The 72,089-nt window shown below is 37.5% G+C and overlaps 1 protein-coding gene across 1 annotated transcript; it reads right to left on the bottom strand.

Moving 5' to 3' along the window:
• Positions 1-39,920: 39,920 nt before the first annotated feature.
• LOC131061283 (24-methylenesterol C-methyltransferase 2) lies at positions 39,921-42,314 on the bottom strand. Its single transcript, XM_057994873.2, has 2 exons — positions 41,530-42,314; positions 39,921-40,976 (listed from the first exon to the last, which is right to left on the bottom strand). Exons 1-2 carry the CDS (start codon positions 42,010-42,012, stop codon positions 40,365-40,367), a joined length of 1,095 nt encoding a protein of 364 aa, XP_057850856.1. The 5' UTR covers positions 42,013-42,314; the 3' UTR covers positions 39,921-40,364.
• Positions 42,315-72,089: the final 29,775 nt, after the last annotated feature.

The raw sequence follows: 72,089 nt of genomic DNA, 5'->3' as shown, positions 1-72,089 counted from the left end.
TCGGCAAATAAGTGATAAGAGGAGGCTCTAGCGAAGGAATGATGAAGACGTGCACCCACTTAGGGAGAGGTTGATCGAAATCCCCTGAAGCGGCAGGGTGCAAGACCAAAACAAATGTAGATATGAGAGCAACCAAAGGGATAGGCTTCAAAATAATAGCGCTGGGTGTCGGGGCCACACTAGTGGACTGCAAGGTAGCATCACACTCTCAAGCTCGAGCTCGTCGAAAATGTTTAGGCTCTCGTGCATGTTGGTTCTGAAGATGATTCAGGAGCCGAAGAGGATTCAGGAGCATCATGCTCCAAAGGAGAGGCCTCAAGAATTGTGTCAAGGACGGGAGAAGGTCCAACTACTTAAACAAGAGGTGCATCCTAGAGAGGCATGTCATTCATAGCAACAGGCACCCTACCTCGTTTCACTCAAGGAGCAGTCAGAGGAATAGAGGGTGTCGACATAGGCTACGAGGAAGGTGCAAGAAGAGATGAAGTAGCACGAGAAGAGTGCTTCCCTTTCTCATAACAAGAGGGCCTAGTAATATCAGCCATGGTCAAGAGCTCGAAGGGAGGGCGGGCCATGGGTTTCGATAGCATAGGCGCCTTTCCCTTGGTTGCGCTAGGTGCAGTCATAGGAACAACAGACACCGATGGATACTGTGCGGTCCTAGGCAGACACAAAGGTCTATTTGAGGAAGCGAGCTGAGCCTCGACGCCCGATGATGAGGAGACATGAGGCACTACCCGCTCCAAGACCAAAATCAATGGAGGAGAGGTCAATGCAGGAGGTGGCAATGAAACACTAGGCTGTACATATGTAGGGGCCAACTCCCCCGCCTTATATTGATAATATGTACGATACATCATATCACCACGAGGAAGCATGGGCCGCACCAGAGCAGGCCAAAATTGGTCCAATGAAAAATCCCCATGGCCAATCAGGGGTCAATATTTAGTATCCTAGATGACATGCACCGTGCCCTCATGGGGGAACTTACGACATTTATGGGCAACTAAAAGGACTGCCTCCATGGAAATCAACCAAGGGATACCGAGCTTAACTCGAAAGAGGCCTGACTCGGGGATGATTATGAACGCAGAGGACACCGCCTTAGGCCCTATGAGAACTGTCAAGGTGATACTACCCAAGGGGCAGATATAAAACCCATCATGCATCCTCAAGGTTGCACGATAATCATAATACATCAGCCTATGCCAACCATTCACAAAGAGAGTCTCCTCTGTGATAACATCAACTCTGCTCGATGGATCAACCATCACTCTTGTGATAGTTTGACCATTCAACTTGGCAGGGACATAAAGGGGAGCAAGCTCTCCCCTATACGAGGTATCCAGAGGGGTAAATGACATTGACAAATCAGATACCTTCCCCTTCTGGGCCGAGGGTGAGCTAATGGGAGTGATCGTGACCATGTTCACATACGGACCATCATCCGAAGAAAGTTCAGATGCTATGTTCAAATTATCTCATGGTCATTTAAATATACAAAATTTTGCCTCTAAATATGCACAAATTAGCTCATGGACATTTATATATACAAAAAACAAATATAAAACAGTTCGCCGATGATATATACAAAATTCTCAAAATCATTCTACCCTAAACTGTAGAATAATTGTAATGTTCCAACAATTGAACACTTGTAGATGACCCAAAATCAATCAAGTGAGCCTTCTGGATCAACTCTAACCTGTATTGTGTCAAGTATTGCCTCATGGTCAGATTCATGAACTTTCCATAAATTCGTGTTATGAGGTCTACCATGATACTTAATCAATTGAATATTTGTTGCAACAACAAGGTTGGAGAAATGAAGAATATGTCTGTGTGTTTCAAATTCCTCGAACAACCAAACATCAAAATTATTGATAAGGTATCTCCTAAGCCATGTTCCTATCATGACAATAGACCTTATTAGGTACTCAATACCCTCTTCGTCAATGATTGTGGTTGTCAATTTTCTTGTAGACTCAATACAATGACATAAAAATTAATTTGTTCCTTCTTCATTGTTCTCTTCTGCAAAAATTGTGTACACATGACTTGCATTTTATAGAATGATAATTAATAACAAAAATAATGTGTGATGTAACAAAATAAGCCAAAAAGATTCTTGCAAAAAACTTAACCAAAAAAATCACCTGGTTCCACTAGGTCAGATACATGGTCGAAATCCATTGATGCTTCCATCTGGTTCAATTGTAGTGTTATGGGAACTTGATATGCATCAATGGGAACCAATGGTCTACAAGACCATTTGTCAACCCACTCTTGTGATTCACATTCTTCCCACAAAAAATAAATACATGAAGAGCAAAAACATACAATCTGTCTAGTATAAATTACTAGTGAACTTGCATTTGAACTTCTAAATGAGTGCATGTCACTCGATCCTGTAACTGTACAACAATATTGATTGTTTTCAATGTTAGATTCACTGATCAACCAAAAATATCTATGAACCATTGACGTACCTGCATTACCTGGTCCCATTGTAGAGTTACACCATCGCACAATTGTTGTTGCGTCTATCAACTCGACACCACCTTCGTACTTCAATTCTTCTCTAGCTAAGACTCTTTTTATGCATGCTCCTGCATCATCGTGCTCTCCCTTTCCATCTCCAGCCTCAGTGAAATTTCAAAAAAGTTGTACATTGTTTGTCACATGCATCCTAGTCAACCATTAGAACATCCTTGCAATTTTTAGTTATGAGGTGCAATTATCTGACCACATTATGTGTTGGTTGTATCATATGTTTCTTTCCCTTAAATTATCATAGAAAAATTTAAATCATCCTTGCACAAACTCTGATGAATGAGTATGATCATCACTTATGTAGAAATGATAATCTCTTACAACCTTTCTATCCTCCTCTGTGCTATCATTTGCATGCATGAATACTATGTGTACAAAAATAGAAGCTTGTATAGAATGGTAATACATTGATTGCACTTCATTTTGAGGTTTTAGTGTATAATTTTCAAGAAAATCAATGATAGAGACAATGGTACCAAGTAGGATATGTGTCCTTACATAACTTGAATTTCTCATCTAACCACCGAGCTCTATGTGTATGCATTGTGTACTCATAAACTAGTTTCTCTTGAAACATTTTCATAAATTCAGCTACACATAAATGGTTTTTCACTAACTCACATCTCTTCAATTCTTTTCCATCTTTAACCCCATATGTGACTATCTTGTATTTTCCAAAAGAAACTAGTTTCTTACCAATTTCATGTGTGCTCTCCAAATGTAAACATCTTGGCAAATGTTGCAAACTGTTCAACCCAACAATAAGAATAATAACTCTAGTTGAAGTCTCAACCCAGAGTTTGGACATTCACTTGGTAAAGTCACTATTTCTATAGCTAGTGTTCATTTGATTATCAACCTAGGGACGTAATACTTGAAATGGGTTTGCACTATATATGCACTAAGTTCCTGCAACAACTACTCTGCATTACTGCAACAACTAACATTATGCGGAAAAGATAAGCAAGAATTGAAACTATTGAAAGGCTATAGGAAAACTTCTGCATTAACATAAATTCATTCAAGCAATACTGGCTAAGTTCAATGTTGATAAATAGAAATTACTCTGTTTTGGTTTGTCTGTAGGAACAATCAGTGGATCTGTTTCCAGTGGCTGCAGGAACAGTCAATGCAAGAACGTCTACTAGAGCTAAGGAAAGAAAATTAATCTTTAAAAAATGCACAGGAATGCTCACCAAGTGGACCCCCTTGGGTGAGTGATTCCAGGCTTCCCAAAAACAACTTTAAGTGCTCAGAATAACATATTTTTATTCATCATTCTTTGGAAGTCATTACATGATTCAACATGAAAAGAAACTCAAAAACAATTGTAAAAATCCTCTACTCTGCTTTCTCTCTTTTCTATCTAACCTCTGAGAAGAGATGAAGAGCTTATTTTAAAAGAAATCATCTACTTTAGACAACATAGATCACACCGAAGAGAAGAGGTGGATAACTAATCGAGAAAGGAGATAGCTGGAGTTAAGCTACAGAAAATGCGAATCTAAACCGAACCACAGTCATAATATATTGTGGTGGTATTTACAACACCAATGTCCACTTAAGTTAGACATCAGTAGTATCGCGTGATTGCTTCTCCTATGTCGTTCCTTACGCTTTTTAGCATTTCTGTTGTTCGATCTTTCAGTCATCTTCTTGAATATCTCTTCCTGCAACTAGCGTGATAGGCGAGCCTCCACCGCAACATCATTTATTCCCTGCACTTCAAAAGAAATAACATACAAGAACATACATACATATTTTATCTAATTAGGACATCTATTAATTTCACACATGATATTGCCCTATACAATCCGCATGGCAACATGAATGAATCACATGGTTGCAGGAATAAACTGACAAAGACAAAATATGTTTTAATAGGTTCAGACTAACATCTGAAATACATATACTAAACTTTCGATACATCATTACTACTATGTAAATCAAAATATGACAAAAGCTCAAGAGTTATAAGGATAAAAATATGCTAATGTCTCAACTCATCACAAACCACCACATGTAGCACAAGAACCTTTCAAACACATCATCTTATAATAAATGCAACCATCATCTCTTTTACATAGCACACTTGAAATAAATTCTCTTAGTGACTTAGGAGGTGCTTGTATATTGCATTCCTGCCAAACATCGTTAGTGTGCAAAGTGCAACATATATGACGATAAATATCATAGTGCATAGAAAATTCAATATGCATCCTACAACAACACGTGGTGCGTACATGATTAATCTTAACATAAAAAGGTTTTTTCATTTCAAAAAATCTTTGACTAATTCTTATTTGAGGAAACTTTTGAAGGAATCTTTCATAAAATTTTGTTTGAGTCATATCCAAATAGTGTTTGTCATGTGGCTCATGATTTCTAGATCCAATTCACCTTCTAACAACATCTCTTTGGTTGGACGAAACCCTTGTGCTATCATGCCAAATATTTTCAATTAATGTTCTTAGTGCATCAACAACAACCTTGTCTTTGTGTGGTAGTCTACCTGAGAGTGCCCAAAGAGAATTATTGTTAGGATCCTCTATTTTCTCCTACCTCTCTAATGCTTTATGTAATGTTGTTCTACTTATGTTTAATGACTTACTTGTTTTGCTTATCAAATGATCTCTTTTTATTTTCTTGCTCATTATGGTTGATGTAATAACACATAGAGTAACATTAGAATCTTTAGTATGCAATTTTGAAGCAATAGCTTGATATGCATCAAATAAATTTCTCACAATAGTTCTTTCACTATTACTTTTGGATGATATTAGGCCTAGAATTTTAATTGTCTCTCTAAAATTCAAATTTTTAATCATTTCAACAATTAATTGGCATCCTATAATTTGATTTAAGTTTTCAAAATAGTGTTGCCATATTCTTTTAACCATTCTTCTACAAGTTCATTCGTTTATTTTATCGGGTATTGGCTTCAAAATATTCTCATCGATGTTAATTAGATAATTTGGTTTCCTACAAATAATTCTAGGAGGTGTTAACATTGGTGCATTACGTGCATTAGGTACATTCATTGCATCAAATTGAGTTGGTGTATGTTCACCATTTGATTGATTATTCATTATGGTCTCTTCTTCAATTGCATTAGGTTCATTTGGTAAATCAAATGTTGTTGGTGCATCTTCATCGTTTGTTTGATTATTGGTTGTGATTTCTTTTTCAATTGCATTAGGTTCATTTGGTACATCTAATTGAGATGTTGTGGATGACATACCTTCTTGTCCCATTATTCTTAGTTCATGTAATTTCTTCATGCGTTGCCTTTGTCTTTCCTTTTCAGCCTCTCATTGTTCTGTTGGTTCCTCGCTTGTTCTTTCCCATCATTCATAACAGTTGTCCTAAATAGAATCATTTTGCAGGTATATGTTACAAAAACTTATACAATCAAATGACCATAAAAATAAGTATTATCATTATTTTTAATAATCAAAACTATTAAACAATCACAATAACATTGACCAAACTAATTAGAAGAAAAAGTTCAATCATTTGAAATCATGCAAAACAAAATTTTCACTTATTTTCACATATAAAACTGTCATAGAATCACAGTATCAGTTACAATGTGGCCTTCAACGACTTCAAAAACTCCTTTTGAGGTCGTTGATCAACTAAAAATATGTGCAAAAATTGCGTACGGGTTATGTTTAGTTAACCTGTACATGTAATTAGTCCCTAAAAATACCCCAACAGGCCAACATTCATAATTCCCATAACTCGTACATGCTTCTTACATTAAAAACCCATATGTGTTACTTATAGGAGAGAGAGAGAGAGAGAGAGAGAGAGAGAGAGAGAGAGAGAGAGAGAGAGAGAGAGAGAGAGAGAGAGATGGGAAAGGGACGAAGACTGTAAGACACCGTATGACCCCTTAGGACACCATATGATGCCTTAGGATATCATATGGTCCTACTTGGGGTCGTATGGTGTTGTAATGGTGGAAAAATGATGAGTAATAGATCAAGAGGAAAACTAACCCTTTCCCTCAAAGAGAGATGAGAGTTTCACTATTGATTATCCTCCAAACACTTTTCACCATTACATTAGGAAAAGGGATAATTCACTAGATTCAATCTCCACACAAATATGATAGATTGAATTTTGAATGAATTAAGAATGTTAGGATGATCCCTTCTTCCTCTGTTTGATTTGGAAATGAATTGATTAGATTATGTAGTGCAAAAATGACAAAGAATTGATTATAATTTGAGATCTGAATATGGGATGAAGTTGTGCACCTGGATTTGGCAGTAAAATGTTGAGATGAAGTCGCCCTGCAAATTTGACAAAAAAGTTGTTCAGACCGTGGCAGGAATGTACATGGTCCTCCGAAAAATCTGCGAAATGAAAAGGGTTTTTTCGCTGCTGCAAATAAATACCGAATCTAAAAGTACAACTGGGCACCTGCAACCTACACACATAAAAGAGAGGGAAATGTGTTGGGATTGGGGGTTTGCCTTTAGGTCAAACCCCAGTTTTGGAATTAACCAAGTAATGAAAGAAAGTACTTGCAAGTAGATGTAAATGAAAGACTGAATTGTAAATCACCTCAAGGGAGGTTGTAGTAGCAATGTTGATAGAAATGCTTATATGGAATTGTATGTTGAAATTAATCTCCTCTTCAATGGTTGAATCCTTAACTTGAATGCAACACCTAGCCTTGAAGGGAGACTTGAGAATGCTCAATGCTAGAAAAGAATGCTTGAATGCTCTTGATCGCTTATGACCTTATCGAAATTCCACCTATTGAACTTATGCAAATGAGAAAGCGAATGCCCCCTTTAAATAAATGTTTGAAGGATTTAAATTTCGTCATGGGCCGACATCAGGGATATCCTGCTCACTGCACAACCCACAATGCATGCTCTTGGAAGGTCTTACCCTAAAATAGGGCAAGGATAGGGGCGCCACACCCCTGTCAAGGGGGGACAGGGGCACCACACCCCTATCCTACCCCTTTCTCTAGGGTAGAGTGCAAACAGAGTGATGCGGAGGCCAAGGAAGAAGCTGTTTTCACAAGTTGAGCACTCTTCGATCTCCGATCAGGATAGAGGGTTTGAGTTTGCATGCGTGAGGACCCCAATGCAGTCATAAATTTCTAGGGTCGCAATTTTATGACACTACATTTAGCCCCCACTTTAGTGGGAGTATAAGCATACACCAATACTGTCGGTAAAGTACAAGGAAACAAGATTGAAAGACTTTCACTACATCAAGGAGGCAAGATGTGCCAAGCCCCCAGTGGACTTAGGATCTTATGAATTCGATTGACAAAGTAAAAGCGAAGATTGAGAAGGGGAGGACCATGACTGCAAGTAGCAAAGTTCCCTTCACTATGAGTCATGAAAGAAAGGATACAAAAGATTGCAAAGCAAAGCAAAGTTCACTAAATAATTCTAAGTATCACAAGAAGGAAAGTATGAGCGAAGTGCATGCCCCCATGTTAAAGCGATCACACGCCCCTTATCGAGAGCGATTTCTTTAAGGTAGGATACGCCCAAGAGAAAGAGAAGAGAGGGAGCACATTATCACAAGGATTTATCCCCCAATAGAGGTATAAATCCAAGGATAATGAACACAAAACACAAGGTAGTGTCGCTTTCCTCGGGGTCAGTATGCTGTATGATAGCTCATGTATATCATGTATGTATATGCATATAATAATATTCATTCCCCGAAGAAGGACACTACCTTATAAGAAAGGGAAGAGAGGATGTATTTTGAGTCAACATGAAAGAGACAAAGAGAAGATCTCAATGCTTTGCATTGTCCCCAAGTAGACATTAAGGGAACAATAGAAGAACGGGGATACATATAGAAGAATGGTCACAAAAGAGAAAGAAAGGAGAGAGAAAGATCTACAATGCTAATATTGCTAATCTAGCACAACATCTGCCTCCCGATCTTGCTGATCACTATTCCGAGAAGGCAAACAACATGCCAGAGGAGTGATATCGAGCACAACAGATGGAGCTATCACAAGATCCAAACAAGGACTATGTTCATGTTGTAAGTCACTTTGTTCGATTCTAGGAGCTAGGATTAAAGTTTGTGAAAACTCATCTGATAAATGTTTGTCCACATCAACATACTCATACTCACTATCAGAAGCATTAGGAGTTGTGTTACCATTATGAATAACATTTTCACCCATTTCTTCATCAAAGTTTAAAGTAAGAGGAGCAAGAAAATTAATAGGAGTAAAACCATCACATGTTTTATGCAACTTATGATTGGGAGATGTTGGTTTAACATCTTGATTAGGAAAAAAGGGAATCATGTCAACTGTTGGAGTCTGAGGAGACTGAGTATTTTGAGGGATTGCTTCATGAGCTCAAACCCAACATCTTCATCAGTGTTCTCTCACACAACGATTTTGTCGAGTCTTAGTGGAAGGCTAAGAAGGAGGAGGAACACTTGAAAAAGTAGGAACGGTTCTCTCCTTGGTAGTGGAAGGTTTAGGTTGAGGTCTTTTTGGTTGAACAATAGGAGAAGCAAGCCTCTTCTCTCAATAAGAGGAAGGAGGTGGAATTGCACCATAGAAAGAAGGAATATTAGGTGTAGGGAGGAGACCAGGTCCATCATGAGGAGGAGGTATAGGTCTAACCTTAGGAAGAATATTGTGGTTCTCCTCAAGAAAAGGTAAAGTCACATCCATAGAAGTAGGTGGACAATTTTCCTTAGGAGGGAGATTAGTTCTATCCGAGAGAGGAAGAACCTCATCTTGAAGAATAATAGGAATGTCAAGTGTTGCCGATCTAGGTTGACTTAAGGATAAGATCATATCGTTCTTCCATTTTTGATAAGATTGAAAAAGAGCATCGCTCCTTGATGGAAGAGATTGAAATTGTTTGGGCCAAAAGAGATCAATAGGAAATTTAAGACACTTGTAGATTGGAGAAGCAATAGCCTTCATGAAAGATATTCAAGGATAGCCCAACTTCACATGGAATTACCCCGAAGAAGGTATGATAACAAAGTCAACATCCACGGATTTAGCATGAACCTCAATAGGAAGAGTGATACAACCAATGGTAGGACAAGAGAAGCCATCAAATAACGTCACAACTACATTAGAAGCATCATATAGTGGTTTATGCAATCGTAAAGTGAAAATATACTCTTCAATTTGATGAATAATGATGAACAACAAATACCCCAACTGGTACTGAGAGGGGGGGGGGGGGGGGGCGTGAATCAGTACGGGCAAAAACTTTCTCTACAACTTATCTAGTTAAAGCAATACCAATTGGTTGTCATCATCACTGAACTTAACCACGACAATACTGGTTAAACACAGTAAGACATCAGACACTATAAACCGATGAACACTTAAAATATGATCAATACTTGATATCAACTTCACCCATAAACATATGCATGTGGTATACCAGTAATACCATAACCTAATAATTCTGCATGCATAATCATTCAACCAAATAATACATAATCATCACATGAAAAATGCATAACACATAACACACAGATTTTTCACGTGGAAACCCAAATGGGAAAAACCACGGTGGGGCTGAATACCCACAAGCTTGTTTTTGAACTCTTTTGAAGCTCGTCCTATTAAGAGCCTAGCCCGGTTAAAGACTATACAATAAGGTTCAGTTAGGAACTGATCCTATTAGATATCACCTGGTTAAGGGATGGGTATATACCCTGTTAAAGGTTACCTCGCTAGAGGATTTGAAGAACTCAATGATCTTGAGTCACCTGGTTAAAGGTTTTACAATAAGCCTGTTAAAGCTACCCAATAAAGGGATTTTCCAACTATTGAAATGATTAGAAGACAACAGGTAAAACTTCTGATCTGATAACAACACTACATGCCAAGGCAAATCCTTTTGATTTCCTCTACTCTGCAATCACACTTTGCATTTTTCCTCTTATTGGTATGGCAAGTATCTCATCACTCAGATACACACACAACTTTTTCCAACAAATTTACAATAACAAACATCATCGACCTTATAGACATCAGTTAGGTCGCTAGCATAAACCCTAAACCCTAAGCATCTTAGGTTTACAATACAGGCGGTCCAAACACATTGCATAGAGTATTACAATTTCAAACAGATCACAAGACAATCTGCACTGTTCATTCTTCACTGCACATGGGAATCAGTAACCCATCACACTCTCTTCTCATACCACCAAGAAGAATGATCATTCTTGAGGTAGACTTCACACGCAGTCAATCTCCTCATGCAAGATCCTCAAGGAAATCCTTCACGCGCACAAGGCTGATGTGGCACCTCGATCTCACTCATATCTCATAGCTAACTCGTCACAGAGTATCACCGATTGCATCGCACAAGCTAGAACTCCAAATCGATAACCCTAGAGCTGAGACTGTCAACCGGTAGTCACACTTAGTGAAACCCTGACACTGGTTCACTGCATCTCCTCATACCTCTTCATGCCAATTCACTTGAACCTATTGACATCAATGACAACATATATTATCATCATATCAACATGTCGGTTCATCACATGCCAATAATATCCAACAATCTCCCCCTTTGGCATTGATGACAATACTCAGTGTAGCATTGCAACTTAAAACATCATAGACCAGTGTATCTTCAACATCAGATATCTTCTCCCCATACATCAGATATCTTCATCTCTCCCTTTGACAACAATGCCAAAGTGGAGGCACAAGCTTCCAAAATCTACTATGCTGCTCCCCCTAAGTAGTAGCATCCTTCAACACATCAATCCTAAATAATTTGTCACTGTAGTACTTGATTGATGCGGATCACACAACTTTAGTTGACTTCACAAAGGGGAAAAACCCCTAATTCACCTCTCAAATAGGTAAATGTAGTCTTTGTTAAGGGCTTAGTGAATATATTTGCTAGATGCTCCATACTAGAAACATGTTGTAGTACAACCTCCTTATTTTGAACTTTCTCTCTCAAGAAGTGATATTTAAGCTCAATGTGCTTAGTTCTAACATGTAATACCAGATTCTTGGAAATATTTATTGCACTTATGTTATCACAAAATATATTCACCGGTTCAGATACAGGTACTTTGAAATCTTCCAATACATGCTTCATCCAAATTGCTTGAGTGCAGTTCATAAATGCTATCACATATTCTGCTTCAGCTATAGATTGGGAAATACAGCTCTGCTTCTTACTTGTCCATGATACTAATCTTCCTCTGAGAAAGAACGATCCACCGGTTGTGCTTTTTCGGTCGTCCACATTACCTCCCCAATCGGCATCAGTATATACCTTGAGATTATAGTCACCATTATATGGATTTCACAATCCATAATCAACTGTTCCTTTCAGATATCTAAGAATCCTTTTGACAACTACCAAGTGGGATTCTCTTGGACATTTCTAAAAAAGAGCTACTATGCCTACTGCATGAGCAATATCTGGTCTACTATGCACCACATAGTGCTGCTTACCGATCATTGACCGGTACTCCTTATCATTTACCAACATTGAATCATCCTCCTTAGTCAATTTACAGCCAGTCACCATCGATGTACCAACCAATTTTCTTTCCTCCATGCCAAAAGTCTTCAATACCTATTTGACATACTTGGACTGGGTAATAAAGATACCCTCTTTCATTTGCTAAATCTATAAATCAATGAAGAACTTTATTTCTCCTATCAAAGACATCTCAAAATATTTCTTCATTTCATCTGCAAATGCATGACTCATTTTATCATTTCCTCCAAAGATTATGTCATCCACAAACACTTCACAGATCAGAATCTGATCACCTTCTGATTTCAAGTAGATGTTGCTATCTTCACTTGTTCTCTAAAATCCAATCTTCACAAGATGAGAGTGTAATCTTTCATACCATGCCCTAGGTGCTTGTTTCAATCCATACAGGGCTTTGTGTAATATACACACAATGTTACTATCTTTTGATAAGGCAAACCCTTCTGGTTGCTCTATATACACTTCCTCTTCAAGGATTCCATTTGAAAAGCAGACTTCACATCCATATGATAAACCTTAAATCCCTTAAATGCTGCAAATGTGAGTAGTATTCAAACACCTTCTAGTCTAGCCATAGGAGCAAAGGTTTCTCCATAGCCTTCTCCCTCCTCCTGAGCATATCCCTTACATACAAGCCTAGCCTTGTTCCTTACAATTGTGCCTTCTTCATTCACCTTATTCCTGAAGACCCATTTGGTACCTATAACATTTTTATGTTTTGGTATGGGCACCAAATACCATGTTGCATACTTTTCTATCTAGTCTAGCTCCTCTTCCATTGCTTTAATCTAGTCTTCATCTGTAAGAGCTTCTCTGGAAGTCTTGGGTTCAAATTTAGAAATCATGCAAGAGTTCTCCTTCACTTTTCTTCTTGTGATTATCCCTGCATCTTTATCTCCTATGATTTGCTTCAAATCATGATGTAGCTTTACATATCTAGGAATGACTCTAGCCTGATCTGCTAGCTTTTCTTCTTCTTCTTCTCTTACTACAGCTTCTGCCGGTACAGGAACACTGAGATCTTTACAAGTTTCTTTCTTAACCGATTCCCAGAAGGTTATACCCGGTTCATCTTCCACTTCTTCGTTGCATGTTTCCTCAGGTTCCTCAGGGGATTCATCAACCCCGACGTTGATACTTTCAACAATTTTTTGAGTTCTATTGTTGTAGCACTTGAGAGCTTTGCTCTTAGTGGAATATCCCATAAATATTCCTTCATCACATTTTGCATCAAATTTGCTCAAATGTTCACCTCTCTTGATATAGAACTTACTACCAAACACTTTAAAGTAACTCACAGTGGGAGTTTTCCCTGTCCAATACTCATAAGGGGTTTTATCTTTGCCTTTCTTGATGAGTACCTAGTTCATAGTATAGACTACAGTGCTCACCACTTCTCTCCAAAAAGTGTGAGCAACCTTTCCTTGGATCAACATTGTTCTATCCGCTTCAACTACAGTCCTGTTATTTCTTTCTGCTATGCCAATCTGTTGTGGTGTCCTTGGGGTAGACAACTACCTCTTGATACCGTTATCTTCACATTACTTGTTGAATTCATCAGAAGTGAATTCTCCTCCTTGATCAGTTCTCAGGCATTTTATCTTTTTATCGCTCTCTTTCTCTACTAATGCTCTGAAAGCTTTGAACTTTCCAAATGCTTCAGACTTGTCTTTCAAGAATGTGACCCACACCATTCTTGAGCAGTCATCAGTAAGAATCATAAAATACCTATCTCTTTGAATACTTCTAGTTTTCATAGGACCACACAAATCAGTATGCACAAGATCAAGTAAATTTTCTGTCGAGAAAGACATACCTTTAAAAATTGAGGAAGACATCTTCCCTAGTTGACATTCTCTGCACAAAGAATTCTCAGGTTTGTTCAGCAAAGGTAATCCTCTTACCGCCTTGATCTTGTCGGCTTTAACAATATTGTCAAAGTTCATATGACAAAGTCTCTTATGCCATATCCAACTATCATCAAACTTAGCCATTAGACACTGACTTATCTTGGCATTCAACTGAAATAGGTTACCTCTGGTCTACTTACCAATGGCAATAAGTTCACCTTTCTTCCCAATTATACTGCAGACTCTGCCTTTGAATTCCAGAACTAGTCCTTTGTCATTCAGCTGAGCAACACTCAACAGGTTATGCTTAAGACCTTCTACCTAGTAGACATCATCTTCGTTGCTCTTTCCATTTAGTGAGATGGATCCTTTACCTTTTACCAAACATGGTGCATCGTTGCCAAATCTAACAACACCTCCATCACATTCCTCCAGAGACAAAAAATTTCTCCAGTCACGAGTCATGTGGTGAGAACAACCACTATCAATTATCCATTCATTAGATTTGTCAATGCGAGAGACAAGAGCTTTCTCGTCAGATACTTCTTCCTTTACTGCTACAAACACTATGTCGTCATTTTCTTCATCTTCTAATTTATCATCAATGACCCCTTCATCCACAACAACTAGACAATTTCTTTTGTTTCCTCCTTTATACTTTCTAAACCTCTCCAGTTTACCCTTATTGTCATTTTTAGGACAATTAACAACTATATGTCCTATCTTGTTGCAGGAAAAACATTTCAAAGGAAGTTTACCTCTATATTTTCCAGTTCCCTTCAGAAGTCTTTTAGCAAGAAGAGCTTCAAACTCCATTAGAATCTCTTCACCATCCATATCTCTGCATTGTCTGGATTCATAACCGGTACTAGTTTCTTTTCCTTTTCTGGATGGTACAGTAGATGCTTTAAAGACTGACTCAATCTTTTGAATACTACCATCATAGCTATTCAACTCATATGCAGTTAACTTTGCAATGATAGAATCTAAGGATACCCTTGTTTTATCAATAGACCTTAGTTCCTGGATAGTAGCAACTCTGATTGCATAGATTGGTAACAATGCTCTAAGGACTTTAATAACAACAGTGGTATCATCAATAGTTCCACCAATTCTTTTGATATCACAACCACAATCTTAATCCTAATGCCATACTGCTAAATGGTCTCAAATTCAACCATCCTCATATCCTCAAATTTATCTCTAAGGCTCTCTTCCTTAGCTTGCTTTACATGCTCATCACCACCATAGATGTTTTCCAGTGCATCCCATACATCCTTAGGTGTGTCCTTGTCTTGTACATCAATAAACTCAATATCTGACAGGTTGCTGATAAGGGCTTCCATGACTTGCCCATTTTCCTGGATCTCTCTCTTCTGATCACCAGTCAGAGTGCCAGTGGGAGTCACATAGGCATTCTCAACATAGCTCCAGTGTTGAGCACCCATACTCTTGATGTAAATCTTCATTCTGTCCTTCCATAGCTTAAAGTTATCTCTATTGAACTTAGGACCTTCCCTCTTCATCATTACAACAAGATATTTTACCTCAAGCGGTTAATCTTATATCACCGAGGTCCTGGAGGTGCTTTGATACCAATTGATGAATAATGATGAACAACAGATACCCCAACTGGTATTGAGAGGGGAGGGGGTGTGAATCAGTACAGGCAAAAACTTTCTCTACAACTTATCTAGTTAAAGCAATACCAATTGGTTGTCATCATCACCGAACTTAACCACGACAATACCAGTTAAACACAGTAAGACATCAGACACCATAAACTGATAAGTCTGAACACTTCAAATATGATCAATACTTGATATCAAATTCACCCATAAACATATGCATGTGGTATATCAGTAATACCATAACCTAATAATTATGCATGCATAATCATTCAACCAAATAATACATAATCATCACATGAAAAATGCATAACACATAACACATAATTTTTTCACATGGAAACCCAAATGGGAAAAACCGCGGTGGGGATGAATACCCACAAGCTTGTTTTTGAACTCTTTTGAAACTCGCCCTGTTAAGAGCCTAGCCCGGTTAAAGACTATATAATAAGGTTCTGTTAGGAACCGATCTTGTTAGAGATCACCCAGTTAAGGGATGGCTATATACCCTGTTAAAGGTTACCTCGCTAGAGGATTTGAAGAACTCAATGATCTTGAGTCACCTGGTTAAAGGTTTTACAATAAGCCTGTTAAAGCTACCCGGTAAAGGGATTTTCCAACTGTTGAAATGATTAGAAGACACCATGTAAAACTTCTGATCTGATAACAACACTACATGCCAAGGCAGATCCTTTTCATTTCCTCTACTCTGCAATCACACTCTACAATTTTACTCTTACTGGTCTGGCAAGTATCTCATCACTCGAATACACACACAACATTTTCCAACAATTTTACAATAACAAACATCATCGACCTTATAGACATCAGTTAGGTCGGTAGCAAAAACCCTAAACCCAAAGCATCTTAGGTTTACAACACAGGCGGTCCAATCCTGACTGTCCAAACACATTGCATAGAGTATTACGATTTCAAACAGATCACAAGACAATCTGTGTCATTCATTCTTCACTGCACATGGGAATCAGTAACCCATCACACTCTTTTCTTATATCACCAAGAAGAATGATCATTCCCGAGGTAGACTTCACACACAGTCAATCTCCTCATGCAAGATCCTCAAGGAAATCCTTCATGCACACAAGGCTGACATGGCACCTCGATCTCCCTCATATCTCTTAGCTAACTCATCACAGAGTATCACCAGTTGCATCGCACAAGCTGAATTGCCAAACATATATTATCATCATATCAACATGTCGGTTCATCATATGCCAATAATATCCAACACAGTTATGACATTAACCATGCAAGAGGGATGAATCAGGGCACCACGACAAGGGATATCCTTAACCTTTGCAACTATTTATAAAGGGCCACCGGGTGCTCTAGTGGTCTCACTAGGGTCAAATGTAATACAAGGATCCTTAGGCAAATCTTGTGTTTCTACCATATTAACCAAATTTAGAGCCATACAGATGAATGTTTTAGAAGAGAGAGAATTAGGCACAATCTCAATAACGTTAGAGGTGTGAGATGGCAAGGGATCAGTGAAAATCGTAAGATTTTGATTAGGAGGAGCTACTGATTTATTCCCTTTATCATTCACACCTGCCACAAATATATTATTATTATCAATCAAGTCTTGAATTTTATTTTTCAATGCAAAACATTTCTTAGTATCATGACCATATTGATGATGAAATTGGAAAAGGATTTGTTATCAAAATGAGGAGATGCAAATTTGGAAGGATCAACTTGTTTTATAGGACGAAGTTTGATAACATTTCTATGTAATAACAGAGACATAATACTATGCAAAGATTCATTCAAAGGAGTAAATTGTCTTTCTCTTTGGAAAAATTTAGAAATAGGAGGCACACCCGTTGTAGCATTCACATGGTTGTTGTTGATTGGATCATTGAACTTGATGAAGCTTTTTGTTGGTTTGAACTTCACAAACGGTTGTTGAACACTCTCCCCCTTATCACTTAGAGCCATAGGAATGGATTGCTCCATTTGACTCACAACCAGTTGATAATTGTGGAGTGTTGTGTAGAACTGTGGAAAGGAAGTAAACTCAGACAAAAGAAGATTTTCCCTGATATCTTTTTATAAATTAGAAATGAAAATTCTTTGAATATCATTATCAGGCACATGAAAAGAAATTTGAGCACACAAATGCTTATATCTACCAATGAAATCAGTCACTTTCTCTTTAACAACTTGTTTACAATGCATTAAATGAGTCAAAGTGATTTTAGGACCAATGTTGTTTTAAAATTGTTGGATGAAAGCATTTGCTAGTTGTTGAAAGGAAGTGATAGAATAAGAAGGCAGAGAGCAATAACATTGTAGAGCCTTATCTCTTAGTGTTCCTGTAAACAGTTTTGCAAGCAATCATTGATCATAAGCAAAATCAGTACACAAGGTTTGACATGTTTTGACATGGGTAAGAGGATCACCTTTTCCATTATAGAGTTCCAATTGAGGGATCTCAACATGTTTAGGTGGCACGACTTTAACACTATCAAGAGAAAGTGGGCTCGCAACATCAAAGGTGGGCACACTAAACTTGGATTGACTCATAGAAGCAATTTTTTGTTGCAAGGAAGACATAGTTTGGGAAAGATTGTTGATTGTCATTTTGGTAGAAGAATTCATGTTAGACATAGGTGATTGAGAAGGTGGTGTGATGTTATTGAAGGAAGGCATGGACTGAGAATAAGGTGGTGGGACATTATGATAAGTAGGCATTGGTGATGAATGGGTAGGAAAAGGGACACTTAAAGGAGGAATAAAGTTGTTGAAGGAATTTCCCCCTTGTGTCACACTGATTGGTTGAAGAATACTAGGAATACTCATGGAAGATATAGGTAATGATGGAGGATTAAATGAAGAAGAGGGATTGCCCCCATGACCTATGGTTGTAGGAATGCCATTTTGAGTTGAAGTAGCCATGATGTTGGATGTGAAAGTAGGAATACTAGTCATAGGATTGGTCAAAGGAATAGAGGAATTGACTTGTGTTGAAGGTTGTGAGTAACCTAGGGTTTCAACACAACTCTTGATAGGCATGACATTAGAATCACAATAAGTGCAATGCCACACAATATATCAATTCCATTCTTACACTTTGAAGCATGTGCTTAAGACCTTAAATTAATGGAAGAGCTTCACTATTAGAGTATTCTTGGGACATCCATTGTTGAAAGCTATCAAATTGATTGTCCAATGTAGAAAGTTGATCTAAAAAAACCCTAGTTAAAGCTTCTTCTTCAACATGGGGTCCATCAATGGGGTGAATAGGCACATGGTTAGGATGGGAAGAATTAGCACAATCCTTATTAAAGAAGTCACCCAAATTAGGCTCTATATCCTCGGTAATTAAACCTTGGGAAGCCTTAATTCTAATGCGTTGTCTAATGGGGATAGGATAGGTAGGACTAATATGTTGGCATTGTGTTGTCATTGATGTCAACTGGTATAGGATGTTACCGGTATCACTGACATTGATGTGAACAAGAGGTTGTTGGCCTTAGAGTTTGATGTCAACCGGAATAGAAGATGGACCCATATGGGAGAAGAGTTGATGTGTTGTCATTGGTGACAACCAAGTGATCATCTTCATGCAGAAGGAAGAACCGATATGCTAGAGGTGTAGTAGAGTGACCACTCAGTAAAAAGGTTGTTGATATGGTGTTGCATGCAACCAAAATTCAGAGACTACATGATGGGTTGTTGAGTGTGATGAAGAGGTGGAATGTTATTCGAATCACATCAACATCGGTGGTGAAGTATGAGCTAGCCACCAGATTGATAGTGTAAGGTTAACTAGCAGGACTCCCACTGGATGAAGAAGCTATCACAGGCTAGGTGATAGGTTGACAAAGTGTACTGCCTCTGAGTGCAGGTTGACTTATGGAAAACCACCGAGACATATGTCAAGATGGAGATACATCTACATAATGACGGTTATGTCATGTTTGAGCAATGGTGGAAGCAGAAGGCAGGTGAGTGAATGAACATACCGGATGATCAAGCAGAAGATGAGAATGCTTATTAGTTAAGCCTCCAGAGAGTGTGATTAGAGATACACACCAGATAAGCATGTGAATACAAGATGTCTTACCAAGATGGTGAAGGAAGATTTGAAGTGAAGGGTTTTGCCACTATGGCAAACCGACTGTGAGATGAACTAGACAAATGATGCTATGTCTGCAGCTGCACACAAAATAGAGTTACCAGAATGAAGAAGGTGTGTTGTGTTTACACTTGTGCAGATCTAATGAAGGATGATGAAATTGAGTCATCTAGGTAGTTACCGGTAAACAAGGATACCGATATGGAGATGAGTGAGCTGAATGTAAAGAAGTGAAAAAACTTCATTAGATGAAGTTACACATGTGGAGTTAGTCTTGATGACTGTTGAGGACAGACATGGTTGATGCCCGGATGATGTGTTACACCAGCAAGATTAAGTTGGTGTTGGCATGAAGGTTTATCGCAAGGGTTCTGTCGGTATAAGCAAACCAGTAAGGATTGGATCCAGTAAGAGTTTTCCGAATGAGCAAGCATGAACCAACTCTATGTCGATGAGATTGGATGCATGAGAATGTGATGCCACGCGGAGCTGAGGTGGCAAATATGCAGAATTCGGTGATGTCTGTGTCAAAGAGGTAGTTGTGTTTGGTCGATATTAAATGTTGATTGTGATAATCACAGAGGAGTTGCAAAGTGTGTGACTCGATGAAAGATGAATGACAGAGGAAGATCAGAGATCTGCTGGCGCCATGATCAATGCTTGATATCCAACTGCAGATTGACCTCGAAAAGGAAACAACTAGATCATAAATGTGTCGACTGATTTCGAGGCTGAAGAACAGGGTTAGATTTTCTATTTTTAGCAAATATGCATTGGATGATAAAAAAACGCGTACAGATGCATTCCTCCAATGCAGGTGATCGATCCAAAGCATATTGGATCGGATCTTATGAAGATTTGTTTGATGGAAGAAACCCTAACCGACTGAAATATAAATTGGCTTTTGGCAGGAAAACTGGTCCATAAATATGCAAGCCAAATATGTTGTTAACTGTTGTTGAAGAAGAGAAAATGGAGCTACTACGAAGTGATTGAGTGTTGCACGAGAGACCTAGATCAGTTAGAGGGAAAATAGCTAAGGATAGTAGTGACTGAGGCAGAGAAAGTTAAACTGGTTATAGGGTTTAACAGTGAGTGAACCGGTATGGTTTGAGCAACCAGTATAACAGCTAGAGTGCATCTGAGAGGATAATCGGTAGGTGCTTGTACCGACAGGAAGGCAGTTGAGAGGATTGAAGAACAGAATAATGAGGAGAAGATCCAATGGAGTAGAAGAAGAATAGAGGTGAACCAATAGAGTTTACTAGTATTACAACAACAGATGAGAGCAACAAAAGACGTGTATCGATGTAGCAGAGAAGGTGTCTCACCGGCAGAGTAAGGTATATGAAATGGTTACAAGATTCACTTGTAACAGAATAACTACTTTTGTATTTGATGTTATTATTGTGATCACTGAGTTGTAGCTCGGTGCAGAGGTTGTAGCTCCTTTGGGTTGTAGCCCATAAATTAGTTAGGGGTTGGTGCTCCTTGGGTTGGTGCCCTAAATCAGGGGTTGTAGCTCCTTGGGTTGGTACCCTAAAATTTGTAATAGATTTCATTGTGAGGATGGATTGGACTAGTAGACTCCAACAACATTGCTCACTGAGGCTTTTTCCATCTTGGGTTTTCCTCGTACATGTTGGTGTTATGTGATGTCCCTTTGTGTGCGATTGCATTTGTGATTAAGTCTCCCCACCAACTGGTAAGTCTGCATTGTGTTAGATCCCATAACCGGTATGTGCACATAAGTTAGTTAAAGTGAAAAATATTAAGAACCACTGATTCATCCCCCTCTTAGTGGTGCATTGTGTCTAACATAATAGTGGTAAAACTCATGCACTAGAGGGAAAATTTGAATTTTGAATTGTAGAACAAAGCTTACAAAATTGAGTAATGCAAAATTTAAGAAAATAATGATTACACAATTTGAGCTTTGTTGGAAGAAGAGGATGACATAATTTCCAAAAATGAAAGGAAATTGGAATTTTAAAATTAGGGCCAAGGGAATACCACTTAATTTTAAAATTGGAATTTTTAAAATTAGGGCAGACTATAATTAACCTCTTAATTTTAAAAAATTTCTTGAAAGTTACAATGTTGAATTTTGAAGGTATTTCCGATTCTAGAGAGTTCAAAAATCGATAAAATCAGCCAATCTTTCGGATTTAGGCTATTAAATACAGTCATAACACTCTCCCAATATTTCGGGAAAAAAGCCGAGGACCGTGGCGGGAGCACACATGGTCTAACCAACTTTTTTCAAAATTTTCAGGGATGGATATTACGATGATTTTAAAGCTAACCCCCAAAAATAGGTGAATTTTACAATCTCTAGATGGCGAAATGAAGACACAAATGTGAAAATAGGACCCTATTAGGGTTTTGAAGAAAAAGAGGAATTGAAGTGCAATTTTGAAAAGGGTCAAACCTAATGGATAGGGACACCTTGGAAAATGTTTAAGAATCTGAATGTAAATGAAATTAATTTGAAATTCACACAAAATCCACTTAATTTTAAAAATTAGGGTTTGATGACCGAACCACTTAATTTTGAATTTTGAATTTTGGGAAAAAATGGGGGGAAATTGAAAATTTGAATTATAGAACTGAAAACAAATCTGAGAACAATCATAAATCTAAAAATTAAAGGGAAATCCAAATTTTTGCACAAGTTCAATATGATTTTTAAAAATTAGGGTTTGAACAAGTAAGCTCTTAATTTTGTAAATTTTAATTGTAAATTGAACAAGACAATGAGAAAATTGAATTTGACAATCCAAACAATTTTCAGATCTAAGACAACCACAAGCAATTTTTACAAATCACAAGTTCAATTTTAAAAACTAGGGTTTTTAATGATTTAACCACTAAGTTTGCAGAAAATTTAAACTTGCAAATGAAAAATATGCAATTTGTTCAAAGGAAAGCATGCAAGATGTCGGGTTCACCAAAATGTAATGGTGGGAAAATGATGAGTGATAGATCAAGAGGAAAAGTAACCCTTTCTCTCAAAGAGAGATGAGAGTTTCACTATTGATTATCCTTCAAGCACTTTTCACCATTACATTAGGAAGATAAGGGATAATTCACTAGATTCAATCTCCACACAAAGATGATAGATTGAATTCTAAATGAATTAAGAATGTTAGAATGATTCCTTCTTCTTTTGTTTGATTTGGAAAGGAATTGATTAGATTATGTAGTGCAAAAGTGACAAAGAATTGATTATAACTTGAGATCTGAATATGGGATGAAGTTGTGCACCTAGATTTGGCATTATAATATCGAGATGAAGTCGCCCTGTAAATTTAACGAAAAGTTGTCCAGACCATATCGGGAATGTACACTGTCCTCCAAAAAATCCGTGAAACGAAAAGGGTTTTTCTGCCTCTGCAAATAAAGCTTGAATCCGAAAGTATAGTTGTGCACCTACAACCTACACACAAAAATGAGAGGCAAATGTGTTGGGATTGGGGGTTTGCCTTTAGGTCAAACCCCAGTTTTGAAATTAACCAAGTAATGAAAGAAAGTACTTGCAAGTAGATGTAAATGAAAGACTGAATTGTAAATCACCTCAAGGGAGGTTGTAATAGCAATGTTGATAGAAATATTTGTATGGAATTGTATGTTGAAATCAATCTCCTCTTCAATGGTTGAATCCTTGACTTGAATGCGACACCTAGCCTTGAAGGGAGACTTGAGAATGCTCAATGCTGGAAAAGAATGCTTGAATGCTCTTGATCGCTTATGACGTTATTGAAATTCTACTTATTGAACCTATGCAAATGAGAGAGTGAATGCCCCCTTAAATACATGTTTGAAGGATATGAATTTCATCACAGACCGACATCGGGGAGATTTCCCGCTCACTGCACAACCCACAATGCATGCTTTAGGCAGGTCCTACCCCAAAATAGGGCAGGGATAGGGGTGCCATGCCCCTGTCTTGGGAGGACAAGGGCGCCACACCCCTTTCCAAGGGGGGACAGGGGTGCCACGCCCCTATCCTACCCCTTTCTTCCGGGTAGAGTGCGGACAAAGTGATGCGAAGGCCAAGGAAGAAGGTATTTTCGCAAGTTGAGCACTCTTCGGTCTCCGATCAGGCTAGAGGATTCGAGTTCGCTTCCATGAGGACTCCAATGCAGTTGTAAATTGCTAGGGTTGCAATTTTATGACACTATATGTGTGCTAAGGGATCTTATGGTGTCGTTTGGGGTCATGTGGGGTCCTAAGGGGTCGTATGGTGTGCTAAGGGCCCAGGTGATCTGAACTTATTTTTGTAAGAAGTATTGGCATTACTTTTTATATTGTAATAATGGTTCATCTTGCCCCCTTAGGACACCATATGACCCCTTAGGATATCATATGGTCCTACTTGGGGTCATATGGTGTGTTAAGGGGTCATATGGTGTCATTAGGAGTCATGTGGGGTCCTAAGGGGTCGTATGGTGTGCTAAGGGCCCAAGTGATTTGAAGTTATTTTTGTAAGTAGTATTGGCATTTCTTTTTATATTGTAATAATGGTTCATCTTTCCCCCTTAAAACACCATATGACCTCATAGGATACCATATGACTCCTTAGGACATCATATGACACCTTAGGACATCGTATGGTCCTAATGGGTCATGCGGTGTGCTAAGGGGTCTTATGGTGTCATTGGGGGTCATGTGGGGTCCTAGTGGTGCCACACCTGTATTACAACACCATATGACCCCTTAGGACATCATATGCTCCTAAAGGGTCATGTGGTGTGCTAAGGGGTCACATGATATCGTTAGGGGTCACGTGGGGTCCTAATTGAGCCACGCATGTGTTACCACACCATATGACCTCTTAGGATATCATACATGGTCCTAAGGGGTCATATGGTGTCATTGGGGTTCTTGTGGGGTCCTAATGGGGTCACACGTGTTATACCATCATATGACCCCTTAACATCATACGACCCCTTAAGATATCATATAGTCCTAAGGGGTCATGTGGTGTGCTAAGGGGTCATATGGTGTTGTTAGGGGTCTTCGGGGTCCTAATGGTGCCACAAATGTGTTAGAAAACCATATGATCCCTTAGGACACCATACGACCCCTTAGGACATCATATAGTCCTAAGGGGTCATGTGGTGTGTTAAGGAGTCATATGGTGTAATTAGGGGTCTTGTGGGGTCCTAATGGGTCTGCAAATGTGTTAGAACACCATATGACCCTTTAGGACACCATACAACCCCTTAAGACATCATATAGTCCTAAAGGGTCATGTGGTGTGCTAAGGGGTCATATGGAGTTGTTAGGGGTCTTGTGGAGTCCTAATGGTGCCACACATGTTACGACACCATATCCCATTAGGACACCATATGATCCCTTAGGACATCATATGCTCCTAAGGGGTCATGTGGCACATGCTAAAGGGTCATGTGGGGTCCTAATTGGGCCACAGATGTGTTACAACAACATATGACCCCTTAGGATATCATACATGGTCATAAAGGGTCATATGGTGTCATTGGGGGTCATGTAGGGTCCTAATGGGGCCGCACATGTGTTAGAACATCATATGACTCGTTAGGACATCAGAGAGGGAGAGAGAGATATTTAAAGTAGGGATACAATGTAATAAGATATTGAGTATATATTTCTATATATTAGAATGTCTTTATGTTAACATAACCTGTATGGGTTTTGTTTACCTAAAACGCATACACGGTTTTGTCTCTACAAACCTCGTACATGCTTTTGTCTCTACAAACCCCGTACGTGCTATTACTTTAAAGAAACATGTACGTGTTTAGTGCGTTTAAGCTTGTGAATAGGCTTGGATGTCAAGGTCGAGGGTTGGAAATTTGATTTCCCTCATTTCCCTCCTTTTTGACGTGTTTTGTTTTATCAAGTTGGTTTCTCAACTTTGTTATCATCGGGTTCACACCTCATCAACTGGGTATTTTTAAAATTGCCACCATATTTTCACCCATCTTCTAATCTTTCTAACCATATATTTTTTTAAAAATTTGGACAATTACACATTATTCTTGAATTTCTTTTACCAGTGTCTCCATAGTTCTCAGAGACATGTGTACTATTTTTTTAATAACTTTTGATCTACTTATCCAAATTTTAAAAAAGTTATATATTATTGTAGTGCACTTGATTATTTACACTTTAAAATAAAATTACATTTTTGATTATTTTGGTGCAAGTTATCATTCACACACAAACAAGTACTTGATTTTTAAGATGTACCCGATTCAAAAAATCATAAAAATAAAATTACTCAACAAAAAATTACAAAAAAATACACAACTTCTAGTGCTCACTCTTAACTATCTTTCTACCAAAGTATTTATCAAAATACTAAATATAACTATGACTTTTTGATGCGCACATCAGACACTATGTTATGTTTTACTGAAAAAATCAGGATCTGTTTATCGTACACGAAAGATTTGACCCCCTTAATCTTATCTACTTTTGAAAAGAATTAGTAGTTTGGAAACTAGATTCAGAGTAATATAATCTTTGTTCTTTGAGTATCTTCATATTTTGAGTGGATGACTCATATTTCTCCTCCAAGTTCAAGTTTAGCTAATTTTAGGAGAACAAAAAAAAAAGTGCCCACTTATACCCTCTTTTTGCACACTGTCTTGGTGCACTTACCCTTCTTGATACTTCTCCTCTATAAATAGAAATAAAGATTCTTCATTTGGGTCTTCAACATCCTCTTCTTCAGATGAATGTGCCTCCATAGAGAAAAACACTATTTTTCCCTTTATCTCTATCATTTGTTCTTTTCTTAAAATAATTTCTTCTATATCTACTTTTCATCATCATCAAATTTCCTGTAAGCTTCTTTGTATATGCATTTAGAAGCACAATGACCAATTATTCTACAATTAAAGTATTTCAAGGGTAACTTACCTTTGTACTATCCTATGTGTCATGTAATGTGGCACAAAAAGGGTGAAAAACTTTGTATTTATGAAACTTTTCACTTTTGCTCAATTTTTCTTCAAGCAGAATATTTTTTTACAAAAAATCGAAAAATACCCTTTTGTAGAGCTCAAAGTCTCGAATCTAGACATATAAATTTTTTAGTATTTTGATTAATTTTAATTTTTTTTTGTTAATTAAACATTGTGAGTAGTTTTTTAAAGTTAAAAAAGAGGCTAATTAGAAATTTAAAAAAAATATTTAATGATATTAAAAAAATTACTTTTCACTAGATGAGAGATCTTCTCAAAAAGTGTAATTTTTTTTTTTGGTTAATGATAAATTTAGTAGGCAAAAGGTGACGCTGAATGAAAACTGTCAAATTTAGCTATGTTGGACTTCAAAATATTAGAACGAGAAAAATATACATAAAAATTAATTTATTTTTTTAACACTGCATATATATGTTCTCTATTTGAAAAAAAAAATAAAAAATTTCCTAATTTCTTTTAAAAAATAACATACATAAATTTCATTCATATTTCTACATTTGATCAGTTTACATCATTTCAAAATTCAATTTAGAAATGCCACTTTTATGCAGTCGAAGTTAAACAGTTTTAGTTGTGTTGGTCGGTTCTTTTATAAAAGTGTGACACAACATTGTGCTTTTACCCAATAGCACACTTCTTCAGTTTGTAGGGCTTTGTCAATGTAAACAAGATCTTTTTGATGACATCACTTTCTTCAAGTACTCTACCAACAACTCAGATAGCTTCCGCTGTATCATTCACTCTATGTGTGTAGTTCTCAACACTTTCATCATCAGTCATTCTGAAACCTTCAAGTTTATGCTTCAAGTTCAAAAGTCTTGCTTGTTAAGTATTCAGATCACCTTCATATGCATAACACAACTTATTATAGATTCCCTTAGTTTCCTCCATTCCTTTAACTTTGCCAAAAACTTCATCACTAAAACAGTTAATAAGAATTGTTCTAGCTTTTGCATTTGTCTCTTGAGCCTTAATCTCGTTTGGAGTTGATGGTCCATTTAGAGGGCATTGATAACCTATTTGAATAATCTCCCATATTCTATTATGCAATGCTTCCAAGTAAGACTCCATTCAGTCCTTTCAATAATTAATGTTTTTTCCATCAAATATCAGTTCTTTAACATGAAGGTCCTATGACATCTCTAGATCTACCTCAAGTGGTTAAGCTTTCCAAAGAGGAATCATACTCTGATACCAATTGTTGAACACCCAATAGGAATGAGAGAGAGGGGTGAATCAGTCTAGAACTTCACAAATAATTATTATTCAAATTATTTAATAATATCACATTAACCATCAACACATAAGTATCAAGCATCAACACATGACCACCATATTTATGTGGAAAACTCAAACAAGGAAAACCCACGGTGAGAATTTGACTCACAATATGAATAACAATGTTTACAACATTTTAGGCATGCAACCAAGGAGAACTAACACTTGAAGTAATTGCAAAACTAAGGCACACAACCTTAGGAAAGATACAAAGAGGACTTGCATAGCTGAAAAACACTTCTTTAGGACAATATACAAATTGTTGCCGAAGGATTCACTGTCAATCGACAATGAATGAAATAGATGAATTGAAAGTGAGAAGGATTCTCTTGATCATGAAATTGTCCTTAAATGGCTGAATTAAGCGACCAAAATCATGGCAAACATCTCTGATATTCTCCATTGTCACAACACGCTATCTTGCAAGATATATTACTCTCAAAGCTCTTCTCAAACTGACTTTCACATCACCACAAATTCAAATCTACTTGCAAATCATTCTCATACACTTTTCACATGATTCACTTCTCATCCACACATAATTCATCCATTCAGAGATCTTAAATATGAGACACAACATTGAAAATCTAATTGAGGGTAGGCCAAAACATAATAAGCAATATTACACAAAATAAGCCACCTGGTCCTAAAATACTTAGATTGGTTCACTTGAGGAGAAAGATAAAACCAAAACATATCACAATACATCATTCTTCAAATGATACAATAATCCGCACATGCTAACACATACTTCAAAGGGAATTACAAAGTGTAACGTGTAGATACAATTAACTAGTCGTCCACATAACCACTTTCAATGCAAAATACTCCATGTGGATATCTGCACGCTAATGTGAGACCCAAATTAGTATCTCAACACATATTTCAACACATATCTGGACCATCCTAAATGCGGGATGACACAACCAACACCAAAAACATATCCAAACCAACATCTATCCAGATAATTAGGTTTGACATCAATGACAACCAATTTTAACCTTATTAAAACATGCATATACCAACCGGTATACCGGTACATACAGAATTGAAAGAAGTAAAGCAACCAATAAGCCAATCACATAAATGAACACCATAACACACAAAATTATACGTGGAAAACCTCAAAGAGGAAAAACCACGGTGGGATTTATGACCCATAATATCAATTCACTGGCCATATGAAGAGATATTACAAAATATAAGGGGCCTGCAGTTGTAGGAAGGCTTACAGCCTAGAGCACACTGCTCAATCACAAAAGGAGTCTCACTGACTACATATAAATCTAGACTACAATCCAGAGAAATGAGTGAACTACTAAGATAGCATCTTCTATGCCAGAATACAGTTCTAGTTAAGCTCTGTTTGTTCCGGTCCAAAACCCTAAACCCTTTATTGGAATATCCCTTACATAAATATCCTCACATACATGATCTCTCTGATATATTTCACATCATATCACATTCACATATTCCATAATCTCACACATCACAAAATGATCTAATCCAACTGACCTATATGCCCTATACAATTTATCATGCCTTATGTCAGCTTACAAAGGTAATTACAATATCAATATACATGTCATCTTGCATTGTCGATAACCTAAGAATTCCTTCCATCATGTTGGTGTCAGTGCCAGTGAAGTGTCTGTCGGTGAAGTGCTTGTCGATACACAACTGACCCAAAATATGAAGTCGAAACAAGATACCATGCTGCCATCAATGACAACATAGTTAAATCAACCAATTGAGTGTCAATTGCCAACAATCTCCCCCTTTGGCATTGATGGCAACACTCGTGAAAAATGATCATAGTTTCAACTACCCGTTTCATCCTGCTTGCTCCCCCTAAGCCGAATATTCATCAATACAAAATACTCCATACTCCCCTAATGTATACAACTCCCTTTTTCTTTTTCACATCTATATTACTCCCCCTTTGACATCAATGACATCAAAATTTCCAAAAAATGCCAAAGAACCAAAACCGGGACAAGGAATGAAAGATACTGTACAATGAATATCCCAAAAAAGTCTTACCGGAGCTTAATAAATTTGAAAATATCTGGGTATGCCTTCTCCAAAAGCTCAAGATAAGTATCCCAACCAGATTTGAAAGTGTTTGAAATAGATGCAAGTCTATTTAGCATATGGGCAAATGACTCTTTCTCAGTAAGTTTTGTCGGTGTGGGCTTTCCAACCATATCCATACACTCCTTCTTATGTACATTGAGTGAATCCAACCGGGGAATCACCAAACCTCTAAGAATTCTGGATCTTCTTATGATTTTGTCTTTTTCTTTCACAAGAACAGAAATTTGGGCTTCCAAAACCAAAATTTGACCATCAATGGATGTAGTCAATGAATTCAATCCATCAAAAGAATTAGCTATATTTGCAATTTTCTCCTGGAATTCCTTAATCTTCTTATCCAAATTAAATGTAAGAGAATCTATGTTACAACATACTCTGTATATATTTGTATATTGCTTCAAGAAATTATCTATCAATTTCAATTTCTCATCAATTTCCTTTCTCTCATACTCAATCATCTGATCAAATGCAGCTCTTTTAGCCTGTGTGAACCTCTCCAGTGCTTGTCAGTTTGAAATCTGCTGCAAGGATTGAAAATCCTTTGAAATGTGCTCTGTAATTGTCTTAAGCTTGCCAGATGGGCTCGCTTCTCTATCAAACTTGCAATCCGGGACTAGTCTGTGCAAAACAGTGATAGACTGATCAATAATCCCTTTATCCATAGATCCCTCCTTCATTAATTTATGTGCAACCATCATCATGAGTTCAGTAGAACTCATCTCAGTTATGTTGCTTCCTCACTTACACCGCTGGCTTTGCCACTTGGTGCAGTCTCAGTAACGGTTGGTTCCTCCCTAGGAACTACAACCTCATCCTGTACATCTATATCCAAAGGACTATTGTCCTCAGCATTGGTATCATATACATTATCAACCTTTTCACTCTCTATATTTGTCGGTATCTCAACATTTGCCTATATATTTGTATCTATCGGGGGCTTGATTTCCACTATCTTAATGTTTTTCAAAATTGAGGGTGAAGTACCCATAAGACCCTTTCCTTTCCCTTCAACCGAGAGTCTCATTCATAAAAAATAGCATTAAACAGACAATTAAGTTTCCATATCGGAAAGTTCCTTTCTTTTCTCCTTTAATCTTCCTTAGGTTTATCAATTTATGGAGGATATCATACTTGACATAATTGACATTTAGAGGTGTATGTAGAAGGACATGTTACAGGTTTTGATTTGTATGTAGAAGGACATGTTACAGGTTTTGATTTGTAGTGTTTCTCTTTGGTCATGGTTATCTTCCTAGATGTTTGGTTTCGCATTACATTGTATTTGAGGTTGTTTGGAGCTATGTGATCACTAGTTTGTGTTCATGTGTTGTCATGTGGGAGACGACACAAAGGTTCCTTTATGTCTTTTCTTTTGTCGATTGTGGAGAACATTGAGAGCATTGGAGACTTGTGGCCAGATTTGTACTTGCATGTTACTGGTTTACATGTTATGTATATTATTTTGGATGTTCCTCGATACTACATGGTTATGGTTGTATGTTACAGGTTGTATATGTTGATGACATGAGATTCACTTGATATTTTTTGTATACATTGGGGGTATGGATAGTTGGATGTGTTAGCACTTGTTGTGGGTGTTAATTCAGCTATAGTTATTGGTTCTTAACAACTACCAATGCATTTGATACCTTTGGATTAAGAGTTTGTGCTTGTGATATCAGTTGGGGTAGGATTTATATTTCGTTGTGACAAGTTGTGTGGTTTTCTCTTTGGATAGCCTCCTATGTGCAATGGTAGTGGCTTGGTGAAGGGTGGGAGTATTCATGTATGGGATGGTGGTCACTTTGTTTCTTGTTGCAAGTATCTTGATGAAGTACATGGAACACTTGGATTCCTTGATGGTATATGTGGCTAGAGGGATTGTTCCCTTTTTCATGTTTGAGGTTAGTTATTGACCCTTATGCAATGTATAAAACAAGTGGAAGAATGTTGGGAAAATAGGTGTTGTACGCCTTGTATAATAATTTTTGTAATTGTAATATTTTATCTATTATGTGAGTTGTGCATGGACATGTAAGCTGTAGAGATTCTCTTGGAATATTCTTGGGGCCGCTTCATGAGTTGTATTGTAACATTGAGATATTTTATATTGTATTTATTTAATATTGGGAAAAGTAAATTAATAAAGTAGCCAATATTAGATGTGGGGTCAATGGGTAGGTAGCACTTGGTTTTATAGCACATGGTTTTGATGTAATACTACTTGGTGGTTTTGTGGGAGCTTGTGTCTATAAAAACAATCACAAGGGTAGTTGTTTAGGTTAGCCAGGTTAGCATTTATGGAGGTTGGAAGCATGGCATGGGATGTGTAGTTACATGCTACTTCACGTGGAGTACTTGTTAATGGTAGGGGTTTCAAAATCTTTCATGGTTGTATTTGTAATGTTGCAGTGTTGATAATACATGGATGATAGATGCTTTTGGAGGTTAGGTTTTTTCTCATGAGAGTTTTCTTAGGGTATATCTTGTGTTATCTTTGATGGGCATGTTGTCCATTCTTTGCATATGGATTATAAGTGTTTATTTGCTTGATTTCCCAATTGGGTTATGTAGAAGTTGTTAGTTGTATGGTTGCAAGTTTCCTTTCACCCTCAAAGTACCTTTCATCTTCTCCTCTCACATGATCATGCCACATGGCACCATCCTATGAGGTGAGAGGACCAAATCATTCTCCATCCTTAATCTACATCAAGCAATCTTGACCCTTTGTCAATTTCATCCCAAACCATATATAACCAACCCTTAGCCATTTTTATCACACTCACTCTTTTATCATTTGAGCATCGTTATGTTGTCGAAATTGTGGGTGATCTCATATCCAATCAACTATTATGAGAACATGTATAGGATGGGAGGTTTAATATAGTTCGATTTGGTTAAATTGTATGCTTTATTGACCTCTATTGCGTTATCTCGAGTGCTTGTTTGAATTTTGTGTTTTTTTGGTTTTATTGCTAAATCACTCACTTTAGAAGCACAAATTTATCGCACACGTATTTTCTAAATACTAGAAAAGGTATATACACTATCTATTTCTAAAATTACAAGCATCAAGGTGATATTTTAGATGCATAAAAGGTATTTTACATGATTGATAATAAAGAGATTAAGTTGTTCTAAAATATAAGAAACAATTAACTACTTGAAACAACTTTTGAACAATGAGAATTTTCATTTTAAGAGCTTTAGGGTATTGGTGGTGATCAAAGATCAAAGGAAAGGAAGAAATAAAATACATTCAAATGAGCCATACAATACCACTATGCTAGGCTTCCAATTTATAGCAAACTGTAGGAGGAAATTACATTGTTGTTTCCTAAAACAAGCAACAAGAAACCACTTGCAAAAACCCTTGCAAGTAGAAACATGGAAAGCGAACAGACATAATAATAAATGAAATATTTCAAATGGCTCCAACATGGTCCCCTAATCCATAGCCACTTAGCTCTTCAATTTTTCCCATGCTCTATAACTCCCCAATGACTCTTTGGATCACCTACCAGACAACCTTTCACCTTCCAATCATAGGCACCCAGGTCATGAATATTCACATCCCAAAAGTAGACATCTGGAAAGGGAATATTATCCATCTTGTTTTATCCCATCACCAACATAATTTCACATCTTGAAATGCATTTACAATTTTCAATAAAGTACAAATATTAAATAATTTTCTCTCATGTCTTGGTGAAAAGTTTCCAAGGAACATGGAGACACATGAATGACATAGGATTCACAAGGTTAATGTCACCTTATCCCAAAATTCTCACTTGAAATTATACATTACAATTACATCCAAAAGATACATAAAAGATAATAAAATTAAGTATAACGATTAAGGCCCATGGTCTTTCTACACCAAGATAAATTTTTTGTGGTCACTAGCTTCATAAGAGAATTTGCAGCATTATCCAAAGTGTCAATCTTCTTTATCAAGACCTTACCATTCTCAACCATTTCTCATACAAAGTGATACTAAACATCAACATACTTAGTACGGGATTCTTGGCCAAATTGATGGCACTCTGACTGTCATATCTAATCCTCATTGTCTTGTAATAAAAAATAATCTCAATACCAAGTCTTTGTAATCATATCACCTCCTTATATGGATGTGTAGCAACCATATACTCTTTTTTAATGGCTGACAAAGATACTATGGGTTGCCTCTTACTCATTTAACTCAGTGCTCCTCCAAACAAAGCAAATACATAGTCACTAGTGGACCTTTCACTGTCCAAGTCACCTACCCAATATGCATCAACAAATCATTGTATGTCCAGAGACTTAATGACGTCATTAGTACCATGATAAACCAAACATTAATCAAAAGTACCTCACAAATATCTAAACACACTCTTAACAAAATTTCAATTGCTCTCTATCAAGATTAGATATAAATTTGCTTAGAACTCCCACTACTCAAATGCTATATATGGTCTAGTGCAAACCATTGCATATTGTAGACATCTAAAAATGACTATGCTTTTTCATCGTGTCATTCCTAGAATTATTCTTTTAGCCCTTATTAACTAAGCTAATGTTTCCTCTATCAATTAAATAATTTTATTATTTAACTAATTCATTATCCTTTTCCTCTATTAATTAAATAATTTTTATTTTCTTAATTCATTTTATTTTCCCTCCAATATTAATTAATTCATCTTTTGATCCTCTATAATTAAATAATTTTCAAAATTGTTTCATTACCTAACATTCCCCTCTCAAAATTCAAATATGTGTTTATTAATTTATATTTTATTTATTTCCTCTGCATTTATAATTCACCTTATCCATCCACCTAATCAATCCATGTGCATTATAAGTCACTTCTTAATTTTTCACAACTATTGATCTTTCTATTTAATCCCCACCATCGATCAAATGTAATGTAAGACATATAAATAAGACCTTTACTCATTCATTTTTTCCCTAGCTAACATTACTATCAAGAGCACATCTAGCACTTTTGAGCACCTACACTATCATCAAATTATCAAGCATCAAGCCTTCATATTATCATAATGATATCAAACTTACACAACAAAATCTGAGAGCGAATCTATATCAAAGCATTCAAACAAGCATCAGTCATTATCAAGCATCGAGCCTTCATATTATCATAATGATATCAAACTTATACAGCAAAATCTGAGAGCAAATTTATATCAAAGCATTCAAACAAGCTTCAAGTAAGGATGGAGTCTCCTAAGGTCTTTGTGATGGTATTATTGTTTATCATTTGGTTTTATACATAGATCTTAGATTTCATTTGTATTTGTGTGGATTTTGAGTTTGAAGCTTGCATTAAATTGTTTCCATTATTTTGATTCACATTTTTATATCATTCACACATACATCAAACTCCCCACAATACTAGCATAAGGAATCTTTATCCTCAGAATCATCATCAAAATTTGGACACATCTAAACTCAACTTAGTACCAACCAAAAATGGAATACTAACTAGCTTACAGTCATGCATATTAGACCTCTACAAAATAGTATCAACATACTTACTTTGTCTTAACCAGACTTTTCTATCTCTGATGATCTCTATCCCAAAAATACATTTTGCAGCCCCCAAGTCCTTCATATCAAATGTGCCAAAAAATCAAGCCTTGGTTTCTTTAATCATCAGCTTGTTACCAATAAACATGTCATCGACATACAAAACAATTATTATATGATCCTTAATAACCTTAATATAAACACAATGATCTTCCTCACTCATCATATAATCCAACTTCAATGCAAAAGCATCAAACTTTTAATAACACAACCTAGGTGACTATTTCAAACCATATAAAGATTTCTTTAACATGCAAACCAATTGTTATTTTCCTTTCATGATAAAACCATCAAGTTGTTGCATATAAATCTCCTCCTCAATATCCCCATGCAAGAAAGTAGTTTTAAAATTCATTTTCTCTAAATCCGAATCATAAATAGCAACAACGGGCAATATGAATCTAATATAAGTCAATTTATTAGTGACAAAAACGAAAAATTCACCAAAATCAACTCCCTCTCTTGGGAGTAGCCCTTGGCCACTAGTCTAGCCTTGTTCCACCCTAGTCGACCATATGCTCCAAAAAAAATTAAATACCCCTTTTTTGGAAAAATTGACAAAATCCCAACCGTCCAAGATCATCATCTCCTCTACATGGTTTGCATCCAAGACTCACTTTCCTCTAAAGAGAGAGCATCCATGAAAGATAGGTTCATCATCATACTCAATGGCAATTTGGCCGGCATACCTATCAACTGGATTTTCATTCCCTTGTGGATCTCCTCAAGGTAGGAGTAGTGAGATTGCACACTAGAATCAATATGAACTTGCTAAATAGACAGTGGAATAGGACACGCCTTTGCATAGTCAACGTCATTCAATTTGTGGAAACAACCATAAAACAATGTCTTGAATAACCTTGCTCACAATTGAAGCAAAACAATATTGCTTGTTCGTTACATTCCATGGATATTTGACCTGCTGGACAATTACAAGTGATAGAGAAACCTGTAAAACAATAAAGTTAGCTACCAAATTCAGGCTACCTGACACAAAGAAAATGCATTGCTGGGAGTAGAGTTCAAAAGATTTAATCTACCACAGAACCAGATAAAAGTAGATATGATATTAATGTACTTGGTGTGTTTTTGGAAATAACGATGTAACTTTTTTTGCATCAATGTTTTGAATCACACTCATGATCCATCCTCATGATGACTTTTTTCTTTTCCTCATTCTGATGATGGATCACTCAGCGTGATCCAAAAAGTTGCTGAAAAGAACTTCAACACACTTATTTCCAAAAGCACACTAACTCATCTTCATGGAATGGAAAAATAATGTCTGCTGTAAATCTAAAATTTTGCCGGTATGTAGCACAGAATAGATTTTATGCTTGTGGAAGTGGGATTTTAATGGAACCCTCTCTCTAGACGTAAAAGCCCCTTCAAGTCTTTAAAAAGACTGAACTAGCCCTATGCATTTACCACGGCTCCCCTTGCAAACTATTAGATTTACCTATCTATGGAAACTGGCATTCTGAGGCCAATCTGGATACTGAACTTCAATTTGGGCATAGGATCATAGAGCAGATCTGCAGTTAAATGACAATCTAATAGTACATATTTTTACCAGTCAATCACTGCGTGCAAATTGTCAATAAAAGAATAATGTGTCAAAACATTCAAAAAGGTTTGCATTACATCATTTTCCTGTTTACCCTATGAACCGGCAGATATGCAGAAAATAAACACAACCTGCAACAAATGTTTTTTTGTAAAATTTTCGATATTTAACTCCTCCATATCATATCGTCAAATTGGAAATGCCGCTACTATAAATTTACCATCAAATCATGTTTATAAACATGCCCTTGCATGAGAAACAGCTAGTGAGAATGAGTCGAGCGAAACTGGTTCACATAACAGTTGCCAGATCTCTTCAACAGTGTTCTCAACACATGAAACACAGCTTCAAAACCCTTGAGTAATAGCAGATCTTTTGGTAGTGTCTCACGTCATTATACAAAGAATACTACTTTTTCTTGTAAATGAAAGATACCACCAACAGAACATAATATATCGACTTAAACACAGCTAATATAACTTATATATCGTTATTGACAAAACCAACATTCATGACACAATACCTTACATTTAACAGCAAAGAATCTCAATCAGTAGCAAGCAAAAGAATGCCTTCGTCAGATTTGAATATGTTTATCGTAAAAAATCACAACCCAAACATTCTTTGGATATACAAATCCAATTTAAGTTGGGGAGATGAAAACCAACAATTGATATGAACAATGAACCTTGATGAGAAGTTTTAAGCAAGGAGCCAAAACATAAAGGTGATACGTGAAAGATGGAAATATGTTGCATTCCTATAGAATTGTTTATTGCTGCATCCCATTCAAGCTTCAGTAAGTGTTAAAAAGTATGCAAAAGTGAAGGAATAATAGGCCATGCCAAAGTATTGTAATGATGAATTAGAGATTAGAACAAAAATAATGGTTGTTCAAACCAAACATTGCTTTACCTACTAAAGGTTCTTGTCCAGATAACACTAATTATGGAAAGTCGTGGACTCCAAAAAAAAAACAAATGATCCAGCAAATTTTAATGGGGTCAAGGATTAAATGTGTAAGGCTCAATGAGCATAGGGATTTGCCACTTATAATAAATCTGCTTCTCAATTGATGTGGGCATTACTCGCGTGTCTCATTGGCCAATGTCAACAATATTAAGAAGCTTCCTGTAAAGAAAGGTTCCCCTATTATAATAAGATGAATGAAGCCAACCATTCGCTCACTCCTGAGCTTTGGGGCACGCCAAAAGAAGTAAGCAATTTAAAGGCTGAATTTGACAAGATTGGCCTCATAGTACACCCTGTGCTACATCCCTTCTGCAAGAACACAGTGTCTTTATGCTATAAGCCAGTCTCCAATCTATAGGCAGGGCACCATGCATCATTGACTTACACAAAAACTCTAGATTGCCTTTTGTTTTTGATATTTTCTGTAGCAACTGAATTCTGGTTTAATCTCAAAGCAGCTATCAAGAAGCTCAATAAGTTAATAATTTGCAGTTCAGTTCATTTGAACCTGTTCCGAAGTAGGCAAGAACCTAAATAACAGATGGGTGTATGACAACTACTTTTACTGTTTACAGGATCTATGGTTCAGTTGCTAGACATATCTGAGGAAGATTCAATCCTGTGGAGTCAATACTTCATATGGTCTCAGAAATTAAAAGCTCTCTAAAGAATCTCAATCCTCCTTTGTTCTACCAGCCATTGAGCCGGCTTTCTGTTTGTTGATTGCCTGGCATAAAGAACACACTCATCCATACACAGCGAGCTTACTGACAGTAGCAAGAAGATGAACAGTTTCTGGGATTATGATGTTGGAGGCCCACATGATTGGATATACAGATAAGACACCATTGTTTATTATGTCTGTAATAGGACAGATTTGATTTAACCTACTGGCTATAGTTTTCCTTTGCCTGTCAAAAATTCAAAATAGTGAAGTTTCAGGTTATGTTATTCTGCACCTTCTCCAACTTTCAAATATTTGGATTTCAATTGCGGGATTCAAATCAAGTTTTCCAATCCCTAAAGCATGCCACAAATGAATGCTAAAGATACAGCCACTGGATTCATCCAAACATATACTTTTAAATTATTTCAACTATTCTTTTGCTCAAACAAATGTATGGAGAGATTTCATAAGGCAAGGTAAACAAGCAATATGCTTTGATTTACACATCTTAAAAGTTTGGCATTTATGATCTGTCAACATTATAATGAGAAAAATAATGCGTTGAACAGTAAAATGTAAACATTTCGGCAGCCCTTAATTTTATATTTAGTTTGGAGTTTGGAAACAAATGAAGTTCAGCAATATGAATGCTTTGTTGTTTTCCAGTTTTGCTTAAGCAGATGTTGAAAAATGCAATCTCCATGCCCCTTCAATAATAAGCATAAGCTAAGATGAAAAATAACTTTGCATCTGATGAAATGTGTATACCATGTAACATAAAGCTCTTGGTTTTTGAAGCATAGTTTAGGTGCAAACAACCAATTTATATTCATCAGGTCAGCAATGTTTGTAATCTGATGGATGTTAACAGTTAGATCTGTAAAAACATGATTGCATTCACTTTAAGATCAAGAAATCTACGAAAAGCTAAAACCTTAATGGGTAGATCTACTTCAACATTAAGCGTAGGATTGCAAAAGAACCATCGATTATTCTCCAGCATATGAATTGATTCATCCCCATACGTATAAGGCAGTTTTAATTTTAGTTTTTTAAGAAGAGCTTGCTAGATCACAGCAATAAAATTCTAATAAACTCATGGTACAATTAAATAAAAACTCATGCAAATCAAACAAGCAATACTTATCTAAAAAAGAAATTTAGTTAGAATTACAGCCAGAGTGAGAACATTCAATTCCTCACCTTTGATCATAATTTAATATCCCACAGCCTTTACAAATGAAAGAAGGAAAACAGCCGGCGTTGTCTACGCTTCACTGAAGCATTTTTGCAAGGCTCACTATTTCTCCATAAAAGAACAGACATGAGTAGCAAACCCCAAACCGGATCAAGTCTAAAAACTGTCATACAAAAAACTCTACCATGCTTTTAAATTAAAAATAAAACAACGAAACAAAAACAATTCCGGTAGTCATGAATCATCGGCAACAACACTGAGATTTGATGCACCAGTCTAGTGCAACCCTGGTCAGATACATAACCAGGCCTATGCAAACCCTCATTAAGGATATAGGATTTGGTTTGACACATGGAACCCTAGTTCAATCACATAGTGTTGGGCTTTGAGTCTGGCTTCCGGCAGATCATCAGATGCATGGGCGTAAAAATGCCAGTATCACCACCTCTGGCGAGAAAATCAGCTGTCTTGAAGAGCATTTCATGCACATCCACTACCCCCTGTGGAGCAATGCCTAGAAAAGACAGCAATGTAATGACTATATGATTTCTGTAATAAGCAAACCTGCCCATTTTGAGGCGTGACCACCAGGGGTGTGCAGGGGGCAGCGCCAGGTCCTTCTCTTCCAAGACGTCAAAACCCACACTTTTGGCAATGTCAACCACCTGCTTGTAATTTCTCAGCCCAGGCAGAGCATCGCCATGCTCGATACCGTGGATGATCTCGACATGCTCAGCATTGTCAGGGTTAAATTTGGGGGTAGTGACCCACTCATAGGTGACATACAAGTGTCCTGGCTTTAACACCCTGTAGATTTCAGCGTACACTTCCTCCAACTGTGGGGCATGACATGTGGCCTCGATGGAGTACGCACCGTCAAAAGACTCATCAGTGAAGGGCATGTGAAGGAAGTTGCCGCACACTACCTCACAAAGGCCATCCAAGCCAGCTTTCTTGTTGTGGCTGCGGGCTCGCTCCACCTGGTAGCAGTACCAGGGATAAGTAAGTAAGGATAACATACGATAATTCGCAGATCTTTGCAAAAATTTAAAGGATGAACGAATGAAAGATTTTAAAAATCTCTATGAGACAAAGCAGTCAATGACTTAAATTTTGTAGCAAATCTTTCCAGATTTTGAGATACTGCAATTTTTTTTATTAGAAATTGAGACGCAAATCTTTCAATTACAAGTAAAGAATGAATTACCAGCAAATCTTTCCAAAATTTTAGTGAGGATATGTTTTCTGGGGAAAATTAAAAAAAAATTAAGTCCTGAATGAATGGCGATTGGATTGGATTTACTATTAAATACACATTACAGGAAAAACATTGGATTCACTATCAAACATCTGCAGAATCAATCTAGTGCAAATGAGTAAATTTTGCCTCTAAAGAGAACATTTGCGCGATTCTCAGATTGAGGAAACGAAGTTTTGATTCCGCGATGATGAGTTGTGCAGAGAGGGAAAAACTTCAAGTAAGGTTAGGGAAAAGAAATCTAATTCGGAAAACAAATTTGATAATAGGCTTACCTGGTAGTCATTAATGGTGATTCCGACAACATTGGCGCCAGAATGAGCGGCAATGGCGCGCATGGGGCCTCCTACGCCGCAGCCGGCGTCGAGAAGTTTGTCTCCGGCCTTAATGCGGAGCAGATCTGCAACTCTCTCCTCGTGCAGGCGCGTCTCCTCCTTGTGGGACTTGCCCGGCACGGCAGGGGAGAAATGGAAGCTCTGCCCCCACCCCCACTCATAAATGTCCGTCACAAGATTGTAAAATGTGTCCACCAGCTTGGGCACATTCTCTGCCTTCTCGATCTCCTTGGGCTTCTGGAAGAAAGTGGAATATTGCTTGTAGTTGTCTGCAACTTCATCGCGGGAGAGGGATCCGCCGCCAAGCTCCACGGCGTGTTTTCCCCGCTGTTCCGCAGCTCCGAAGACATAGAGGATCCAGTACAACCCTACTCCCCCCACCGCCACTACCGTGCACAAGATAGCCCATTTCACCTCCTCCATCGCTCCCTCCCTCCCTCCGACCCAAGATATATTTAGAGAGGCTCGATTGGGATACAATGGTTTCGATCCAGAGTGTAGAGATACAGCTACAGTCTCTATCCTCACTCACACTCTTACTCATCCGAAACCAAAGGCTTTCTTCTCTCATAAGTAGAGTTAGCCATGGCTGATGTCAACAGATTCGCCATTGAATGACGGTATCAGAATTTAGGGGAAATAATATCTTCAGTGATATTAGTAGGGAAATAGCTGTCATCCCTTTTTGTTTTTATTACGTCTTTACTTACCTAGCAAGTTATTGAGAAGTTGGGGTGCAATGCAAAGAATTGATCTGTAGAAGTTTGATTGAACAGATCTGTTTTATAGGTTATTTTTTACGGTTAATTTGTTTCAGATCTGTAAATCTATTGTGTTTTAAGAATTTTAGAAACTGTAATTTAATGGAATCAATTGTGTTTTACAAATTTTAAAAACTGTAATTTTGAGGGAATTAATTGTGTTTTGCTATTTTGTGTCGACATTAGCTTCATCCATTCTTTACTTAGCGGATGTTAAAATTATCTTACATGGATTGTGCTAACTTTGTTGAAAACGAATTAAATCCAATTGCTAGTATTGTACTACAACTATTGGTAATTGCTTATTTTAATTACTCTATTTCATTTTTTCATAATTAAAAATTTGTATGAGAACACCCTCCTCCTTAAAATTAAACAAAAATTTCACTCAAGTAGTTTCATAGAGAAATAGGATTAGTCTTGGAGGGAAGATGGGATAGATTGAAGACTTTCTAGAGATTTCTTTTAAGAGAATATAGAACATTTGTTGTATATTTGTTATAATTTATTGTGAGCTTTTTAAAGTATATTGAAGTAAGTTTTTCTATATGTTGTGTTATTTTTTGTTTATTTATTGATAATTTAATGAGTTAAAAGAATTGTTGTATTTGTTTTTTTGGCATAAGAGTGATGTAAGAGTGATGTAATACTTTCTTTTTGTTTTTTGTTGTTTTGATATTTTTTATTGTTTCGATTAATATTTTTTTATGTACACATCATTGTTCTAAAAACTAAAAATTAACAAGTGAGTTCATAGAAGTGTTGTATTAGTTTGGTATCAAAGCATCTTAAGATATTATGAATAGAGAATTTATAAGAAGAGTTTTGAATAGTTCAAAGCATTGTTGTGGTTGTGGTTATGGACAGTGAGATGGAGTTGTGTCGTGATGTGAAAAAGAGGATAAGCAAGTTGAAAGAAGAAATAAGACAAAGACAAAGACAAAGACAAAGGCCAAACAAACAACGAAATAAGCTATATTTTAAATAAATATATGATATTCTTAAAAACAACAAATAATATTTTTTTATATTTTGTATTATCTTTTGTTTCTTTATTGACGGTTTAATGAGTTAAAAGAATTGTTGTATTTTCTTGACATAAAATCGATGCAATACTTTCTTCTTCTTCTTTTTTTTTTTTTGGTATTTTATATTGTTTTGAGTAATATTTTTTTATGAAGAGAGTATTGTTCTAAAAATTAACATGTAAGTTCATAGAAGTATTTGCATTAGTTTGGTATCAACGCATCTTAAGATACTACAAATAGAGAGAATTTATGAGAATAGTTCTGAATAGTTGAAAGCATTATTGTGATTATGGCTATGGATGTAAAGATGGAGTCGTGTCATGATAGAAAAGAGAGGATGACCAAATTGAAAGAAAAAATAAGACAAAAACAAACAAAGAAATAAGTTATATTCAAGATAAAAATATGATATTCTAAAAATATTAAATGATGTTTTTTTATATGTTGTATTATTTTTTGTTTATTTATTGATGGTTTAAGGAGTTAAAAGAATTATATTTTTAGCATAAGAATGATGTAATACTTTCTTTTTGTTTTCTGTTGTTTTGATATTTTTTATTATTTTGAGTAATATTTTTATGAAGAGCATTGCTCTAAAAAATAACATGTAAGTTCATAGAAGTGTTTGCATTAGTTTGGTATAAAAGCACCTTAAGATACTAAGAATAGAGAATTTATGAGAAGAGTTCTAAATCATTCAAAGCATTATTGTGGCTAGGGCTATGGATGCAAAGATGGAGTCGTGTCATGATGGAAAAGAGAGAATGACCAAGTTGAAAGAAAAAATAAGACAAAGACAAAGGCAAAAACAAAAAAAAAGTTATATTTTAAATAAAATTATGATATTCTACAACAATAGATAATTCTTTTTTTCAACTACTAGGGATACCATGATTAAGTTTCCGTTGAATCTTTAAAAAGTAAAATTTTTGACACTTCTTAGTAGATATGTTGATGTGGCAAGTTGTGTGATGAGTCACACCTTCAACCTTAGTTATAGATAGATAAGAGGTCAATCCACATTCCATGCAATTGCTACATATTCCCCTATCTTATATGCAACCTAAATGAACCAAATATCTATTGGTAACTATAAATCTTTGTTATGTCTAACTTTATATAAAACACAAATGAACCAATTTTAATACAAAAAAAGATTTGTCATTATGAAAACAACACATTGTTATATAAGAAAATAGGATTTTATATGATTGCTAAATCAGGTAAAAGGATGGCGCGCGCGCAGGGGATAGCGAGCGGTCGAGATAGGGTTTCTAAGCCCTAGCTCGCGGGAGGAGTTGTAGAAGGTTCAGAGGGGGAGGGAAGTGCAGGGAGTCGAGGGAGAGTGGAGGGTTGGGTGCGACCAGGGGTGTGAGGGCAGCTACACTGGTCGTCAGGGGGAGTTTGGGTTGCACGGGAGTAGGGATCCGGACTGCTGTGGGCAGTGGGTCTCTCGTGGGTTTGGGGGGTTCGTTTGGCCTCTTCCTTCAGAGGAGCTTGGAAGGGGTGGAGTCTTGGGGGCCGCGCTTTCTCTAGGGGCTCTTCGGGTTGGGGTCTTTGGCTGTCTTTTGTCGCCTTTTAATTCTTTTTACGTCCCGATGTTAGGTTTTGGTGGTGAGGCCTCACAGGTGGCTCCTGCCATGGACTTCCATGCTGCGATGGGTTCAAAACCCCCACTTCAAAGTATGAAGACATTTTCCAATAATCTTTTCTCCTCAGAACCGGGGTCTGGAAGCATTGGTAGTTCTCGCCTCGTGAAGATTAATGGGTGTCTGGAGAGATGCAGTGAAAGGCCGAAGTTGGTTATTCCTCCTGAGATGATAGTTGAAGACGTTGAGTACTTTTCAAAACACTCGCTATACTGTAATTTTTTGGGAATGAGGGTCTCCCTACAGTTCTTGGAAAACTGGGCGCAAAGGACTTGGGCACCGGATGGGGAAATGAAGATTATGCTGCTGGCGAACAACGATTTGATGGTTACTTTCAACTGTATGGAGGATCGCAATATGGTTTTTGAAGGAGGCCTGTATTTTTACAACCAGGTGGGGTTGTTTATCAAGCCTTGGCATGCAGGGTTTAACCCTTCGGAGGAGCTCCCAAACAGGGTTCCTGTGTGGGTTCGTTTACCACATTTTCTAGTGGAGTGCTATCGGGAGGATGTGTTACGGATGCTGGCCGCACTGCTTGGGAAACCAATGGGATCTTCATCGCAAACCCTAGAGAGAAAGGTAATGACCTTTGCGCTCATCTGTGTTGAAATTGATCTTAGTAAACCTTTGCCAGATGCAATAGATGTGTGCGAGTTCTTACTCATGGGTTCAACAGTTAGATTGTGAGACTTTACCTTTCCGTTGTTGTCTATGCCATGAGTATGGTCATTTACAATGTACGTGCCCTAGATATAAACCAGTGGTGCGCCAACCTCAACAACATAAAGGAAAAGATGCTATGTCAGTCGAGGTTGTGGGTGTTGATGGCTTTGTTTCAATTAAGACAAAGAACAGAAATCGTGGCCAGAAGAGGTCCCTTCAAGAGAGACAGGAGGAGGATACCTTTAACAAATTTGAAGCATTGGACGACCTTAGTCAACAGGAAGTGAATCTGGGGTTAACCCCTTTGGACCAAGGTTCTTAAGGGGGGTCCTGAGAGAGTTATGAAGGATTTTACCCAGGCCTTGCTAGTGATTGGAAGCCAACAAATGGAGATAAAGCAGACTGTAGGGGCCGAGTTGGGACTCACTCCTGTGTCGGAGGTGAATTTGGTGGGGGGGGGAGGGTTCCCCGATAGCTCTGAAAGTGGAACCGGTTGGAGCTAAAACCAATAAGTCTTCTGTTCACCTGGGTCTTCATCAGAAAGATATTAAGAAAAGTGCTTCGGAGAAAATCTCAAAGGTTGGCAGAAAGAAGGATTTGGATAAAATCAAATTGATGGGAGATAATTTGGTTGAGTCAGGGTTAGTAAAGACTTTGGATTCTCACTTTTCCAATCCTCCTAAATGATTGTGCTTTCATGGAATGTGAGGGGCTTGAACAACGACCCTAGACAAAAAGTTGTTTGGGAATTGATTAGGAATCATTCACCTGATGTTGCAAGAAACTAAAATTTTGGTAGAGAGTATGATGGGGTTGGTGCTGAAGTTGTGGGGGTGAGGTGAGTGTCAGTGTATTGGGGCAGCTGGGTCATCTGGAGGAGTGGCATGTCTTTGGAATCCTTCAAAGATTCGCCCTGTCTGGTGGGTGGCTTCTAGATCTTCGTTATTCGGGGTTGCCTCGAGTCTTGAAACCAAAGACCATATCTTGTTTACTAATATCTATGCCCCCACTGATTTTTAGGGCAAGCAAAACTTATGGTCTCATTTTTCTTGTATGTGAAGGTTGGTCCCTTTTCATCCTTGGATTATGGCGAGAGACTTTAATGCTATCATTGAGTTGAGTGAGAAGAAGGGGGTGTCATGCGGTTGGATCCCTCTTCTTTTCTCTTTCAGGATAGTATATCTTCGCTGCATCTGGTTGGCATTAAGCTTGGCAATGGTTTGTTCACTTGGAACAATAGGAGAGTGGGGGAGTATTGGATTGCTGAGAGGCTAGATAGATTTCTGGTTTCTAGTTCTTGGGTTGGTGGGGGGTGGTCCACAAGTTCTTAGATTCTTGATTGGAGAGGGTCTGACCACTGGCCTATCAAGCTGGTCTCTTCTTCTGCTCGGGTTGCTCGCTCTCCTTCCTTTAAATTCCAACTTATGTGGCTTCGGGATCCCGCTCTGTAGGCTCATGTTGAGCAGTGGTGGAGGAAGGGGAGGTCGGCCTTTGGCACTGCTATGTATACTTTTGCCAAGCAGGTGTAGTTTGTTAAGTTTTAGCTTAAACAGTGGAATAGGCAGGGTTTTGGGAACATTTTTCACGCTAAGAAAGCTGCCTAAACAGTGTTAAATGGCATTACCAGCGAAATCAGAGAGTAGGGTTTGTCTGAAGCCTTGCTTAGGGAGGAGAATAGGGCTCTCAAGGTTTTAGAGGAATGGGAACTCAGGGAAGAAATTTACTGGAAACAAAGAGCTCGCATTGATTGACTTCAAGTAGGCGATAAGAACACTGCTTTCTTTTTCAACTCTGTGAAAGCGAGATGCCACGGAAACTCCATTTCTGCTCTGGTCAATGATAGAGGTGAGATGTTATTATCCTTGCAGGAGATTTCTAGGGAGGCTCTTCAGTATTTCCGATCCCTCTTCAGTGAGGATTCTCGGGGGGAATTGGTGGAGGAGAACTAGGTCCTCGCTTGCATCCCTCCTCTTGTTTCTAGGGAGATGAATGAGTAGCTTATGGGTCCTATTTTGTTGGAAGAACTCGAGAAGATTGTTTTTCACATGAGGAAAGGAAAAGCTCCTGGATCGGATGGGTTTCTGGTTGAATTCTTTCAAGAGTTTTGGGATATCATCAAATTGGACTTACTCGAAGTAGTCCAAGAGTCCCAGAGGAACAAACAGATGCTTCGGGCCTTGAATGTGACCTTCATTGCACTAATCCCTAAGTGTGATAGAGCCGACAGGTTAGGCCAGTTCCATCCTATATCTCTCTGCAATGTGATTTACAAGATCATTTCTAAGCTGATAGCAGAGAGGCTAAAGAAGTATCTGGGGGCTGTTATCTCAAAGGAACAGAGCAAGTTTGTGGAAGGGCGTCAATTTTTGGATGGTGTGGTCATTGCTACGGAGACCATTCATTCTATGGCATCCTCCAAGGAAAAAGCTATGTTTATCAAGTTGGATATGGCTAAGGCTTACGATAGAGTTCGTTGGTCCTTCCTTCAGAAGATCCTCAAGTCTTTTGGCTTTGCTGAGGAATGGAGCCAATGGGTTATGAGTTGTGTTACGTCCACCTCTTTCTCAGTGCTAATTGATGGTGATCACACTGAGTTGTTTGGTGCATCTAGGGGCCTTCGCCAGGGGGACCCCCTCTCCCCTTACTTATTCATTCTCCTGGTTGAGGGTCTGGGGAGGCTGATCAAGCATAATGTAGGTCTGGGTAGTATTCAGGGTTGGAGTTGGGGTAATGACTTGCAACCTCAGTCTCATTTGCAGTTTGTTGACGACACGACCTTGATGGGACTTGCTCAGATCAGAGAAGCTACTAATCTGCGGAAGGTTTTGGATGTTTATTTGGCAGCCTCAAGTCAGTTGATCAATGAAGATAAGTCTTCCATTCTTTTCTTCAACACTCCTGGAGCTATTCAAAGGAGGATTGCTCTTATCTTGAGGTTCCAAGTGGGTACTTTGCCCATGACTTATCTAGGTATTCCTATCTCTCCTGGTAATCCTCCTCGGGAGTCATGGCAGGGTATCTTGGATAAATTTCACTTGAAGGTGGAACATTGGACTCACGGATGGTTATCTTTCGCTGAGAGGGTGCAACTAATTCAGTCGGTGGTTCAGGCTCTTTTGATTTATCATTGTATGCTTCAAGTGGCTCCTATGTGGTTCTTGAAGGGCTTGGACTCTTTGGCAAGGAAATTCTTATGGGCGAGCAATCTATCCTCCTCCAAATTGAGTCTGGTCAATTGGGACCTGGTGTGTAGCCCGAAACAGTCGGGGGGGCTTGGTTTACGGCAACCTATTTTATTCAGGGAGGCTTTGGCGGCTAAATTATATTAGAGGTGGTGTGTCGAGCAGGATCATGGTTGGGCTAAGCTTTTGGCCTACAAATATATGCAGAGGATCCCAATTCAGGAGGTTCCAAGATATCCGCCTGAGGGAAAAGGCTCAACGATTTGGTATACTCTCAAGAAGGGGGCATCTCTCATTAAGGAGGGACTCTTTTGGATCTACAGGAGGGGGGAGGAGGTCCTTTTTTGGAATGACTCTTGGGATGGGTACCCCCCCATCCTTGTTCAGTTTCCTAATCTTGGGGACCTTAGCCAGAGATTTTTGAGGCAGGGTGGTCAAGGGTGAGTGACTTCAAGGTGGTTTACTGGTGTGGGCGGCTAGAGATGGAGAGGTGGAAGGCTCCTACTGAGTGGTCGGTTGTTGGGATGGAGGAAGAGTGTGTTGAGCTGCAAGGCATTCTAGCGAGTAGACATTGTAGTGCTCTCAAGGGTAGGGATGGACTTGCCTGGTCTTCGAATCCTAAGGGCATCTTTACTGTAGCTAGTGGTTACCGGGTTCTATTCAATTGGAGTTTGGAGGGTAGAGAGGTGCACTGGTGGAAATAGGTTTGGAACTATTTCTCTTGGCTGAAGTGCAATTGCTTTGCTTGGACTCTAGCCTTAAATAGATGCCTAACTTGGGATAATATTCGCAAGAGGGGATTCTTGGGGCCTTCTATTTGTGCTTTGTGTGGTAACGGGGAAGAAGACTCCTCACATTTGTTCTTCAGATGTCCCTTCTCTATGCTTATTTGGCACTACTGGTGGGGGATGTGGAAGTGTCTGTGTGTTCATGTTGATTCTTTGGTGGAATTTTGGAGCAGTATGGGCAAACCTCCTATCTTGTTCTCCTTCCTTCAGACGGTCTCGTATATTGGGCCCATCTTCATACTTTGGCAGGTTTGGCTTGAGAGGAACAGAAGGATCTTTCGTGAGGCCAGACTGTTAGTGCAACAAGTATGGAATAGAACCATGGTTATGATTTGGGAGATGGTGGAAGCTAAGTGTGAGGTTAATCTTCCTTTGAAAAGAGATGAGGCGGACATTGTGAGTAGGTTGGGTTGGCATGAGCTGTCTCCTACCTCCGCTTGTGTCAGAAGAGGTAGATGTGCTATGAAGAAGGTACAAAGGGTGGGAAAGTGGAGCCCCCCTCAAGATGAGATTATTAAGATTAACACCGATGGCTCCTCCAGGGGTAACCCAGGCCCTGCAGGGGTTGGTGGGATAGGTCAGAACTATATGGGAGAGGTGGACTTCCTCTTTTTGGTGCATAAAGGGAGGCAATCTAATAATTATATGGAGGGACTTGCTATTCTTTATGCCCTGGAGTGGGCTTGGGAGTTGGGTTGTAGGAAGGTTATTTGTGAATCAGATTCACAAATTATTGTTAATTTGTTGACTAAGCAAAAGGTGAGTGGGATTCATTGGCAGCTGGTAGGGATTGTTCATCAGATTCTTCAGATTAGTTCATTAATGGAGCAGGTGTCTTTCATCCACATTCCTCGTGAATGGAATAGAGTAGCAGATTGTTTGGTTAAGTGGGCTTCAGAACATGATAGTGATTGGAAGTTTGAAGCTTGGGAGCATCTCTCCCCGGATTACTGTCAAGCCTTGTGGAAGATTCTTGCTGAGGACATGGATAGTTATGATGTTGGTTGAGCTTGATCTAGGCCTGGGGCTCTTTTTTGGGGGGGCCTTGGGGCTCTGGTCCTCCTTGTAATTTTTGTGTCTGATCTTCAATAAAGTTTTTACCCCTTTTATTCAAAACACATTGTTATATAAAATACAAGTTATATCCATAGACACCAAAAATTAGTCTTTAATTAAATAAATATTTATTATTTATTTAATTATTTTATCCTAATGTCTTCTACTAATTAAATTTTTTTTTATTCAATTAATTAATTCATTTAACTTTTTCCACTATTAATTAAATAAATATTTATATTTATTTAATTAATTCACTAAGCCTCTTCTCTCCAAATTAAATAAATATTTATTATTTATTTAATATCACCTCTTTTCTCAAATTAAATAGTTTTATGTATTTAACTTGGCTCATTTTCCTCTATTAATTAAATAAATACTTTTATTTATTTAATTAATTCATTACCTTTTTCTTTTTTTAATTCCAGTCATCCAACTTGTTCACATGGATCATAATCTAAAATCATAAGCATATGACAAGTGTTAATTGTGGCTTCATTCACTTCATGCTTTCTCCAAAGTCAACTCACCTCTTAATCTCCTCCATTTATCTTTACCTACCCTCTAATATTATTTATTTTCTTCTAACTATGTGATCATGTCCATTCATCTTTTAACCTCTTAATCTAAGTCCTTGATTCTCTTTGAGATTTCTATAAAAGAGGATTCTTCCTTCCATTTTGGTAAATCTACAATCCTTTTCATACTTACATAATGCCAAAATCATCATTGAGCATACATCATCACAATCAGAGCTTTACATCATCACAACCACATTCATTCCTCTTTGATCTCTTGTGCAATTGCATACAAATCATAGAGAAAACATCTTAATACAAGATCATGAAGGATAAGAGAACAATGGAGATAAGCCTGTCATGGATGTGAAGGTATAATCTGATGGACTTGAAAAGAACTGAGAGGGGGGGGGGGGGGGGTTTGAATCAGTGACACCAAAAATAAAACTACTTCAAACACTAACTGGTAGATGAACTTAACAAAGCTTTTAAACACAATGCATGCAATCCAAACTGAGATAACATCATCCACAAAAAGTAAAGCATCCACCATAACACAAGTGTTTTTACGTGGAAAACCCAAATAGGTAAAAACCATGGTGAGATGGAACTCACAAGTTAACTATCTGTAGTAATAGATAATTGACCGGTTAAGGTCTACAAAGTGCTCTGCTAGGAGTGAATCTTGGTAGAGATCCCAAAGTTTGATTAAAAGCTTATAACCTGTTAAAGGTAGTACCCTATTAGGAGTAACCTCGGTGAAGGATTTATGAATCCAAACTAATGGATCACCTTGTTAAAGGATTTATACATTGAAGCTTGTTAGAGCTTACCCGATTAGGGGATTTGATTATGTTGTAATGGTTAGAAAACAACAAGAATGGTTTGATCTATTCTGAGTAGCACAATACTTGCTTAATCAGATCCTTCTAAACATATTCAACACTGCTCTTCTGCATACTTTGCAACTTAACTCTTTTTCCTTTCGCACATAACATAACACTTTTCACTATATCAAATAATTCATTGCGATGTCAATATATAGACCTTATGATTTCATGTCGGCCTTAAGAAATCATAACACAATTTCCTAGGTGCAGTGTATATGGACAAGTGATCATAACTCATCACAAAATTTACCGCCAAGTAGTCGGTGCAAGTAGCTCATCACAAAATGTGGTAACTCATCACAAAATTACCAAATATCAGTTGGAACAATCAAATATCGGTTTGAGTAAAACATATGAATTGTTGTCCTTGAATCTCTGCTTGATCTCCATCTTGATCTTCATCTTGATGCCGACTTAGTATAATCACAGACTATCTCTTATGCACATACCTGTTGACACAAAGTACCGATTAGAGATAAACCTCTTAGAATAACCTCTAACATACCGGTTGACAGAGTAAACAATTGAAGTTACACCGGTAGTCAATATAATCATATGTGTGTGTGTGTGTGTGTGTGTGTGTGTGTGTGTGTGTGTGTGAGTGTTTCATCAATGACAACAAATGATGAGTACATTACAATCATCATCAAGCCAACAATCTCCCCCTTTGGCATTGATGGCAACACTTAAAATTTTTTACAGTAATACCGCTAAGTGTGCATATACAACAAATTGACACATTTACTCATGCTCCCCCTTAATGCATACATTATACAAAATTTTCAAAAACACACATACATATTTCTACTCCCCCTTTGACAACAATGCCAAATTGAAAAAGTAAAAAAAAATATATATAAAAAATTTGTATCAAAGTGTTCAGCATATACAACAATAACTTAAAAGTTCATGCATTAACTAATCTCATAAAAATATCATTGTAGCTCTTCTTCATCTGTGACAAAGCATTTTCCCATGATTCCAATATGTTCTCAATATACTCAAATGTAGACATCAATTGTGAATGAAATTCTTCCATTGAGTCTAGTGCACAGGTTTCAGGGGTTGCAAGAATAGCTTCTGCATTAGAGTGGGCTCTCTGAAGTATGTCTACTTATGATGTGAACTGACTTTTGAGTTCTTTAAGAGATCGGAGTCTCTTTGCCTTCTCATTATCATAGATGTCCAGTCTGTTATGCAAATCATCTACAAATTTTCTAAAGGAAAGTATAGAGTCCTAGAGGGACATATGCCTTGCATATCCTTTCCAGTTCTTGGTCTGTTTCAATTTGACTTTTTGAAATGTCAGAATAAAAGAAAGTAACATTGGAGGTAGAAGCAAGATACTTTCCTCCTGTTTCAATAGCTTTACTCAACAGACTTTTATTGTGTGATAGAGCCATTTTACCACTATCAATATCCTTTCCTAGTTTTTCTCCATACTTCTTCTTGTGACTCTTTTCAGCATATAGTTGAGTAGCATCTTCTAGTGACTTGATTTGATCAAATGCATCTGCAACTAACTGATCAAGTTTGCTAATAGGTGTAGATAGATGTGTTGTAGATGTTTCTGGTAGTAGACCAGATAAAATATCTACTACAGTCTGAATTGTTTCAGCTTCAACCCTTTGCTCTTTCAATCTCTTCTTATGTGCTCTAGATTGCATGACATTTGCAATCTTCATCGTTTCTAATGTGCTCAAATTGTTCATATCAATAGGTCCCGAGATACTTAGAGAATCATCATCATCTTCATCAAGTTGTTTTTGCTTTGTTGGTTCAAAGGATACAACCTTAATGATTGCTTTCTCTGTATTCTTCTCTGTTTCCTTTTCAAATGACTGTCTTTAATCATTGCACCCACTTGGGAATCACTTTATAATCACAATACCTTGCATCCTTAAAAATTTGGAAAAAAGTTGGTTGGATCGATGTGATTCACATCGGTCCCTACTTTTTCTCCTCGAATTTTGGGATCTTGTTTTGGCGGTATCATAATGTCTAAACCTAACTTGGTGTGAAAATATATCATTTCTAGGTCGGCCTATGATAAAACAAAATAATGTTAGGGTTTCATACATATAGCCTTTCCTTTCCTCATTTGAAGGATCCCACCTACAAGCAATTGAAGGAGCCTCTTATGAAGTGAAAGAGCAGGTTATGTGAAGTCTTCTCAAGCATTCATCAAGTCTGCATCAACCATTTTTCGTTTAGCCATTGTGGAGGAACTTTACATCCTTCATTTGCAAGCATGTGCGTGTGATTAGGGTTTTGTCATGTTCATGCCATTTTATACAACATATGCGATTACATTTGAGAAACAAAGCATCATTATTAGTCATTGCAGATCTGAGGTATACCTTTCCATTATTTATTTCAAGCATTTGCAATATTTCATTCAAGGTTAATTCCAAACTGGGGTTTGACTTAGGAAAACCCCTATTCCCAACACATTTCCCTTTCTTTCTATGTGCAGGAAATAGGTATGGAGTTGTACTCTTCAGGTTAAGCTTTATTCACAGAGATGAATCATCCCCCTTTGGCGTGCAAAAAGTTTGAAGGACTGATGTGATGCACCATGGTCCCGACACTTTTTTTTAAATTTCAGGGAACATGTCCGATTCAGCTTACATCACTCAGATCCAAGTGCGTGTGAAAATCTTGCATCCATAGCTCATTGAATTCATGCTTTTACCTCCATTTTTTAGCATTTTACCTAATTTTAGCATTTCAACTCACAAAAGTGGAAACCCTTATCAATCCAAATTCACTTAGTATTCATTCTTTATCTAATTTATGAGTGGATCTAGTGAATTCCCCATCCTCTTTTGAATGTAATGTCCCTAAGTGAAAAATCTAGCGGCTTCCATTCCTTGAGTGGAAACCCTAGGAATTTTTTTCACATTACAATATGTGTGTGTGTGTGTGTGTGTGTGTGTGTGTGTGTGTGTGTGTGTGTGCAAACACATTCCCAAGTATGGGTTATATCTTATACATACATTTATATGTATATATATATGTATATCTTTCGTACTATTATGAACGTATGTGTCCATATATGCATATATGTATAAATATGTATATTCTATATACTCTCATGTTTATTAGTAAAATTCACTATAGCTAACTAGAATTAAATAGGAAATCATGAATCCTATTCTAGCTAATGAATTCTAATAAATCAATGAAAGTATGCAAACATGACAAGGATGTAAAATAATCAAGTAAAACCCCTCGTTGCACAGATGCAAATTGCTTCCGTTGTTCCTCTCTTCCTTGAGTAATGCTGGCTCTCAGATATTGTGATGCTAACCTGCAAAATGGCACAAAGATTCAAAGTTTGTGATTGTTAAAAATAGAGAATTGATGCTCAATTTATATATGTTTGGAGAGGATTGAATGAGAGGTGGAACTCAAGTGAGCTCACATGTTGATTGATAGTTGAACTTCTGATTAGGAGGTGAAACTCAATTGATTGAATTGACGACTAAATAGATTGAATAGATAATTGAGTTAACTAGGGAGATGACTGATTGAATGCTTTTTAGAAAAAAGTTGATTGGAAGATAGAAATAGAGATCGGAGAGATAACTAATTTAATTAATCAATTAATTGAATTGATCAATTAGTTATAAATTTAGCATGTGTTGTAGGATTTTTAATTGAAATTCAATTCCATTTACATGTAAATTAAACTTGATTTAAGAATTCAATCTTAATTTGATTTTTGATTTAAATTTCAATTTTCGAAATCATGAAATTGAAATTCACATGTATTTGAAATTAATTGAAATTGGTTGAAATTGGAATTTGGGGAAATTGAATTTGAATTTAAATTTGAAGAATATTTGAAACTAGACAAAATTAGAATTTGGGGATTTGGATTTGAATTTGAATTTGAATGAGAAGAATATTGAAATTAGAATCTGGGGATTTGGAATTGAAGAATTAATTAGTTAATTAAATAATTTAAAGAAATTATTTAATCACTAGAAATTTAATTTAATTAAATACTAAAATTACTTAATTAAAGGTATTAAATCATAATTAATTAAATAATAAATATTTAATTAATATCAAGAAAGGGTTAAATAATTAATTGATGATAGAATAGAAATTGAATAATGAAAGATGATGATTTAGAAGAATAATAATTAAATTATTTAAATAATTATTTAACTAATAAAATGAATAATTAGTGTGATATTAATGAGACATTTTTAGGTGTCTACATTTTCCCCTCTTTGAGACAATGTCGAAACAATGTTGTTTAAAAGAAAACGAAAAAAATTATGCCCTAGTATGCCCCGACAACACTTAGGGTGTAAACATGCCCCCTCGGGAAATTGGTCAATATTTTTTGAAATTGAGAGCTGGTGCTGATAGAAAAGGCACAAACAAGGTCCACCATTAGTAGGTTAGTTCCAACCAAAACCAAAAATAAGATGAACAAAATCTATTTCAATACATATTCAGAGGAGATTTAAAAATAACACGAAAGAAGCACTAACAAGCAAAGAAAGAAAGGTTAGTCTTCCTAAGATGCCTCCATGATGCTTTGATGATTGTTCCTCCCTTATTTCTCTCCTCTCCAAGTCCCCAAATGAATGAAGCTCTCAGTTTTTAGCACAAGCCATGGATGCCATATGGAGATTCAAGATGGTTGGAAAATGCTAAATGTGATGCTATGCAAATGTAAATGATGATGCTATGAGAAAGCTCTAAATGTCTATGCTAATACAAGTATAGTAACAATTCTCTAATGCTTCCTCCTTTTGCTTGTGAGGAATGATTCTATGTATAGGCAAAATAGAGGATTGGATGGTCAAGATTGAAAGGGCTTGTGAAGGGATAAGATTGAATGATTGACGATCCATGTGATGGATTTCAACCCAATCCCATGATGACAAGTGTCACTATGAGATGGCTTGAGAGGAGAGGGAAAGAGCATTTAATGCCTAAGAAGATATGAGGGTAACATCATGTGGGTTAGGTTATTGGATAAAACTATTATCCAAGGGTAAGGTTATTATCCAATGGGTAAACTCTTGTGCAAAGTTTACCCATGGTTAAGCCTTGACCAAAGGGTCAAGACCCATGTGGGTTGAAGTGTTGGAGAAGGGAAGCATTTATTACTCTGTAAGAGTCTTAAATGGATGAGATGATGGGTTGAGGGTTAATCTTAGATTAGGATTGTGCAAATGATTAGAAGAGGGATTAGGCTAAATTAGAAGGGGTTAGAAGAGTCTAGAAAGGGATTAGAAGAATCTAGAAAAATCTAGAAAGAGGTGGGTGTGGGTAAATAGGATTTTATATAAATAAAAATTAATTTAAATGTGAAACTTGCATTTGTAGGAGAATGCAAGTGGATGAGTCATTTTTAAATAAATATTGATTTATTTAAAAGGGGATTTGATTTGGGAATTCATGATTTTAAATAAATGTTAAATTTATTTAAATAGGAAGAAGGAAGTGAATAAATTAGATTTATTTAATAAATTGGACTATAGTTAGTAATTAAATAAATTCATTAAATTTATTTAACTAGAACAACAGAATAGGCTAAGGTGAATTAATTAAATATCAATTTAATTAATAGAGGAATATTAGTTATTAAATAAATATTTAATATTTATTTAATTAATAGACAAATTTACGTGTCTACAAGACCATTTTAACGATACTGTTAGAGTTGTCTTGTATAAGCTAATAATTATTTATTTAATTATTAGTCTATTATACTCTACGCTTAAGCTAAACTTAAGCATTTAATAATATTGTAATTCTAATTATTAAATACTCTTCATCCCTTTAGGGTTTCTTTAGGGTTGCACATCTTTAGAGTTTCTATTCTCCTATCATAAGGATTGTATTACAACTTCTTCTTTTTTCAATTCCCCCTCTGAAATGATAATTTTTTCTTCAAAGCCTTTTTTGTGTTCTGTCTCCAATCTTCTCTTGTGATAGGTATTTTGCTTGCAGATGCTCTTGGGATCTCAGAAGTTGTACTTTCTCAACTTCTTCATGGTATTAGAGCCATCATCTACTGCTGCTTGTTCTTGATTTCTTTTCAGAAGATTTTCTCTGGAGGCAAGGGTTTTAGTTCTTTTTCAGAGTTTTTAGTTTGGATCTGGGGTATCTTTTTTGTTTCTGGACATTTTGAGCTCAAAAGGACCTCACCATTGAGCTCAGAACACCCAAAACCCCCCATTTTTATATAAAATTTATCTAGTTTGGACAACTTTAGCTCTGAGATTTTTTTTTTGAGTTTGGCTCTTACAGACACGTTTTTCGAGTTTTTTTTTATTTTTTCTTTACCCTCGTTATGCCCTACAAGAGGGTTTTTTTTTTCTTTTTGCCATAACTTGGGCAAATGGAGTCAGATTTTTGAAAATGAATAGGCGTCAAAAAGCTCTTTTCGAGCCCTACTCAAATTGGGTGGTGAGATTTGCTGATTTTTTCATTTGGTACATATTTTTTTCATCCAAATCAACACTCTTTTTTGCACTCCAGGAGACATAAATTGGGCAAATGGACTTTGTTTTCGGAAAACAAATAGGCGTCGAAAAGGTCTTGGAGAGTTCTTCTTAGATTTGGAGTTATTGTTTTTCAAAAAAAATCACCAGGTATACAATATATTGTCTGTCGCATTTTCTTTTCTCTTGTCTTCTTTTCTGGCTATCATATTATACTAGGTTTTTGTTCTACATATTATGGGGGGTGTTATTTTTTACTATTTTTTGTAATTTACTTCAAAAAATCAGAATACCTAAACTCAAAACAAACAAAAAAAAATCCCTTCTACATCTATTGTCTAGTTTGAAAGATCACTTAATTAAAAAAATCAAGAGCAAGTCCAGGTTCAGGTATAGGTGCCCATGGCGGATTCTTCAGTTGAGCTTCTTACATCCCATAACTATCACCTCTGGAAAGCTTGTATGATGAGGCTTCTTAGATCAAGGGGGTTGTGGTCCTGTTTGGATGCGGATCAACCGCTGTTGCAACGTCCTTTTGAGATTCTTCAGCACCAGAATAAGATAGATGAGGCTATGGGTGTCATCTCCTTACATGTTTCAGACAGCTTGCTTTTTCACCTTGATGGTTTTCTCACTCCTCAGGCTATGTGGTCCAAATTTTAAACTCTCTTTGGTACTGTCAATGAGTTTAGAGCATTATAGATTGAGGTCGATCTCTCTTCCTTGTTACCTGTGTCTTTTCCTCACATTGAGGACTTTTTGAACAAGTTCAAAACCACTAGATCTATCTTACACAGTTGTGGTAAGAATAAGACAAACCCAGAGTGTATCTACCTAATTCTCTCTAAGCTTCGAGGTCCCTATCAGATATTTGCTTCCACATTTTATTCTACTATGGATGCATTGGGTACACGCTTCACCATGCCTAATTTTGATGCATTATGTGATCAGTTGGCTCGTGAGCAGGCTCACCTATCTCAGTTGGACAATCTCATAGGATCATAGTTGAAAGAATTGGTTGCTCAGACTTCTAAATAGAATACGAAGTAGAAATCAAAGCCTAAGAAGGATTCAGTTGGCAGTGAGTATTCCTCCAAGCCACCACCTAAGTCTGATTACAAACCAAAGTCCTATCCCAAACAGGAGCACTCTTCTAAGTCTGGTGAGTCTTCCTCCAAGGCTAAGAAGAAGTCAGATGAACTTTGCAGTTTCTGTGGCAAAGAAGGCCAACAACATCATATTTCTCCTCCTCAGCCTCCATCTTCCTCTTCTACTGGGAAGGGACATGCTCTTTCTGCATGAGATATTCCTTCTGCATCCACTTGGATTATTTATTCTGGGTCTTCTCACCACATGACGCACTGACCGCAGCTTGTTACCTCACTTGCTCATAGTAATACTTTACAGATTGCAGTTGGTGACTCAGTACAACTTTCAGTTTCAGGTTCAGGTTCTTTTCCGTTGACATGTGGTTGTTTTCAGGATGTTCTTTTGGTTCCTGACATTTCTATGAACCTCCTCTCTGTTTATCAGATTTGTCATTCTGGCTCTGGTAAAACAGTTGAGTTCTTACCACATGATGTGGTTATTCGAGAGCTCCATGATCCTGATTTGGTTGTGGCTACTGGCAGTGTTGATCTTGATTCTCAGTTATATCGGTTTGATGGCTTTGAGATTCCAAATGGTTTAGGTGTTTCTCTTATAGCACATGTAGATTCAGTGAGCAGACTGTGGCATGAGCATTTTGGCCATGTCAACTACAAATGCTTACAACAGATGAGCACACAGGCACTTGTTATTGGGCTCCCTCAGATATCTTGTACTGATGGTGTATGTCGAGGTTGTGTACTTGGCAAGCATCACCGTGATCCTTTTCCTACAGGCAAAGCCACCCGTGCTAAGGCACCCTTGGATTTGATCCACAATGATCTTATGTCATTTGCAACTCCATCTTTTTCAGGGTCCAAGTATGTGCTCACTTTCATTGATGACTTCTCCAGATGCACATGGGTGTACTTTCTTATGTACAAGTCTGATGTCTTTGATTCATTTCGAGTCTTTAAGACATTTGTAGAGAAGCAATCTGGTCTTTCTATAAAGAGGATACACACAGATAATGGGAGAGAATATGTGAATCAAGATTTTACAGATTTATGCATAGAGCATGGTTTGTAGCATCAGTTATCAGTTCTTCACACCCCTCAGCAAAATGGTGTTGCTGAGAGAAAGAATAGAACACTAAGGGAGATGGCCAATTATATGCTTCAGTCACATTCTATGTAGCCTTCTTTTTGGGATGAGGCAATTAATTATGCCACCTATATTTAGAATCGGATGCCTCATAAGGCATTGCAAGTTGACTTCTGAGGAGGCTTGGTCCCATGTCAAGCCTGATGTTTCTTCATCCCAAGTTTTTGGTAGTGAGGATTGGGCGTTTATTCCAGATGCTCAGAGGAAAGCCATGGAGAGGAAGAGTCGACCACTCATTTTTGTTGGCTACTGTGAGGATGTTAAGGCGTACAGGTTGTTTGATCTTTGTAGTCACATAAATCTGTCCAGCTTAATTAAATGAATATTTGCTATTTATTTGATTAAAAATACACTAGCCATGAGTTAAATAAATTAACATTTAATTAATTCATCTTCAAAATATTCTTCTATTAATTAAAAAAATTATTCAATTAATTCATTAAACCAAGTTCACAAATCAATCAAATGAATAAAATCTATTTATTTAATTAAATCCCCCTATTCCTCTTTTAAATAAATTAAATTAAACATTTATTTAAATCATTATCCCCCCCCACTTGCATTCTCCTAAAAATGCAACTTGCACACATTTATTGAAATAAATGAATTTTATTTTAATAAAAAATCACATTTTCCCTTACCCACCAAACCCACTTGCAATTCTAATCTCCTTCTAGATTCTTCTAAACCCTTCCTAATTAGCCTAATCCATTCCCTAATTATTGTCACATTCCTAAGCAACTTGGAGTCACTTCTCAAAGACTTCAAAGTCTTTGAAAAACATTTAATGCTTTATGTGTTCAACAATTTAACCTCCAAAGTCTTCCAAAACCACTAATGGCTCTTACATGACCATTAATGGCTCTTACATAACCATTTATGGTTAATTCAACTTGTCTCCTCAAGCATTTATTGCTTTGACCATATTTATCCCTTTTGCCTTTGCACAAGAGTTTATCCATTGGATAAAAGCTTTATTCTTTGAATAAAGATTTTATTCATTCAACTAATCTTGACCTTAATTCCCAAGGTCATGTCAAGCATTTAATGCTTATTCCTTCTCCTCTCAACCTATCTCACATTGACACATGTCATCCTGGGATTGGGTTGAAAACCCTCACATAGATTTGAAGTCATTCAATCCTGACCCTTGTTGAGATTGCTCAATCTGAACCATCCATTGCTCCATTTTTCCTATAAATAGAGCTCATTTCATCATAATCTGAAAACTTGTATGCATTTAAGCTATAGTGAATTTTAGAGAGCATTTACCGTAAACCACTAATATCTTGTCATCTTGGATAAAATAAATCATTTTAGCATCAATAGCATTTAGTATTAGCTTTTTTTTCACATTTAGAGCAAAATACTTCAATCTCAATCCTCCATAAGCATCCATAGTGCAAAAAGCTGCTGAGAGCTACACTATTTTGGAACTTGGAGAGGAGAGGAACAAAGGAGAAGAAATCAAGAGCATGTTAGGAGGCATTTGGAGATGCCTCAACATATTTATCTTCTTAGTTAGATATTTTGTCATGCTTTTGATATCTCTTTTGATATGCCTGTTTAGATTAGTTTTTGATTGATTAACACTAACGGTTTCTTGTGTGTTGTGTGTTATTTATCATTGGCTAACCTTCCCCTTTTGCAGAGCATCATTTGGTTAAACCGACGTGAATCCAAACACCCAAAAAAATCATTTATTTTTTACCAATAACATGTTTGAATGTTGAAATTGTCACACATGTTGCGCTTTAGCACTATTGATCACGTTGTAGCGCTATTGAAACTTGTTGTTTTAGCGCTATTGTTCTTACAATAGCGCTATTGTATCAAGTTTAGCGCTATTGACATTGTTTGAGCGCTTTTGACCCTGTTTTGGCACTATTGATCCTGTTTGAGCACTTTTGCCTTCTCTGTCATTTTTCTTCTTTTAGCGCGTTTGTGTTAAATAGCGCTTCTGTTCAAACATAGACTAGCGCTATTGTAACATAATGTTGTAAAAAAAGACCTTGTAACTGAAAAAAGTGAAAAATTTTAGGCTTGTGGAAGCCCCCCTTAGGTATGGATTTTACTAACTGGTTATTGTTTGTGCAGGTTTAAAAACTCACCTCTTTAAAATCAAAAAATTTATTTTGGTGTTTTAAGAATTGAACAAACTAACTTTCCCTTGCTTTCCAGTTAGGATCACTTTTTGGTGCATTAAAACTGAACAAAACAAAATTTGTTTTCTTACAAGTTAGAAAACACACTTTAATTGGTGCTTAAAATCAACACTTCAATTTTCTTGCATCAAAACTAAATAATTTACAATCCACACTTCAATTTTTGGTGCACTTAAAATACACAATCAACTTGTTTAAAATTTTTGCAAAGCGATTTTCCTTCATGCATACCTGCTTCAATTTCAGTTGACTAGGATTTTCAAAATTCTAGTTTACTCAAACCTTTGCATTTGAAGTTAAAAAGAACACCATGAATGTTGGAGCAACATCTCCAAATAAGTTAGATCACATTGCAATGGCAAGTTAAAAAGACCAAATGTTTTCATGCTTGGCACACTTGTGCAAAAAGTTGGTTGAGTGGTCCTACTTCTAACACACACTATCCTCTCCCTTGGCTTTCGTGGTCCTAGGTGCAAGAGAAAAGTGTTAGTAACACTCAAAAAAAATTTCTTTTTAAGAGAGGCCTGCCAAGCGACACATCACTCTTGGGAACGACCTTGCGCGGTAAATCCTTCGAGCCACTATAGAAATCAGGTGAGAGCGAAAGATGTAGCCTTGGGTATAGTTGTTCCTATAGTGTAATTCGCCGAAAGGACAAATGGGCCCCACCACTCGTTACAAGGCTCTTAAGTGAGTCACTGCAGAATGAACTTATGTCCAAAAACATCGAACATGACTAAACACCTTTAAGTAGTAGCCCACCCGTTCTATTGATTGAGGATATTTGCGATATAATTTAGTGCAAGAGCATAGATGGTTTTGCTCCCAAGATACTCACTGTACATATTTCCTTGAGTAGAAACATAGCTTTTTGAAAAGTCACTTGTGGCTTGATAAAAGTGGTGACTCCCCCATCATAGGGATCATCTATTTGTTATGCTCATGCAAGACTTAGTATATCACATCCTTACCTACCACGACGGGATTCATAAGGTATGTAGTACCAAAGTCGAAGAAATATCAAGATGTGGGCTAAATTTATCACAACTGGCCATTTGAACTTAGGGATAAAAAGTGTTTGAAGTGTTTTCGTTTTAGTCAAAGACCAAGTGCAAATTGAGTCGACTTCAGGCTTTGGAAATACACCTTAAAATACATCTAAAAGGAAGGGTCATATAAAAGTCCAAGGATTGGGTTGATCTAGACCCATACTCATTTGTGCCTTTGAGGCAACATTCTTGTGTTTGTGTGCTTGCTTTGTTTTCTTGTCAAAGAAACATAAAAAAATCAATTCCAAAACAAAGTATTCATCCAACCAAACATCTTTCAAAGCAACCACAATACCAAAAACAAAGTGCAAACAACAAAGTATCAAACTTTATGACCATTCTTCACACCTTACAAAAGAAGAAACGCCATCAGAACATCACCTTGAAAAGAAGACCATTGAGCTCAAAGGCTTTAATCAAAAGGAGGAAATTCTTCTATCTAAATAGACAAATCTTTGTCTCCCATAGAGTTTTTCTACGTCACATGTGTCTCTACCTTCAAGGCAAAACAAACGAATTTGATTCAGAGTCATTAAATCATAGAGCTTTTATGCAATATAGAGCTTTGAGTTATCAAAAAAATCAAGGAGGTAAGATTAATCCCAACTTTTTCTCAAACATCTATATCACATACAACATAGCTCGAGAAATACCACCAACACCCGAAAGGGAAGAGGTAGAGTTTGTTCCATTTGTGACACAAAGCTTTTATTGAAGTTAAACATCCATTCTCACATTCACATCATCAATCCATCTTTCAAATCTCAAAACATTAAGAGGTTCTTGTCCTAAAATTCTCTTTTAGGTATTGCTTGAATCAAACACAACCAAATCACTTTTTAGATTGTTTCTACATCTAGGATAAGCTCATCCTAAGAGACATATCTACGCAGGTTAAAACTAGTGTATGAGTGAATCCTCTCATTACTAGGTAGTTAAATCTGTAACACATCTCAGATTTCTCTAAACCTTATCACATCAAACCTTATCAAACACAACAAGCAATTCCAGAAAGAATTTTGGTCACATCCACCTTTAAGTGTTAGAGATCCATACACAAAACACTTCACCAACCATCAATCTTTCATTTCATCAACAAACTCATCATCATTTTTACCCAAATTCAACAAAAGCTTGTAAACAAAATGGCCCAAACCCGATCAGAGTCAAGGCAACGAGAAATAGAAATGGAAGAAGAAGAAGAAGAGGAAAATATCAATGAATTTCAAGAAGCACTTGAAGGAAATGCGAATGACGAAAACCCAAGTACTCCCACTCCTGCAACAATAGAAAGGGCCCAGCATAACCCTCTCTTTAACAGACTTTTTGACGAAATACTTAGGAGTAATGCGGATGCTCACTTTTTAAAGCTCACTCAAGAAGGAGCAAAACTCCCCTCTAACTTTGATCTTGCCCAATTAAAACAAGTATCAGAATGACAAAGTCACCATGAAGAGGAAAGAGGTAGAGATCCCATCAGATATAACATTCCTCGAGGTAACCCACCACCTCCTCCTCCAAATGAAATGGAGATGTTGCGGCAACAAGTCAAGAATATCGCCCAACAACTTCATAGTGGTGTCAAAACTAACCAATTCTCATTCAATGACATCTGTCCCTATCCTTTTGATAGGAATCTTTATATGCCACCCTTTCCACGAGGATTTGAAACACCCAAATTCGAAAAATATAGAGGAAAGGGAGATCCTCGTGATCATGTTAGAGAATTTCATTCCACTTGCCTCGAAGTGGCATATGAAGACACATACCTAATGCACCTTTTTCCCCAAAGCTTGGGTGGAACAACCACATCATGGTTTTCCCGACTACCAGGTGGCATTAGAACATTTGAGGAACTCATCCAGAAGTTCCTCGCTCATTACTCTCATAACATTGAATGCGACATCACCATGGCTGATCTGTGCAACACTAAACAAAAACTAGGTGAACTATTCTCAGTATTCCTACAACGATGGCGTCAAATGTCTAGCAAACATTCTCTTCAGTTACCTGAATGAGAACTAGTGGAAATATTCATTTCCAACTTAAACGAAGAAATGGAATTTCACCTGGATGTCAAAGACACAAACTCTTTTAATGACATGATCACCAAGGGTTTGAAATGTGAATGGGCCCTCATCAAGAAAGGACTTATCAAAATCTATAATGAACCAAAGGATAGTCCTTGCCCATGCTTCAATAGTGATAAACCAAGCTTCTGGAAAAAAAATAAGAATATCATCAACGATGGGGTTGTGGATGCCAAGACTATAAAAAGTGCACAACCTGTCGTTCGATTTGCAAGACAGAATCCTCCACCTCAGAATAACACAAATGTTCCTTCAAATCAAGGTCGCATCACATCTCACGATGAACCTAGACCTCATCAATAAAAACAAAAACAAACATACACTCCCTTAGGGGAACCCATTGAAACAGTATTGTGACAACTCATTTCTCAAAATTTGGTCACTCTACCTAGAACATCAAACTATGAGCCTTAGGTCAAACCTGCATGGTGGAGAGATACTGAACATTGTGATTTCCACCAAGGGAGAGGACACAAGACAAGTAATTCTCACCGATTGAAAGATCTTATTCAGGATCTTATTGACCGAGTTGAAATTGAAATCGAAGGACATGACCCAAATACAACAAACAATGATCATCTGATGTTCAAAAATCCACTTCCATCACAAGATCAAAGGGGTCCTTCCACTTCCAGGCGAGGCACTGATACCACGGATTATGCGCAGGCTACATATAATTGCACTGTAAATCACCTGTATGATGCCAGTGAACAAGTTGCAACTATAACCATCAAGAATCCCAACTCCAATTGCAATGTTGTTACACGTCATGGCAAGGTTACCATAAAGGCAGCTCCACAAGGCACCACCTCCCTACCAAAGCAGTACAATCTTGTGGAACAATTAGATAAAATGCCTGCGCTTATATCCATTTTAGAGCTATTGTGCCTATCTCCATCTCATAAAACAATCTTGGATCAAGCTCTCCAAGAGGTGTCAGTCCTTGCAAACCTGAATACAAACCAATTTCAAGCCATGGTTGGAAGTCTAAAGTCATCACCTTGTCTCACTTTTTCTGAAAGTGACAACTCTTCCTTCCAGCAACCTCACAACGCTTCGCTACACATTGAAGGCTTTATCAACCAACACAGGATCAAGCGAGTCTTGATCGATAATGGAGCAGGTTTAAATATTTGTACACTACAGTTGGTCATAGCATTGGGATATGCAATAGAATCAGTGAATCCCCATAAGAAGATCACAATCAAAGCCTATGACGATGCAGAACATTCCTTCAAAGGAGTTGTGGTACTACCAATCTGAGTGGGCCCTGTGGTAAAGCACATCATCTGTCAGGTTCTAGACCTTCCTCTGCCATACAATCTGTTGTTAGGAAAACCTTGGATACTGTGTAGGGGAAAAAGTGAGACTAGGCTAACATGTCTTAATCCTACCTTTTGACACACATTGTGGAATACGAAAGAGCCTAGAGGTATCACACAATTGGCTACTTCTTTTTTGTGAAAGAGAGAGCCATGGGCTACCTATTAGGGTTTCTATTCCTTTGTTGTGATTGAAAGATAAAATGATGCAAGTTCAATTCCTAACCTCAAAGTGCAAGTATGAACTAATAACAAAATTACAGAATTGAAATTAAACAATGGAAAGTTGTAAACACAAGGACAAGACAAGAATGCAGATGCGTACCTGGAGTTAAAATATGAGTGAAAATGTTCAGGACGGGGGCACGGGCGCCACTGTCCTGATTCTGCTCCTGAAACTGCACCTGAAACTGCTGTTTGGTAACCTGAAAAGCTGTTTGAAACTTGTTGTCTGATAGAAGGACCAGGGCGCCCAGCACCCCTGTCTTGGCAGGACTAGGGCACCCCACACCCATGTCCTGGTCTTTTGCTCTGAAATTTGGTGTGAAGCTCTGTCTCGGTCCGCTTCCGTCGGATCTGCAACTTGCGATGTCGTCCGAATCCTGAAACCTGCACTTATATCTGAAAAGGTATGGTGGGCGGCTATATAGGGTTTTGTCTTATTCAAACCCCCGCTTTGGTGATTTCCACCTCCACGAATAGCCAAGTTGTATTGTAAAACTAGTGTGTGTGCAGACCTTGTGTGTGTGCAAGATCCTAAAATGCAAGTAAGCAAACTAGAGCAACCTAGAAAGTAAACCCTAATTGCTTGTAAATGATAATGTAAATGCTCCAAATCAAGATGCAAAGTGATCTAAAGCATGAATACAAATGATGTAATGAAGCTTATGCAAAGACTTGAAAACAACATGAAATCATACCCAACCCCAAGGGAGGGGTACAAGCCAATCTTCAGTCGGTGATCCCTTATTGCTCTTCAATGCCTTCAAAGCCCTAAATGGATGAATGAAATTGATGAATGCTTGATGGATGAATGTTGAATGTTGTTGAAGTCTTCAAAGATCTGCTCTTTCGCTGCCTAGAAGGTCCTTTTTAGCCAAAATCCGGATCCTTTCAAATGAAGAAAGAGAGCTCTTATATATGAAACCCTAGGTCTTAATTTCAACTTTTGGCTGACCTAGAGATTGAATCTCCCGCCAATATCTGGGGGTTAAGCTTTATTTTATGATTGGATTGCGCTCCTAAAATTTTGGGAAAAATGTCCGGGACCGTGTGCACTCCGGGCGCCATGGTCCCGGCAACTTTTCACCAAATTTTCAGGGCCGTCGGATATGATGATTTTAGAGAGAATCCCGAAGTTACAGGTGATTTCGAGATGTTTTGACCCCCAAAATCAAGCCCCCAAGTTCAAAATAGGACCTAATTAGGGTTTTTGATTAAATGATGTATTAGAGGAATAAAATGAAAGGGGCACACTTTAATGAAAGGGCCCAACTGGAAGATGATGAAATATGACCTTAGACCTAATTAATTTGATTAATTAAGTGCTAAAGGGGAAATGCAATGCAAAATGCAAAATGCGCCAAGGCGGGTGCTAAACTAGGTGTGAATTTATACTGCTTTAGCAAGTGCGTACAATTTACGACGTTATAGATACATGCCATGCAAGCCGTTCCATCTACCTACCATCAATGTATCAAGTTCCCACATAACGGTGTAGAGATCACAATCCTGGGCGATGCAAATCCCTTTGCATATTGCCATAATATTAGCCATCAACCAGAGATTACCATTCCTAATAATAGAGAAGCCATTTCCTCCACATCATATATAAGTCCCACCTCTCTTGCCAGTTCGAACACCACTATACCAAAGAAAGAAAAGCTTAAGATGAAAATAGCAGAGGAAGGTCCTGGGGAATACAACTTGAGTCAACTCTTTTGTGTGGGACAAATGCCCACTTCTCCTAGAACACATGGTAAACCACAACAGTTATTCTAGCAACCACTAATCACGCCAACATGTGCTTTGATGCCTTTCATCCTTGGAAAGAGTCAAGAAGAAGAAACCCAAGATGAGGACTTAGCAGAATGGATCTATAAAGATCCCATCACCACTGATATACTGCGAGTTAAGCTTCCCACAGATCAATATGGCAAAGGTCTTCTCATTATGCAAAGAATGGGGTATGATGGTCAGAGTGCTTTGGGATATTGCAAACAAGGACGACATGATCCTCTGCTACCGGAATTAAAGCCCAAAGGTAGTACAAGCCTAGGCTTTGAAAAAGAGATCTTTCCTAAACTCAAATTCAAAGGAAAACCCAACAAACCATTATGTCAACCTATTGCAAAGAGGACACCTTTCATTATCAAAGTAGCATCAAACACCATCACAACTGCCCCACCAAGGTTTAAGATCCCAGCACAACCATCTACGATGCCAATCCTCCCACCAATCAAACCAGTAATCCCATTAGCAATAGCAATAACATCAATAGCACCTTTAGCAGTAGCAACTGTATCAGAACCCGCAATAGCATCTACGACACCAGTCATTCCAGCAAAAGCAACTGAGTCAACACTACCGATACTCCCCATATTGGATTCCTTAATCCCCATCGACCTTCCTGCAGCATTGATCATTTCATCTAAGGTACATCACCCAATCACACCTGCAGTATTTAACTCAAACGACATCCCAGTATGGTATAGTAATCGGATGCTGGAAAGTGACTCAGAGACTGACTCACATGAGTGGGAATTTGGTTCTGTCCAGCTTAATACTTCAGATGAGGAAGACACATCACTACCTCCACCACGCAAAGACATCCCTATTTACGGAGAAGCACAGATAAAGACCTCTTGGGTTCCTGAGCTAGAAACATCTTCCACAGACCCTACGTCTCATCCTACGCCTGATTCTGACAGGGAGAGTACCATCAACGACCTTCACCACAACGTCTTAACCCTCTCCGATACATCTAACACACTTAACCTAATCGATGAAGTAATGCCCATTATCCACCCTGAACTCATCGAATGGAACCAACCACATCCCCCATGTCTTGACTTCTTCCAAAACGATGAGGCCATCATTCACTTTTTGGAATTAAGGGATAACCTACCAAGCGGGGATCACAAAGCTGGATTCACCATAGAACTAAATAGCGCAACATACTCCGGGGCAGATGCCAAACCTTTCAACTGCAAAAATATAACAATAAAACATGGATCTTCTAGTGAAAACCACACCGTGGCACTATTTGATTCAACATAAGTAAAAAGAAAGAGCGTATCCAACGGTGAAAACCTCTCTGAGGCACCTGAGGATGAAGTGTTTGACATTCTCCCTACTAGTACACAACAGGAATGATCAACGATTCTCATCAAGGAAACCAAAGAATACAATGTGGGGACTCCTGAAAATCCTCACCTCATACATCTGGCATCTCTTCTCACTCCAGAAGAACAGCCTAAATTTATAGAGTTCTTTCAAAAGCGTCAGATCAACTTTGCATGGTCATATGCAGACATGCCTGGACTTGATCCTGATTTAGTCATGCATCACCTCACCATAGCAGAAGGAGCCAAACCTGTCAAGCAAAAGCTTCGTAAGATGCATCCTTAGATTTTAGTGCTAGTTAAAACATAACTCAAGAAACTCCTAGATGTTGGTTTCATTAGACCAATTGATTATATAGATTGGATCTCCAACATTGTGCCTATTGGTAAACCAAAAGGGGGCATCTGCATTTGTACTGACTTCAAAGATCTGAATAAGGCATGTCCTAAGGATGACTTCCCCCTATCAATATCGACATCATAGTAGATCTGATAGTAGGACATGCCATGCTTTCACTCATGGATGGCTTTTCAGGATACAATCAAATAAAGATCGCACCAGAGGATCAACATAAGATAGCCTTCACATGTCCATGGGGCACATATTGCTGGAATGTAATGCCTTTCGATCTAAAGAATGCAAGAGCGACCTATCAACGAGCAATGACCACCATCTTCCATGACATGATGCATACTATGATGGAAGATTATGTTGATGACTTACTAGAAAAATCACTCACCAGAGAAGGACATCTCAACATATTAGATAAAATCTTTGATAGACTGGAATAATACCATGTTTGACTCAACCCAAAGAAATGTGTCTTTTGGAGTAACCTCCGGAAAGCTTCTAGGATACATTGTCTCAAGCAAAGGTATTGAGGTCGACCCAACAAAGGTAAAAGCAATCATGGACATGCCACCACCAAAGAATATCAGTCAACTAAGGACATTACAAGGGCGGCTTCAATCCATCCGAAGATTCATTGCACAATTGGTTGATAAGTGTCACCCATTCACACACCTGCTACACAAGAACATCCACATTCAATGGGATGCCAGATGCCAGCAAGCATTCCAGATGCTTAAAGACTATCTCATGAATACACCATTGTTAATCCCACCAGATCCAAGTAGACCATTATTACTCTATATCTCAGCAACAAGTACAACATTGGGTGTACTACTAGCACAACATAATGCCGAAGGGAAAGAATGTGTTGTCTACTACATCTCTCGCACACTGGTTGGCTATGAACTCAATTATAC

Source organism: Cryptomeria japonica, chromosome 11 (genome assembly GCF_030272615.1).
Source record: "Cryptomeria japonica chromosome 11, Sugi_1.0, whole genome shotgun sequence".
Lineage (NCBI taxonomy): Eukaryota > Viridiplantae > Streptophyta > Pinopsida > Cupressales > Cupressaceae > Cryptomeria > Cryptomeria japonica.
Note: the sequence above shows the minus strand (reverse complement) of the source record. Positions and strands in the feature narration are given on the sequence as shown.

Bases quoted from the DNA above. Each gene is read 5' to 3' on its own strand.
- LOC131061283 (XM_057994873.2), bottom strand. From the start codon at position 42,012: ATGGAGGAGGTGAAATGGGCTATCTTGTGCACGGTAGTGGCGGTGGGG. The intron at 40,977-41,529 runs GTAAGCCTATTA...TACTGCTACCAG, and splicing joins TCACCATTAATGACTACCAG to GTGGAGCGAGCCCGCAGCCA.